This window comes from Gossypium arboreum, chromosome 5, assembly GCF_025698485.1.
Source record: "Gossypium arboreum isolate Shixiya-1 chromosome 5, ASM2569848v2, whole genome shotgun sequence".
Lineage (NCBI taxonomy): Eukaryota > Viridiplantae > Streptophyta > Magnoliopsida > Malvales > Malvaceae > Gossypium > Gossypium arboreum.
The window spans coordinates 82,987,267-83,059,355 of NC_069074.1; the positions used below are offsets into that span (position 1 = coordinate 82,987,267).

The window sequence follows — 72,089 nt, forward strand, 5'->3', positions numbered from 1 at the left end:
TTTTATCAACTTTGGATGATCCTAATAGAAAACTTTGCACAAAGAATCAAGATGGTCAGAGGAGCTATTGCAGTCTCACGAACGCCGTAAAGTTGGCCGGACTTGTTGCCGTTCCTCCTAAAGTTGATTGGTGATCAAACTAGCATGAAAGAAGGTAAGAAATATAGCATTTGTGCTCTAATTAATACTATTGCTTTTTGTTTCCTGATCTTGAACATTTTCTCTTCATGTTTCGGTGGTTTGATAGCCATCTTAGATGGCTTACGTAGATGCCTTTTTTTGTAATAACTTAGTTTTGAATGATTGATGGCTATTCTTTCTAACCTTTTCCATAAAGTTCTATTTGTATTTAAGTGTGTTATTATTAGTATACTCGAGAATTTGGTGTCCGTGAAGGATTCATTGCTTATTTATGTTTTTGTTGTTATTAAGGAGGTTTGTGTAGATATAAATCTTCTCATCTGGTTATCTATTATTTTTCCCTTATATATTTTTTTCTTTTTTATCTTAGATTAGTTACTGTTTACTATTTAGTCATATGGAAACTGATTTACCCTAGGCTGTAGCTTTGAAACAATTAGAGGTAGCTAATTTCATGAGAAGATTTCTAGTTTGATTTTGCCTATGTCATAAAAACTTGAATTGATAGATGAAAAAATATTGAGTTAAGTGATAACCTATATTACATTTTAAAAAGAGAATGTATGTTTACATTTTGAAGGTAATATTATTGAAAGAGACAGATACAAACTTCAAATATAATATTAACAGTAAATTTGACAAGAAAAATATTTAAAAAATCATAAAAACTTTGAGTTTTAAACCAAAAGAGGAAGGGCAAATGTTAAGTTGAAATTAGAAACCTGTTGATTGTTTACCCGGGAGGCCTCTGAGCAGGAACTGTGTTTGTACTTTGCATTTCGTGTTTAAATGGTTTAAATTTTCATATAAATTACAAGAGAAATAATTTGCTTTTTTTCACAAGGTACATCCACTATCTTGTTTTTAGCGTTAGTAACAATTGTGGTTGTTTTGAGACCTCATGATTAATTAAAACTAATAAGTAAAAAAACCATCAATAATTGAGGTTTTTTATATGATATAAGATATTTTTATGCTGTTATATCATTCATAAAAGTTAATTTTTTTTATTATGTTATGTTAATTTTAGATGTTAACTTTGAAGTCCATTTGTAAGGTGATTTTGCTATTCATTTTGCTCTTAGATTAATTTGTCCTTGTAGTAACTGAATGTTAACTTTATATTTTGCAGGAGTTGAGAAGGAAAGAGGATGCAATAGCACGAGGTAGGTTTTTTTTTTATTTTTTTATCTTGATGAGTCAAGAGTTTATCCATTACCAGTTTGATTTTAACATGAGTCCCTTAAACATCTTTTGCTTTTTTCTTCCAAAAGTTTAACATCTTTCCATTAGAGTTTCATCGTCAAATTTATCTCCTCTTCCTTTTGATCGACATTTTCAATACTTTGGGTTCAAGATCCCCTATATGCTAGAGGTATAGAGTTCAAACTTTGGCATAAGCTTGTTTTTCAGCAACTATGGCATTTTTTGCTCATCTTCATCGATTAGACATTTCAAAGTGACTAAAGATAATACCAAATTTGTTTGAATGAAAAATAATTACTTTATCAATGCTATTGGACATAGAAATTAAGATTATGATAACTAAAAACCTGTGATATTTGTGAGCTTAATAAAAAAAGTGAAACATGTTATGAGTCACATGAAATCGAGAAAGGAGATAGACATTAAACACGTGAGGTTTGTCATGACATCTCCTTTAACATTCATTTGACCCTTTTTGTCTTTTTCATATATGCTACTTATTTTCTTTTTGAGGCCTTTACAAGTCCATCAACATGAAACTGGACTTATGCCTGTCACTTATTTACAGCGACATTAGCATTTACGATTAGCCTAGCATCAATTTTTTTATTATGGGTTTACTTTTTACTGATTTCACTTTCGTTACAGTAAATGGTATAGCTACTTTCCTTGTTTTGCTCAATCAGGTGACCGAGATTCCGTTTAACAATTTTCTTTATTGCTGGAACAAGTCTTAACCAAGATCAAGATCAAAGTACTTCACTGAGTTATATATGCAGGCATTGCAATACTTTGGCTTCATCTAAAGCTTGAACCAGCCCTCTGTTATATATTGTTTCTTCTTCTTTTCTGATCTTTTTCCTTTGATTAATGAGATGTGATGATGATTTGACATTATTTTCTCACCAGGATGAATTATGTTTTAGAAATTCTAATACTTTGTGCGTCTATGTGTGTGTGTGTGTTTTTTATGTATTAAATTACATATTGAATCAATGTTTATGTATTAAATTTAAATTCATTAATTTTATATTTAGTTTTGAAGTTTAAATTTTAATGGAAAATTTAATTTAATTAATATTTTTATTTATCCTTAAATGTATATAGTTTAAAGTTCAAATTTCAAAATTAAACATAATATAATATTTAACATAGAAATAAATATTATTAATTAAAATAAAATAATTTTTTAAGATCATTATTTTTAGCGGCGTTTGCTAAAAAAAAGCCGCTAAAGGTCATGGTCTTTAGCGGCGTTTGCGAAAAAAGTGCCGCTAAAGGTCACGGTCTTTAGCGGCGTTTTCAAAAAAAGCGCCTCTAAAGGTCATGGTCTTTAGCGGCGTTGCATATAGCGACATTTTTTGCGGCGCTTGGGAAAGCGCCGCTAAAAGTATTAGCGGCGCCTAAAAACGCAGCTAAAGGCAAAAAAAAAATGCCGCTAAAAGTCTGTTTTCCTGTAGTGGTTGTTTTTGAAAACGTGCCCTAAAGCTATCCAATTTCAACAGTTAAAATAAGTAATACCTATCTTAGTAATACATATTAAATCCATCAAAAATAATTAAGCGGCCTTATTACTTTTAAAAAACCCAAAACTTCAAACGTAAATAAAAGGATGTCCAGTTCACCAGAAGAAAACCAAACTTTCAGAACGGGTGGCTACTCCGAATTCCCTCATAGCTCCAAGCCCACTATGGTTGGGGATTTCCTGCGTGGATGAAAATAAAAGGGGTGAGTTTGGGGAAACTCAGTGTGTAAGGAAAACCCATTCAAAGCCCAAGTCAGCTCAAGCCTATTGGGCCTAAGGCCATTCAGGTAACAGTGGTACTAGACCAGAGCCCTTTTCAGATTACAATAAACTGGGCCTTAGCCCCTTATTCAGATAATAGTATGGCCCATAGGCCCATTTCAAAATACATGCAACATCAATAACATATGCAAGCCCATTTGGGGAGACTACTCAACCCACCAACCACTACACTCCACCGTATCAGCCCTACACACCATGTGGGAATAGCTCAACCCACCCAAATTTAACACTCCACAGCTTCTGCCTTTTGCTGCTCAGATTATCAATAATTGAGGCAAAGCCTCCAATAGGTGGACAAGCCACTTTCAAGACTTTCTCCGTCAATATCCCAATCCCATGCGCCAGATAATAACAACATGGCATGCAAGAAATAACAACAATCAAACATGCATTTAGGTCAATTTAACCCTAGGGGTATTTCGTAATTTATCTACTAGGGGTAAAACTCAGAATTTTCCATTTTAAAGGTATTTCAGAATTTATCTATTTTAGGGTTTTATGCATATTCATACTTTTCACGATAATGTAATCACGTCTTGAGGGTTTTTACCGAATTGGGCCCGTTGGCCCATCATTCCAATTTTGGCCCATTAAGCCAAAAAATATCGAGGCACGTAAATCATGCACTTTGCGTCTAAATTTTGCAGCTTACCAAAAACATTAATCGATTTACCTCACGAGCATTCACAAGATCAGAATCTACAAAATACCTGCTTTCGCATTTTGGCTTTTCGACTTTTCGACTTTTACCGATCCAGACTAAGAAAGAGGGTGTTAGTTACACACATTTTATGACGATATCTTGACGAGATCCACACACGAACCGCCTACAATTGGATTACTAACACGTTAATCTAACTATTCAAATACAAACTACGATTAACCCCTTACAATATTCGGCCAACCACACCTACAGATCAGAGTAAGCTTATAAGAAATCAATAAGCAACTCATTAACAAATTTTTGTCAGTGTTTACCACATAATTATAATTTCACTGCAAGTTGTCTTCTTGAGCAACAGTCACTAAGTCATTTATAACTGGAGCTATGAAACTCCAAATCAAGTGCTGTTAATTTTTCTTGAAAATAGACTCATATATCTTCTATCCATAAAATTTTCATAATTTTTGGTTTAGCCAATCAATACCAGATTTTTCTCAAAGTTTCCCATGTTCCACTGTTTGACTAATCTGACCACTCTTCATTACGAATCAAATTTCTCATTGTACAGAATTTAAAATATGTTCTTGTTTATTTCATTTGAAACTAGACTCAATAAGCTTTAATTACATAATTTATGCAACTTCTAACTCATCTCCCACAATTTATGGTGATTTTCCAAAGTCACGTTACTGCTGCTGTCCCAAGCAGATTTATTACCAAATCACTCTTTCACACCTAACTTGCATGCTTGTTATTTAAACATGTATATCACCAATCAATCATCACATATCTATGATTTTACTTAAGTATAATCTCCATTTCATCATTTTAAAGCACAACATGTTAGCCGATTTTTCCCCTTAGCATCTAAGGCACATGCATGCTCATTTGTTTGGCTCAACTTCACCTATCTTCCATTTTTCATCAAAAGAACATGAAACAACAACCATTTCCTTCATTTTAATTCATGACTAAATGCTCACAACACAACTAAAAACCAAAATATGCTTCAAGAGTTAAGGTAGAATCAAGAAGAACTCATGAACATCAAGATAGAAGCAAACTACCATGAACTTACCTTCAATTTTCTTCCCCCAAGTGACTGAACATTCAAGAGCTTTCTCCTCTCCTTTCTCTTTTCTAACTTTCGGCTATGATGAACAAAGATGGACAAACTTTGTTTTTTTCACCCCTTTTTCTTTTAATAAAATTTCATATTTCATCCATTTAATTCTTTAATACAAAAGACATGAAATGCCCATCATGGAACATTTACCTAACCCATTATCATGGAACATTTACCTAACCCATTATCATGGAACATTTACCTAACCCATTATCATGGAATATTTACCTAATCCATTATCATGGAACATTTACCTAACCCATTATCAATTTGTACCATGAATTATGGATATCAAGTGCATATTTTGTCTACAACAACATGATGGCTGGCCACTTCATGTAAAATGGGAGGTTTGTCATGCAAATCCTCCTATTTTGCACTCCTATTTATTTGGCCACTTCAATTTAGCCTATAGCATTTTCAAACATTTTCACATAGGTTCTAATTCATAATTTCACCCCCTTTTGTTATGGAACAAAAAGTAACTAAAATTGTCGGGTTCTATCTTAAGCTTGGGCCTTCTAGAGGCCCACTAACATAATTAAACCTATGCCAACATTCACAGAATTCCCGAAAATTGGGGCGTTACATAACCTATCATTTAACATTCGAGAACATTCATGGCATAACCCTCAACCTTTAAAAATTTTATAAATTAACCCTTGGGCTAGCTAGAGTAAGCTAAAACGATTACAAAAACATAAAAATTATTAAAAACGGGGCTCGAAATCACTTACATGCACAAAGGAATACCAACTGAACCTTCAAACCCTAAAAATGGCTATTCTGCCTTCAATTTTCGGTGGAGAAGATGAATAATGAAGATGAAGAATTTCTTTTGTTTTGTTTAATTTAAGTTTAATTGATCATTTATCATTTTATCCTTTAAAAATCATCATAATTTCAACAAAACCTTGCCATGTACATCCACTATCTCATTCGAATGATTTATTTACCATTCAAGCCCTTTGATTTAAGATTTCAAAGCTATTGAACCCTTTTAACTAATAGAACTCAACTTTTACCCTTTTTATGATTTAGTCATTTTCACTTAATTAACCATGTAAACATCAAAATTTCTCAATGAAATTTTACTACGACCTTATTAAAATCCCGTAGACACTAAATAAATAATAAAATATTAATTTACTTGTCAGAATTGTGGTTCCGAAACCACTGTTCTGATATAACTGAAAACGGGTTGTTACAACTCTCCCCCTTAACGAAATTTTCGTCCCTGAAAATCTAACCAGAAAATAGGTTCGGGTATTACACTTTCATAGCTTCTTCCAGTTCCCAAGTAGCCTCTTAAATTTCATGATGTTTCCAGAGAACTTAGCTAAATTTATACTTTTATTTCTCAATTCTTTAACTTCTCGAGCTAAAATTCTAATAGGTTATTCACTGTACGTCATACCTGGCTGGATATCAACATCTACAGGTGAAATCATGTGTGAAGGATCTGATCGATACCGTCGTAACATTGATACATGAAATAAGTTATGAATCTTCTCTAACTCTGACGGCAAAGCCAATCAATAAGCCATTGGTCCAATCCTCTTAATGATCTTATACGACCAGATAAATCACGGACTAAGCTTTTCTTTCAAACCAAAATGGAGAACTTTTCTCAAGGCAATACTTTTAGAAATACTTAGTCCCCAACTTGGAACTCTATACCTTTTTTTTTGAAATTTGCATAAGATTTTCGACAATCAGAAGTAGCTTTCAAACTGTCACGTATCACTTTGACCTTTTCTTTGGTTTCTCAAATCAAATTAACACTGAATAACTTTTTCTTGCTCAGTTCAGTCCAATATAACGGAGTTTGACATTTCTGACCATATAAAGCTTTATACAGTGCCATTTTAATGCTTGCCTGATAACTGTTAGTGTATTGAATTTCAACCAATGGTAGAAATTTCTCCTCGTTACCTTCGAACTCTAAAATATAACATCGGAGCATATATTCAAGTATCCAAATTACTGGCTCAAACTAACCATCGGTCTGCAGATGAAATGCTGTATTAAAATGCAGTCGAGTACCCAGAGCTTTGTGTAACTTACCCCAGAATCTAGAAGTAAACTGTGGATCTCTATCAGAGATAATGGATACTGGCACACCTTGTAATTTGACAATCTCAGAAATGTACAATTCTGCCAACTTATCAAGTGAAAAATTCGTACGCACTGGAATGAAATGTGTAGATTTCGTCAAATGATCTACAATAACCCAAACAACATCTTTCTTTCTAGTTCATTGTAACATGTCAGACTTTCGTTAGGTAACTAATGGAAGAGATTAAAATATTTAAATTTGAAAATTTGAGTGACTAAAACGAAAAGTTCATAATTAGGTGATCAAAATAGAATGAATTGAATAGTTGTGAAACTATTATTGTATTTTAACCTTTAATTACTTTTTTTATGGATTTGCATTATTAATTTTAAATTTATAATAATGCATTGCTAAATAAATGCAAAAAGAAGAAAAAGTTATACACATTAATTTTTTGGAGAGGATAAGCATATCTAAATAATGATTATTTAGAGTTGAAAATTGTCCATAAATATTTTTGGCAATTTGTTTTTGAGGTGTATGGTTGATAAAGTATGACTAATAGATTATGAAGTGAAGCTAAATGTGTGTTTGGTTGGGTGGAATGTAACACCCTAAACTCGACCTAGACGTTACGACCAGATCAGAAAGTTTTACGTAATTGTTTGAAAATTCAGTTCTCATATAATTTTGAAATCCATTTTGAATTCTTAAAATTTCGAATTATTTGAAAACATTCTTTGTCTAGCTATTTTGTTGAAAACACTATTTGCTTATATTATAAAACTCATAATTTTGTAGCGGAAAATTCTTATAGCATTTTTTTAAACCCTATCCTTATTTCTTGAAATTCGTTACTTTTGCAGGAAATAAAAATGATTTTATCGATAAAATATTTTAACGACATTTTATGTAAATCGAAAATAAAAGCCTCAAAAACAAACCAGAACGGTTAAAAATTCCAAAATTTACAAAACACTAAAATTCTCAAAATTTAAATAATTAAAATAAATGCAATATCTTTTATAACCGAGCTCCCGTCGCACCGACCAGCCTAAGTCTTAGGATTACTTGAAAATATTAGTTAAATAGAAAGTGAGTTTTCGAAAATCAATGTATAACGATTAACTTAAAACAATTAAAGCATATCAAACAGATTTAACAGTATCAAAGTCTTAACAGAATAATACAGATACATATATATATATTTTTCCTACCCCCATTCGCTACACTCCATCTCCGACCATCCCAACATACCACATGGGGTATAAAATATCCATCCAACCCTACACACCACTTAGTGCTGTTTAAGACACTTATGGAAGAATTGCAATTACGCTACCAGATAAATATCGAATTGTTGCCTTTTCAAATATACTTCCTCCACATAGTAAAACCGATCCCAATAGCAGATACAGTATATAACAATAATCAGTAATAAGCATAACACATACATATAGCATAACTGATGCAAAACATATTTCGTGCTTATACCAGTTTTCCTATAGCCCATTACATAATTTACTTGTCATATGACGTTTCAGATATAGAACAAATATCAAAATTCATGCAAACAGTTGACTAACTTTTTATATTTTTTGGTCCATTTAAGCACATACCAACTCCAAGGAAGGCCCATGGTCAATTGGAGTGACGTGAACGACCTTAGGAAAAATTTTAGAATATGGCCCAAATGGCCCAGATCGTGTATCACACACAGCCCAGCACATGGCTTGTCACACAACCATGTGTTGCACAAGGCCAACCACACGGCTTGACACATGACCGTGTGGCGCCGTTCACTAATTTTTGGGTTTCTCGTTACACACCTAGTTCTATTTTAATACGAAAGCACCCACAAGATAATCAGTACCTAATACGACAACCAAATCACCAATTGAGACAATTTTTCTCAAACCCGATTTACAAAATCAATTTTACTAATAACAAAGCTAATGATGAAATTCAGTCCAAATCTCCAACTTTGATTCTTATCCTCAAGAAAAAGTAGTCCAAATAACGGTCCTAAGTCGTCGAGTAACTAATCGCCTTGTGAACTATACCTAAAACTAAAACAATTGATTAACATCGATAAATCACCCCAACCAGAACTCAACATAATCAAAGTTAACGAAGGCAAGATTTCATAACAGAAGAAGTGGGCAATACTTACGCAAGAATCAAATTACACTAAACATAGTAGAGTAACCACCACCGATTTGGAAAGGCATAAAGAACAACATTCAGGAATGAACAAAAGATTAAGAAAAGAATAAGAGTAGGAAAAAGAAACGAAAATATAGGGCCTTCTCTACTAATCCACATGAAAGAAAAGAAAGGAATAAAGAAAAAAATAGAATCAGAAAGGGAAAGAAAAAACTAGAGAACATGAAAACAAATGAGAGCAAAAAATGGGGATTGAAATTGTAGAAAGCCCAATTTGCCCGGGGCCCAAACCAACACCAGAAACCAAAAACAAAAATAAAACCAAATCCAAATAAATTAAATAAGTCCAAATTATCGAAGTCCATTTACAAGTCTAATTTACAAGCCCAATACATAAAATGCAAAAAAACCCTAGACCCAAAAGTACAAAGCCCGATAGGCCAAAAATTTTAAAGTTCCTAGAAACCTTAGGGTTCCTCTCTTACACCACAACCAGCCTCCAGCACCTCCATCGCCATACGCCACCACAGCCGTACCTTCACGTAGCCATCATCGTACCTGCAAAAAGGACAAGAAAACAACAGAAATTGTAGCAAAAAATAGGAACGAAATGTATTGTTTTTTTTCTTTTCTTTTCTTCTTTCGGCTATAAAAAGCCAACATAATCACATTGTATTTTTTTTACAGACGCAATCAATAGAAAAAAAAAATCTAAAAGTCGAAAAAGGTGATTTATTTACCTGATATTTTTATTTTATTTTTATTTTATTTTTTATATTTTGTAAAAAATAAAACAATAAGGAAAAGAGAGGTTTTACCTGCACCGTGCCAGAGAGGGAGAGAAACGAAATGTTTCCCTTTTCTTTTCACTGGATTTGGTCCATCTTTCGGGGATTTCGGTCTCAGATCCATGTTCCATAGGCGACAGGCTTCGAAAAGGGCTGAAAAAGCCCAGTTTTGTGCGCCTCCGACCACCGCCTACAATGGAGCCACAATGGAGGCTTATCGCTCCTTGGCTAGGGTTTAAAGGGGGGCTTGAGAGAGTTGAGAAGAAAAGAGATTTTGAATTTTTTTTTAAAAAATTCACTTTATAAGCACACAAAACGGTGCCGTTTTGGTGCCAGTGCGCATAGGCCAAAATAATGTCGTTTCATCCCTTAAACCTACTCCTTAACCTGATCCGTCCAAGGGATCGGCGCCTTTTCAAACTTTTGGGTTATTTACTGCTTCATCCCTTCCATTTTTTTAGATCTTTCAATTCGGTCCCATTTTGTTTTTTTTTAATTTTTAAATTTACCTTATAATTTTATTTTTGTGCCATTTTAGTCCTGGGATAAAACGCTGTGCATAGAAGGGCCAGGGATATTTTTCCTTTTGGCCCTCAATACTTTCAGCACGTTGCAATTTGGCCCATTTTGTTTTTTTTTCTTTTAATTTTGCCTGATGATTTCATAATTATTTTATTTTCGTCCCTTAAGAATCGAAGCGCATGAGAACTTTGGGAATAAATTCCCCTTTCGGTCCCTTGTTGTTTTTCACCCATTTATTTTGATCCTTATTTGTGTTTTATTAATTGTTGCATTTTATAATCTGTACCCCATATTTGATTCTCGATTGCAATTTAATCCTCAACCCTTTTAACTTCAATTTCTTTTATTTTTTTGTGTTTTAAAATTTGTTTTATTAAATATTTAATTTAATAATTAATTAATTAATTAATTTATTTAACCCTTTTATGATTAAAATCCATTTATTTATCTTCCTTTTACTTATATATATTATTTATTATTACTTGTCATACAAGCCCAAATTTGCCTGTGCCCATACACATGCAATAACCAAAAAAATTATAATAAAAATAAATAAATTAAATAATAAAACATATAATATATCAACAAGCTCACATCAAAGGATAAAATAAATAATAAAACAAATAATATATCGGTAGTGATGTATAAATGAATTTTAAAATAAATATCAAAGAAGAAAATTAAAGTAAGCATATAAAAATAATATACATTAATTTAAATAAATAATATATATATAAATTAAAAATAGATTAATATAAATAATATATGTAAGAATACTAATGTACAAGGATATTTAAATGAACATTATATAAATTTTTTAAACAAAGAAGTATGGAAGAGAATTTTAAAATAAATAGCTATATAATAAAACAAATAAAACATATATACAAATGCAGGTATAAAAATAATATTCGAAAACAATGTAGAATTGATAACATAATTCAAAATTATATGTTAAAATAGTTTTAAAAAACAAAATAATAGATAACTTAAAAGAAATAATGAATTACATAAACTAAAATAAATGACTTAATTGAGATAAATACAAACTAAAAAGGGTAGTAAATAAATAAAATAAACCATTGAAATAAAATCAAGGACTAAAACACAATGCGCGCAAATCAAAGAGGACTAAAAAAAGAAATAAACCAAATCCTAAAACGAAATGTTTAAACGTGGACTAATTTGAAATAGTGCGCAAATTCCAGGGAAAAATTAAAAATAAAGAAAATTAGAAAAGGACCTAATCAAATAGAAGCGTGAAATATAGGGACCAAAATCGAAATATCCCTTCACCTAAAAAACGCGCGGATCCCGAGGGTAATCGGGTCAGGTTGAATTGGGTCGCCCTATGCGACGTCGTTTTGAGGCCACTAAAATAGGCTTCAAACGACGTCGTTTTCTCCCTTTTATAAAATCAAACATTTCCTCCGAAAAAAATGAAACAATCGACCCTTTCAAAACTAAAACCTTAGCCCCTTTTGATCACTCATTTGACCGACCAAAACAAACCACCAATCGCAAGCAAAAAAAAAAAACAAAAAAAAAGAACTCTCGATCTTGGGCTTTATTTTGACGAAGGAGACGAAACTCCAACGACCGAACCCTAAAATGATTCAAGTGAGTTCTTCTTTGTCCCAATCTTTTTTATTTTATAACAAATGCCAAATGAAAGAAAGAACAAACAAAAAAACGATGAAAATCTTACTCCAATCGAAATAAAATCATAAGAAGGAAAATCACCTTCTGCCAAAAACCCTTTTTCCATACTTTGATTGCTTAGTATTTGTATGCGTAAACTTTACAAAAAATCTTCGACCCTTTTTATAGCCAATTTACAGAATAAATAATAAAAGAAAAATATAAAGAGGAAAAAAACTTCGATTTTTGCTATCATTTGCTGGCTTATTTTTCTGTTATTGGTACTATTTTTGTTGTTTCTTCTCGCAGGTTCTATTATGGAGATGGCCATATGGAAGAAGAGGCCGTTCGTGGTAACGTGGAGGCCGTACGTCTCTAGGAGGCCAGCTGCGGCACAAGGGAAACCCTAGGTTTCTGTTTGGCTGATCTTAGGTCTAAGTTTTGGGCCATTGGGCCCTTTAAGGTTAATTTGGGTTTGTAATTGGGCCCGTGTAGTTTTGTAATAGACTTGGACTGCTGATTTTATTATAATTTTTTTGGTTATTGCATGTGTATGGGCCCGGGCAAATTTGGGCCTGTACAATTATTATTTTATCTATTATTATTTACTTACACATGTTTTATTACAAATTGTGACTTTAATTTTATTTATATTCTACTTTGATGATTTATTTTCAATATTTTTATAAACCATTTTCCTTATATTTATTTATGTACTTATTTATTTGTTTCTTTGTCTTATTTATATTTATTAGTATCTTCCTTTTAGTGTACTGTTTTGTCATTATTGTTGTTATCGTTATTATTTATTTTGTTTATTTCATTCGCCTTTGTGTTTATTCATTTTAATTGTTTATTATTTTAATGTATTACAAAGTTTAGATTTCATTATTATTATTATTATTATTATTATTATTATTATTATTGTCATTATTCTATGTTAGTTATCCTTTTATTAGATTGTACATATTAGCATTTAAGTAGCATACATATTATGTGATTATCGAGAATCATTTTTATTAGCATATTCATATTGTCGTTATTCATCAACGTAACCTTTTTTATTCATACATCGCTTTAATATTGCATTAATTTTCCCAAAATTCAAAAAAGGAAAATTTTTAAAATAGGCAATATTTTGCATTTTGGAGATTCGAGAAGTTTCAATTTTTTTGTTAAACCTAAATAGCTAAATATCCTTTCAAATTTTAAAATACATGGATTTTGAATAAAAATAAAGACAATATTCTGCGTTTAGAAACTCGAAAAGATTGTGCCCTACCTTATGGGGTTTCGATCTTTCTTGTTGGATCTGAACAACCGAATATTTTTAAAAAAAATCAAAGTACAAATTTTAAGATAAAACAATTAAAAGGCAAACTTATTTTTGAGGGTTCAAATGTCGTGTCCTAACTTACTGGATGTGACATTTTGACATCTTGAGACAAGAAGGCCTTTAATGCTCGTTTCAATTTATTCAAGCATTTCTTTTTAATTAACATTAATAAAAAAGGGATCATATTTTAATTCTTTCCTAGTTTTCAACTTTCGACATTTAGACATTAATTAATCAATTAGGTACCAATTTTGGGCGTTACGAGGGTGCTAATTCTTCCTCGTACGTAACTGACTCCCGAACCCGTTTTCTCGAATTTCGTAGACCAAAATTGTTGTTTTAGTAAATCAAAACATTTTATTAAAACGATCAAATTATGAGGTGATCCGATCCCACCTCATAAAAATGGATTGGTGGCGACTCCCCTGTTAATTATCGTTTTAAAAATAAAAGTCGACCCCATTTAAAAAAAAAGGTTTCAGCAGAAATTATTTTAATCAATTAATTCCCTACCATTTAAAAAAACAATAAAATAAAATAAATATCTTGATAACCACCCACTAAACTTAGATAATTACCTTGATTCTTTCAAGAATTTGAATTTAATCAAAATTTATCTACTTGAACGACACAAAGCATAAAAATATTTCACTTGCTTGTGTGGAAGCTTGAATACATGACCATAGAGTACTCAAGAACTTAACCACTAAACCAACAAGTTTATTCTTGTTATAAATTTAACGATAATAATTTTTAAGCTAGATAAACAAAGATAGACTTTGGAACAAAAATAATTAAATTTTTCCAAAGAAGTGCAACTTAAACCCAAAACCTCAAACTCACAATTAAGACAATTCACCACTGAAACAAACACTTAGTAGTGACAAAATTTAACAAATCATGTATGGGAAATTTGGGGCATTATATGAAAAGTGGAGGGATGGGAGAAAGGAGTGAAAAAGTGGAAATAAAATAAATTTTGAGTGTGCTTAATTGGAAAGAAACTGAGAGAGAAGAAGATAGGAGAAATGATCATTTTTCATTCCAATGAATAAAAATGAATCATTCCAAATTGGAAAGATGAGATGAGAGAAAATGAGAAATATGTGTATGTTAGTTTAAAATTATGCATTTTTTAAATGATTTATTTTCTTTCCTTTCATTTTTTTTCAACTCTACCAAGGAATGAATGGAAGTAGAATGAAAATTGAAAGTAGAAAACTAGAAGGATGAAAAACATAATTTTTATTTTCATTTTTCCATTTTTCCTACCAAACACAACTATGAAATTTTCTACCCGTTTAATCTTCCATTCTTTCAATTTTTGTTACACTAAAAGCAAAACTTAAATGTTGAAAATTTAATTCCATAGCAGATAGATTACGAAGTGAAACTAAATGCTAAAATGATTATATTATGAATATGAAATCTCCACTAATTCTGAAACTGTATTACCAATGGAGAAGTAATGATTTCTAATTGTGAAAATGTGACGAGAACAGGTTTACTTTTACAAGGAAGAATTTTTTGAGCATCCTTATTTTTACAATTAAAAGCCAACTCCATAGCCAATTTGCTTTGACAATGAACTGTGTATCTTCAAGACTTCCAGCTTCAGTACAGATTAAGTTGAGCATTGGATGATCTTGCCAAGGCTTCTCAGACCATTGCACTTCTTCCACTATATTCAGCATTTCATGGAAATATTCATGCAATACTATTGGTAACATGGCTCTCTGACATTAGAAAAGTAGCAAAATTTGTGGAACTTTGATAGCCCCATTAAAAATAAGGAAAGATGGGTTCCATTCTTCTTATTAATCTCCCTTTTTTCCCCTTGATTAAGCACTGGTTATTTGCAAGTAAAAAGCATAGTTGGATTAGATTGTAAAATTGGCACCTAAAAACATAATTTTCATTTTAGCACAGGGTGATTTAGATGAAACAACTCTAATTATTAAAACAAATGCTGAAAACACATTAACAGAAAGGAACAAACCTGAAGAGGCAAGGAAGCTCAACCAGGACCACTGTGATCTATTTGTCTCTACATTAAACAATTAAAGAAGATTAGATAGAAACTTAGAGAACACCTCCAAAGAGATAAGCTTTCTTCAATTCATCAAATAATTACATAAATTTCTTAAATTGCAATCAAACATAACAAACCTTACACTTGACTAAAAGTAAATCAGCTTCCTCATCATTTAGGCTTCTCTACCAAGCAATGTTTCAAATGTTACAAGGCTCTGCATGGAACCCATGGACAGGTTTTAGGAGGCCTCTCTGATACAGAAACAATATGAAGTGCATTAACAGCTCAACAACTCCTATTGGTAGGAAATTCAAACATCCTTAGTTTAAGAAAATTACATTTTAATAGATCAAATTCAGTATAGAATATCTTTACCTTGTTCTTAGCTTGGTGCCTTTGACTTGTCAGCTATGTTACAATATAATACAGTTGCTTTAACTCATCTTCTGGGGTTCGATACCTCAAAAACTTTTAACGCCAATGACAAGATAACAAATAATTTAACAAGTAAATGAAATTGAAATGCATACCTTAAAACTCCTTTTGGGTACAAACGTAAAAACACATTTTACCGAAAAGAAAGCAAGGAAAAATCCAAATATAGAAGTACAACAATGTTGAAATCCCAAGAAAAGATAAAAGAACATAAAAATTAACTAACACAGGCAAGTAAGTAGGCAAATAATCAGTCTAACACATAGAAATAACTTAATCCCCCAATGCTATCATAGAGTGAAATTGTTGAAAGGGTCTGCTTCTGCTACTAGTTCTGCTGTTGAGAGACTTGCAAAGAGATCCTAGTACATAAGGGCAAATGAGTGAGCAAAGAGTTTACGTATTATATATAGAACATGATACATCGAGGATGAATCTTATATATATATGGTTAACATACAAAAATAAAATTAAATATGGAGTTAAACACATTACCAAGAGTAAGTTAATAACCACAAGCATACTCATCGTTGGATGATGTTTAGAAACGTTTGTTTGATTTTCTTTAGCTCAACCACAACATCCTTCATATCTTTTCTTTCTTCTGGCAACTCAGCTGAACAATCCAAAGCTAACTCCAGGATAGAAGAAATACAATTTACTTTAATGACAAAATTCTCATCCTCTCTTCTTAATAAATCAGCATCCACAATGTCTATCATTCCTTCAGATAATAATCTTTTCACCCAATGCCTTATGGTCATTTCATCACCAAAAATTTCATCTGTTGGCTTTTTCCTAGTGAAAGTTTCTATTAGGACAATTCCATAACTATAGATGTCACATTTTATAGAAACAATTCCCGTTGATCCAAATTCTGCATTTCAAGCATAAGCAATCCTGAATTATTTCTAATATGTTTGTTGCTATATATAGACATACACGAAAAATAATCATTAAAAAAACTCCAAAATTCACCTGGTGCCATATAACCAATAGTTGCAAGAGTCATGGTTTGCTTCACTACATCACCTTCTCCCAACAATTTCGCAATGCCAAAATCTCCCACATGAGCAACCATGTCTTCATCTAGTAGAATATTGCTTGGTTTTAGGTCACAATGAATTATAGGTGTTGGATGTCCACTATGGAGATATTCTAGAGCAGCCGCAACATCTACCATTATGTTGATCCTTTGTATGATATCAAGGAAACAACTGTTTGAATGTAACCATTTCTCAAGATTTCCATTAGACATGAAACCAAGCACCAAGGCTTTGAAGTCAACATTGGAGCAGCAAGTAATGACCTTGACAAGATTACGATGAACTATGTTACGCATAGCTTCACATTCAATGTCAAAACTCCTAAATGCTCCTTCTATTTGCAGATTGAAAACTTTTATTGCAACTTCCATTCCATCTGAAAGCCTCCCTTTATATACATATCCAAAACTTCCTGAACCAAGCATATTGTGCTCGTCAAATCCACTAGTTGCCCGTGAAAGTTCGGCATGTGAAATTCTTCTCCATGTTCCCAAACATAGTGAATCATATCCGTAATTGGTAGAGTTGTACTCCTAATTCGGTATCTTCTATACATAATAACTAAGACTAGTAGTACCATGACAATACAAATTATTGGTAAACCGTACCTCAAATCATGCAATACACCCATCTTGGAATTTTTGCGGATGTCATTTTTGCAAGGTGGGACTAGCAATCTTGGTGGACCACAAAGTGCATAATTCTGCATGAATGATGTGCTCGGAAAGTTTGAAAAACATCCTTTGGTAGGAATTTCCCCTTCAAGTCTATTTAAAGACACGTTAAAATACTTAAGATATAAAAGCTTTTCCAAAGATTTGGGAATGACTCCAGAGAGATTGTTATTGCATAAATCCAAAAATGTCAAACTAATCAAACCACCAAATGATTCGGGGATATGACCATGTAGTATATTATTTGATAAATCTAAGAAAACCAAAGTTTGAAGACCCCCAAATGTGGACAAAATATCTCCTGTGAAAAGATTCCTTGATAAATTTAGTTTCAGCAGACTCTTCAAATCTCCAACATCAAGAGCATGTGAATTGTTAAGGTAATTTGATGATAAATCTACTTCTAATATATCTTTAAGTTTCCACAAAGTTGAGGGTATTGCAGAACTCAATTTGTTGGAATTTAAATAAAGATATCTCAAAGAAGTAATATTACCAAAACAAGAGGGTATGGATCCATGCAGCTTATTCAACCCTAAAGACATATCGTATAGTCTCTCCAAACCACAGAGGCTTTCTAAGATAGGCCCTCCTAATTTATTAAAGGAAAGATCTAGACCTTGGAGATTTCTCATTCCTCCAATTGATGTCGGAATAAAACCACTTAATTTATTATGGTCAAGTTGTAAAAGCAATAGGTTGCTTAAGTTACCTATTTCCATTGGAATATTGCCTTTAAGCTCACAATCAATAGCGTAAAAGTATATAAGCGATGCTGAAAGGTTCCCAATATTAGTAGGAAGAGTGCCATTCAAAGGATTTTCTGAAATATCTACTCTTGTCAAATTCTTGCAATTTGTCAAAGAAGAAAGAAAGGTCCACTCATTATTTATAGTAGATCCCATGGTCAAATAGTTGTTTGCTATTCGGAACCATTCAAGGTGTCGTAAGTTACCAAATGTTTCAGGAATTGGGCCAGAGAAGAAGTTATCTCCCAAGTCTAGAAGCTTAAGCATGGAAGCATTTAAGATAGAGTTGGGAATGTTTCCGCGAAGTTTATTTCGATGCAGCGAAAGAACATTCAGCTTTGGAGCCTCGATCATGGGTGGCAAGGTACCTGTAAAAGTTGCATCTTTTACTGTGTATATATATATATATATATATATATTCATTCAATACCAAATTCTCGATATATATAATACACAAATACATTTTAAAAGGAAAATTGTAAAACTTCAAATCAAATAAAAATAAAATTTTCACATGGAAAAATGCAATTAAATCAATCTTAAAAATGACACATAATAAGAAGTTTTGAATAGTAATTAGTCACTTATGATTTGTATTAAATAATAAAAATAAATAAAACCATTTGTAATAAAGTGTGCATAAAAATTAAAATAAAATTTTAATTAAATGATAAATTTAAGGTTTTACTTATTGATGTGAGTTCAAATCTTATCATTAATTTTTTATTCTTTTAAATACTCTTAAATAATAGAACTTATTTTAAATACGAAAGGATATTTTTGCAATTTCTCTAATCGAGTTGGTGCCTGATTAACTTAATCAAAGACTTAAATTACAGTATAGATGTTCACATTCACCAAAAAAAAAGACTTTAGCTTTAAATAACAAATTTTAATGATTTATATAACAAGTAACTTTCTAATTCACATATAATTTTTATAAATAATATATTTATATAATCTAATCTATTATATTTATATTAATTATATATCATCAGTAAATCATCAGTAAATTTTTATGATCAATTTACTAATTATTAATAAAAGTAAAAAATTAAATTAAATAATGAATAATTTAATTTAAAATAAACTATTTTTACATTTTTTACATATGCTTTATGATGATAAAAAATTTATTAACACTATTTCTAAATTAACAAAAATAATTAATATATTTTAATTATATTTATTATTTGTTATTTTGAATAATATTGCTTTTTTAATTACATGAAATAAAAATATATTATATATTAAATATGATACATATGCTTTAATTATGTCTTAAATTTTATTAACATATTTGAACTATTAAATAAATTAAAATATTTTAATTATGTTTAGCCATTTGAATAAAAACTAATTAAAAACATTACTTAAAAAATTAAATGTGTAAAATCATGTGGAATATCATAATCTATGTATATAAATGTATAATGTGAGAAATGATTATATGAAATTGAGATATTATGTCACTTGTATTATTTTCTAATAATTTAATGTCATTTCATCATTTTCATTCTAAATTTTAGCATATCATGTTGGATTTGATTTTTTTTCGGAAGAAAATGCTGAAATGACATTAAATTATTGAAAATGAATACAAATGACATGGTATCCTAATTTCATACAATCCCTTATCATGTATATGTAATATGTGGTTGTTTCAATTTTAAAATAAAATATATTTTCCACATTGGTTTCTTGTCTTCCAAAGATTAAGTATTTCTATTATTTTTATATTTGTTACTTATATAAAATAGATTAGTTTATGCAATAAAAATTAATTACTTTTTTAAGCTTAATGGAAATTAAAAGTTTTAAAATAAATCAATTCATAGTAATTTTATTGTTTATTATCAAATTAATAAATTTTAATGAAGTATATGATCAAAAAGAAGAAACAAATGAAAGTGAAAAACATACCTTCTAAATTGTTGTCATATAGATATATTCCTTCAAGCATAGTTGATATTGGAACCCACCATTCTTTGAAAAGTCAAATGGGGTGGGCACCGAAAGTAGAAAGTAATATTGGTTGGCAAGTTGGGTTAAAAGTTGGCATGGGATAATTGCAATTTTGGTCCCTAATTGTATAGGGACATTGCAAGTTGATCCTTGAACCTCAACTATAAATAGGCCTAACCATTTCTTACTTTCTTCATCCCATAATTGCCATTCTCTACTTAAGGCATTATTCTCTCTCTCTTTTGTAAATTTCACTTGTAATTTTGGAGTGAAATATATTTGGTAGTGCCCGAGGACGTAGGCAAAATTTCTTGAACCTCGTTAAAATTCGGTGTTCTTTATTATTTGTTTTGCATATTTTGTGAATGTGATTGTAGTGATTTATTGTGCTATTAAATTACGATAGAGGGATATTCGCTAGGAAAGACTTGGTATTTAAGTGATCTTCGTGATCTACCTCTCTTTCTGGAATTGAACTTGGTGTGATTTTTCAAGACAATAATTTTACTCTTTCACACGCTTCCGCAACAATTGGTACCAGAGCAGATTCGTACTTGGGAATACGACCGTTTACGGTACTATTCACGATATCTGACTATTCACGATATAGTACTATTCACGATACAGACTATTTACTTAATACTGATCTGTTCACGTATCGATGAGTTGGGATTGAGAAAAAAAATGGCAGCAGCATCGTCATTAGCAAGGACTACTGTGACAAATGCAAAATTTGAAGTAGAGAAATTTGACGGTACCAATAATTTTGGTATGTGGCAATGTGAGATCTGGATGTCTTATGTCGCAAGAGCTAGATATAGCCCTTGAAGAAAAACGACAAGATGGATGACAAGGAGGGGCCAAGATCAATAGACAGTGTGTGGTACAATCCGCCTATGTTTGGCCAAAGAGCAGAAGTACTCTGTCATGAGGGAGACATCAGCGAAGAAGTTATGGGATACACTGGAAGAAAAGTTTCTAACGAAAAGTCTTGAAAATAGGCTTTATATGAAAAAGAAACTTTATCGATTCACATATGCACCCGGTATGTCGATGAATGACCATGTGAACTCATTCAATAAAATTTTAGCAGACTTGCTAAATTTGGATGAGAAATTTGAAGATGAAGACAAGGCATTATTGTTGTTGAATTCCCTTCCTGATGAATATGATCATCTTACCACCACATTGCTTCATGGGAAGGACACGATCACATTTGATGCAGTCTGTAGTGCGTTTGTATAGATTTGAGACTCGAAAGAAAGATAAAAGAGATCACAGAGATACAACCGCAAGTCTTAACAATGAAGAGGTCGTTCACACAAAGAAAAATCTGTAGAAGGAAAAGTCCAAAGGAGACCCGCCAAAGATGAATGTGCCTTTTGCCGTGAAAAGGGCATTGGAAAAAGAATTGTCCTAAGCTACAAAAGGGCAAGGCTATTTCTAATGCATGTGTAGCGAAGCATGATGAGGAGTCGACTTTAGCTTGGTTGGCATGGCAATGGCATGTCAAGCGGATGAGTGGATTTTGGATTCGGGATGTACTTACCATATGTGTCCTAATAAGGACTGGTTTTCTAGTCTTAAAGAGCTAGAAGGTGGAATTGTTCTTATGGCCAATGATAGTGCTTGTAAGACAATGGGAGTGGGTGCAGTCAATTGAAGAATCACGACGGCTCAATCCAAGTCTTGACAGATGTTCGCTACGTACCTAGCTTTGAAGAAAAATCTCATCTCATTAGGGGCCCTAGAATCTAAAGGGCTCACAATCACTTTGAGAGATGGATTACTAAAAGTAGTAGTGGGCAATTGACGGTGATGAAAGGCACAAGAAGAAATAACTTGTACTTTTTAAATGGAAGTACAGTTATTGGATCAACATCAACAATTTCTACAAAAAATGTAGATTCAGAGGCTACCAGATTATGGCATATGCGATTGGGACATGCTAGTGAAAAAGCTTTGCAGACATTGGCGAAGCAAGGCTTGTTGAAAGGTGCAAATTCTTGCAAAATGGAATTCTGTGAACATTGTGTTCTAGGCAAGCAGAAGAGGGTAAAATTTGGTCCAGCAATTCACAATATGAAAGGAATTCTGGACTACGTTCACAGTGATGTGTGGGGACCTACCAAAGTAGCTTCTTTGGGAGGTATGCACTATTTTGTTACTTTTGTTGATGATTATTCAAGAAAAGTATGGGTGTATCTAATGAAAAGAAAAAGTGAAGTTTTGGATGCATTTCGAAATGGAAGAAGATGGTGGAGACTCGGTGGTCGAAAGGTCAAACGACTTCGATCGATAATGGTCCGAGTACAAAATGATCCATTTCTACAAGTATGCCAAGATGAGGGCATTGTGCGACACTTCACCGTCGGGATACACCACAGCAGAATGGGGTGGCAGAACGCATGAATCGAACTATCTTGGAGAAAGTTCGATGTATGTTGTCCAATCTTTGGATTGGACAAAGAATTTTAATGAGGCGATTACATATCGTGCCATCTAATTAACCGCTTGCCATCACCGCAATAAATGGAAAAACTCCTATGGAGATGTGGATCTGGTAAATCACTCTCGATTATGATTCTTTACATGTATTTGGTTCCACTGCATATTATCATGTAAAGAATCTAAGTTAGACCCAAGAGCAAAGAAAGCATTATTCTTGGGTATAATCGATGGAGTAAAAGGATACCATCTCGGTGTCCTAATACAAGGAAAATTGTTTTCATGAGATGTGACTTTTGATGAATCAACCATGTTGAAGTACAAGGATTCACAAAAGGATGACAAAACCAGAGTACTTTGCGGCAGTGGAGCTTGAAAAGGTTAACGATGATCCACTAATATTGGAGGGACAAATGATGAAGAGGTTCCTACCCAAGAACCTCTACAACAACAAGATTCAATTGCATATAGAAGGCCAAGAAGAGAGATTCGTAAGCCTGCTCGCTTTGATGATATAGTGGCCTATGCACTTCCAATTACAGATGATGATGTTCCTTCTACTTACGAAGCGATAGTAACCCCGATGGTGTAAAGTGGAAGCAAGCAATGAATGAAGAAATGCGTCTCTTCATAAAAATAAGACACAGGAGTTGGTGACACTACCCAAGGAAAGAAGGCAATTGGATGCAAATGGGTATATGCAAAGAAGGAAGGATTTCTGATAAAATTGAAATTGATACAAGGCTAGATTGGTAGCAAAGGGTTACGCTCGAGAAGAAGGAATAGATTACAATGAAGTGTTTTCTCCGGTTGTGAAGCATTCGTCTATTCGGATTTTGCTAGCCTTGGTTGCGCAATATGATCTTGAACTAGTTCACTTGATGTGAAGACCGCGTTTTACGGTGATTTGGAAGAGGAAATCTATATGACTCACCGGATGGATTCAAGGTTGCTGGAAAAGAAAATTGGGTTTGCAAACTGACAAAGTCGCTTTATGGATTGAAGCAATCTCCGAGGCAGTGGTACAAGCGATTTGATCAGTTCATGAAAGGGCAAAGGTACACAAGAAGTAAATTTGATCATTGCGTGTATTTTCAGAAGCTACAAGAAGAAACTTTCATATACTTGCTCTTATATGTTGATGATATGCTAATAGCATCTAAGAGCAAAGTTGAGATTGAAAGATTGAAGACTCAACTCAATCTCGAGTTTGAGATGAAAGATCTAGGAGAAGCTAAAAGATTCTCGGCATGGAAATATGGAGAGATAGAGCTCATAATAGAGTTAGCTTGTCTCGAAGCGATTTGAAAAAGGTACTACGTTAGTTTGGCATGAACGAAGCGACAAAACACAGTAAATACCCGTTGGCTTCTCATTTCAAGCTTTACGCACAACTATCTCCTTCGACGAATACGAACGAGAATACATGTTGCAAGTTCCGTATTCTAATGCAAGGGTAGCTTGATGTATGCAATGGTGTGTACAAGACCCGACATTTCACAGTGATTAGTATAGTGAGCGGTATATGCATAATCCTCGAAAAGGACATTGGCAAGTCGTGAAATGGATTCTACGGTATATTCGTAAGACCGTGGATGTTGGATTACTGTTCAAGCGAGGATAATACACTTGGTAAAGGTGTTATTGGATACGTTGATTACGACTATGCGGTGATTTGGACAAGCGAAGATCAACCACCGGTTATGTGTTTACACTTGCTGGAGGACCAATAAGTTGGAAGTCTACACTACGGTCTCTGATTGCATTGTCAACCACGAAGCCGAGTACATGGTCATAACAGAGAGTGTAAAGGAGGCTATTTGGTTACAAGGTATGGCTAAAACCTTGGGGTTGGTTCAGAGCATATTAACGTGTATTGTGATAGTCAAACGCTATTCATTTAGCAAAGAATCAAGTCTATCATGCACGCACAAAACATATCGACGTCTTTATTCCATTTTGTGCGGGAAATTATTGAAGAGGGGAAAATTTGTCTTCAGAAGATCAAGACTGCAGATAATCCCGCAGATATGATGACCAAGGTGGTAACAGCAACCAAGTTCAAACATTGTTTGAACTTGATTAATATCCTGCAAGTTTAACAGTTGAAGAAGGCACTATCAAGTATTGTTGTCAAAAGCAAAAAGAATTGTGTGAAGATAAGATTATCCTAATCAAATCTTCAAGGTGGAGATTATTGGAACCCACCATTCTTTGAAAAGTCAAATGGGTGGGCACCAAAGTAGAAAGTAATATTGGTTGGCAAGTTGGGTTAAAGTTGGCATGGGATAATTGCAATTTTGGTCCCTAATTGTATAGGGACATTGCAAGTTGATCCTTGAACCTCAACTATAAATAGGCCTAACCATTTCTTACTTTCTTCATCCCATAATTGCCATTCTCTACTTAAGGCATTATTCTCTCTCTATTTGTAAATTTCACTTGTAATTTTTGGAGTGAAATATATTTGGTAGTGCCCGAGGGCGTAGGCAAAATTTCTTGAACCTCGTTAAAATTCGTGTTCTTTATTATTTGTTTTGCATATTTTGTGAATGTGATTGTAGTGATTTATTGTGCTATTAAATTACGATAGAGGATATTCGCTAGGAAAGACTTGGTATTTAAGTGATCTTCGTGATCTACCTCTCTTTCCTGGGAATTGAACTTGGTGTGATTTTTCAGTACAATAATTTTACTCTTTCACACGCTTCCGCGCAACAGTTGAATTAAAAATACTTTTCGGAATCAGCCCACTGAATTTATTTTCTAATAAACTTAGCATCTGAAGCTTGTAACATTCACCTATACTTGATGGAATATTACCAGATAATTCATTTGCATCCAAGTAAAGCCCTTCAAGCTTGGGACATAGGTGACACAAATCATTAGGCAAACTACCTGCACACAGTTGAAAAATCAAGGTGTTAAACTACATATTTTGTTAGCATAAGTCAAAGAGGTTTTCTTTTCTATTCTAGAGTAATTTGGAGATGTTAGATTTTAATATAATTACGCATAGTTTTTCTCATCAAATTAACTATTTTACCTAAATGCTCTTACTTTTGTTATCTATTACAAATCAAACTCTTTTATAAAAAATACTTTAAATTAAAGAAATTAAGAAAATTTAGTACCTTCTAAGTTATTCAACCCCAAATCTAATTCTTCAAGTCTAGTCAGATTTCCAATACTTCTTGGAATGATTCCCGTAAATTGATTGAAGTACAACGAGAAATATTTAAGGTTGCTGCATTTGCCTAAACTTGATGGAATGCTACCAGAAAATTCATTCAAACTCAAATGAAGCACTTCAAGCTTGGGAAGATGTTGACACATATCATTAGGCAAATCACCTGATAGGCTATTCCTGAAAAGACTAATAAACTTCAGAGAAGAAATCTTGAAGATGGAAGATGGAGCCTGGCCAAATAATTGATTGAATCCCATATTCAAGATCTCTAGATTGGAAATGTTAACAAGTGTTTGAGGGATTGTGCCTGTAAAGTTATTATTTTCCATTTGCAACCTTCGAACTCTGTGTAAGTTCCCAAGCCATGATGGAATTTCCCCATTAAGACTGTTGAGGCTTAATCGTAAGATCTTCAAACGATGCAATTGGCCCAATTCTTTAGGTAGAAGGCCATATAAATTATTGCTACTCAAGTCGAGAGAAAGTAGAAATGAAAGATTTCCAAGGTGTGGAGGGATAGTACCCCTAAGATTCATGCTTGTAAGATTCAAAGCTATAACTCTTTTATGGAGGATGCCACATGAAACACCAATCCAATTACAAACAGAGGTAGAGGCCGTCCAATTGTTTGCCAAGACATTTTGAGGACCAGCAATTCTATCCTTAAACTCGAGAAGCGCAAACTGATCGGAGTTGAGGTTCCTGGCTGTCATAGCCAAGCAAAGTACGGAACATGGTATGAATAAAGCTAAAAGAAGATGAAAGCAAGTGTTGTAGTTCATGATTGCAAGACGGAATAAGGCAAGAAAAAAAAAAGTAGGAAAAGGGAAGTTGAATTGATAAAATAGCCCAGAGAGCATGCTTTAATATGTTTCAACCCTCCCACACTTCTCCTACATTAAATTCAGTGGGGTTACAACATTAGCCCAGATTTTACTTTTTATCGTGGAACTTCATAAATTTTTATGATGAAAAATGTATTTCATAAATTTAAGACTACGCTAAAAATTAACAAGGAAACCAAATTTTTGAAGAAATTTCAAAATAAATTTTCAAAAATACGTACAAAGAAGCAAATTTTCAAAATTTCTCCTAAATTTTCTTCACAATAGTCCACATAATCCATAAAAGAAAACACTTAAAGAAATATAATTTTTTAATTACTATATATTCGTTTATTTTTCACAATAATAAATTGGTTAAACTATGCTATTAATCCCAGTACTTTCCAGAATATGAGATTTAATCTTTGTACTTTAAAAGTTAAAAATTCAATCCTCTTACTTTTTCAATTTAAAAATTCTAGTTCAATCTAGGCCCATTCTTGACATTTTTGGAGCCCTATGCGAAACAATAAATCGAACCTTTTTTAAAAAATATAAAATGTAATACAATAAAATAAATCATATACTAGTAATTTCATTAAAATAATACGTTTTATAGCATTAAGCAAATAATATATTTCTTTAACAAAATTAAAAAAAAAATTTCATTCAACCTACTCCTATGTCATCAATTATAAAACACCAAAAATTATAAAAAAAATGTTCTATGAGCATTTTGAGATGCAAAATTATTAATAATAACATCAACTTCAATGTTTTCCGAAAAATCCTTCTCGATAGATAAAATTGTCAGACCGTTTAATCGTTCTTGCGAAATTGACAACCTCAAGATTAATTTCTCTTATAGGCCCCTTTTCAACTAAAATGTCTCTAGTTTTGTTATCAAGATTAGCCCAATTTCTAGGATCATAAATATCCAAAGAAGGAATCGTTTGTTCTTCATCAATGTCAATATCACAAGGAATTGCTTCTTCTTAATTAAGACCAAGATTTTCAATATTTGATACATTTGGCACATCATAAGGCTCATTTGGATCATTAATTTCATCATTCTCATTGACATCATTTTGCAAACTTTCATTTGATTGATCCAAATTTTCACTAAAAACTTCCTTTTTAAAAATAAATTTATCAATAGCACATTGTTGTGATTTTTTTTAACTCTTCAGTATGCTTTCTCTTTTTCCTTTTTGTCACTTTCAGATAAATGGTTTTTAGGCAACACCATATGTATTAACACAAGAAAATAAAACAATAGCACTTGATAAAAGATTCTAAGATGAATATTTTCTTTCACATTTGGCAATTCCAAAAGTCGAATCGAGTCACTGTAATTCTTTAAAGGCTTAAGGGTGCAAAAAGCCCTCAAACTTTTACAAAAAGAGTAATTAAGCCATTGCTTTTTTTTTCACTCATTTGGGTACTTGAAGTTTCAAAATACATAAAAAGGCCCTCAAACCTTTTCAAAAAAAGATATTAAGCCCATGCTTTTTTTTTACACTCAATTGAGTACTTGAACTTTCAAAATACATCAAAAACACCCTCAAACTTTTTAAAGAACAAAAGCAATTAAGCCCTTGTTTTTTTTAAAAAATAGAAAAAAATTATAAAAAAATAAAATCAATAAAAGTTATACATATGCATATGATGTGGAAAAAAAAGATGATGTGCCATCTTTTAATTGGATGGGACTATGATGTGCTGGGAAGAATTCATAAAATAATTTCTCCTAATTTAAGGGTTAGAGAAGGTTACTGATAGTTAAATTATATCAATTTTTTAAATATTCAAAAAGGATTTATAAATAATATAAGTAAAAGATAAAAAAAGAAACATATTCATATTTATCGGCTTTTTCATTATTAAACTTTTTTTTTCATGTAAAATTAGGACGTGAGTAATTTTAAACGTTTCATTATTGCAAAAATGAAATAATAGAAAAAAAAAAGACTATATGAATTTGCATTTGTGTTCTTTCTTTTAGTACTTGTCATGGATGTAGAATTCTCTCACCAATTTTCCAACAACTTGACATGATTTCTCAATCACAATTAATCTTTTTGAATGAGACAAACATTTGAATGGGTCTTTAGGGTTATACTTAGTCCTTGCTTTACTTTGGGTGGATTCTTCCAACTAGTCCAAGAATTATTGTACAATCACAATTAGTCTTTTTGAATGAGACAAACAGTTCAAATTTAACATAAACGGGTCTTTAGGGTTATACTTTAGTCATTGAGAGTCCTTTCCACTATTTGTGAGTGATTTGGGGGACAACAGGTTGACATTGCATTTAAGATGAGTCTTTGGAGTTAAATGATACTTTAACATAGACTGACTTTTCTATAATTAGTCCTTGCTTTACTTTGGGTGGATTCTTATTCTTGTAGTTATTGAGAACATTTTCCACAATTTGTCATTACTATTTGTGAATGATTTGGGGATAAGAGGTTGAACATTTTTGGATCACAGACGGGTGTTTGGAGCTTTATGTCACTTTAACGTAGACTGACTTTTCTATAATTAGTCCTTGGTTTGCTTTGCATGGATTCTTCCAACTAGTGTGATCCTTGGCATTACTTTCCAACAATTATTATAGCGTTATCCTTATTCCTGCCCGAAACGGGGAAGAAATCACTGATGAAATTAATTGAAGATATATATATATATATATATTTTGCAATAGAGTGAATTCACAAGTTTTACTTTCTTTTAAAAAGATTTTTTATTATTTTTATGGATATTAGGAGATATCGAAAATTATTTTTCTATCAAATTTTAATTCACTAGAAAAGAAAGTATTTTATTTCAAGGAATCACAATTAAACATTAGATTTTTATTTTTAAATTTTGAATACTTTTATAACTATATAATTGACAAAGTACCAATTTTGGGTATTATAGTGTAACCAACTTTTTCTCTAGAATTTAACATAAATTTCAAATTTATTTTAAAAGAATTTTAAAATCTCTTTATAAAAAGCGATTTTTAAGTGATGTAGCACACTTAACAAAAAAAAATCAATGGTGACTCTCTTTAATAAAACCTTGTGTTTTTTTGGAAAGACCAAAATTTCCATAGTCACCAGCTATTCAATTTGTTCTATTTTAATAATCTAACCTGTTGGCTAACTTTTCCACAATTGTGCATCTCTATTTGTGAGTGGGCACAAAAACTTGGTCATTTCTTGATGAAATTTAATTCAATTGCATTTAGTATCACATGATTTTCTTTTATCATTTTAATTTATAAACTGTTTCAAAAACAATACCACGTTGACATTAAATTTGCTATTACATATTCAATTTTTAGACGGGAAGTTGAAATATTTATGTCACTATGAACCAAATGAGATATAAATGTTTTCATTGGTTTGAAAGTAATATTCTCTCAACAATTAATTATAGATAATTCATAAATAAATAAAATTTTAATTAATATTTTAGAAATAGATAAAATGTGTTAATTAATTATGATTTTGGATACTTTTTTGTGTGAAATAAGTGAAATAAGAGAAATAAACTGAAAAGATTACAATAAAAAAGAGCTAGATCCCCAATGGGGAATCTTCAAAAATTTGAAGACCATTTCTCCTATCTTTAACATGTCTTGTGATTCCATTAGCTTCTCCATTATGTTCTTTAGGGGTATGTTGAATGCTCCAATGTCTTACTCTGGACAAATTTTGGTGAATTCTCCTGATCAGAGTAGAGTCTAACTCATTATGGGCCTCATTTTGAATTGCTATGACTATCTCCATGTTGTCAGTTTGAATTATTATGCTATCATATTTCCACTCCAAAAGAAGCGTTGCTCCATCTAAGATGTCCCAGAATTTAGCTTCTATAATAGAGTGAAAGCCCAAGTACCTATTGTAACCTAGAATCGATCCTTCATTCTGGTCTCAAAAAACACCCCCGACTGCAACAAACTTGTTCCCTCATGAACAAAACCATCAGATCTTAAGCGAACCCAATTATTGCCCAAGATCGAAGGTGGTATTGGGATATGCAAAGCCTCCTTAGTTGCCTTATTATTAGAGAGTCCATAGTGTTTAGCCTAACTATAGGATACTTTGATAATATCATTTGCACTCCATGGAATACTCTGAAATAAAAGTAAATTACGATTTTTCCATATCCGCCACACAGTAAAACAAAAGAAACATTGTCAATCAATATCGCCTAGATGTATTTGATGATGATTTTGCATATTCAAAGCTAGTAACTCTATTAGGTCTTGTGAGAAGAATAGAGGTATCTTATCCTTAGGGACAATAATCTCCCAAATATCTCTAGCTATAGGACAATCTCTTAAGGAGTGTACCACATATTCAAACTCGAAATTACAGTACCCATAAGAATTGATGTGTCGTTGAGAGCACCAAAAATATCCTATTCCTAGTAAAATAGTAAAAATAATAGTAAAGGGGAAGTAGGGTCGAATCCTCAGGGATCGGATTGTACGAATGCTCGTTTCTTGAAATCCTGGACAATTTATTGGCCAAGAAATCCTGCGTTCTTGAAAAAAATAGAATTAAGAATCTGGAAAAATAAAAACAGAAATTTAAAGTGACTTGAAATTGCAAAATTAAATAAATTGCATAAATTAAAAAGAGGAATATAAAAATAAATAGAGTTGGGAAACGAGAAAGTTTCTTATATGGCGAGATTTCAGCATTCAGTTGTCTCGATTCGCCTTGGGTTCAATCCTTGGCTTTTAAGTAACCCTTCTCGAGAAGGATAAGCCAGTTATAGTGGAAGAGGACGCCTACGACCACCAGCTCCAAGGATTTGGATTAAGATTTGGCGGAACCTGACTCTAGCCAATAATCGCTTTTATGGGACTATCTTCTGCTACATCACCTCTTCCCAACAGTGAATACCATGCCGTTTTGTCCCTTGGATTCACCAACCTCTGATGCAGAAAGCCAACGAATCGACTGTGTAACCTTTCCAAAATGTACGAAGCGGTCGTTCCTTACACAAGTTGAAAAGATCACCTATTAAGGGACATGGACGGAAGCGTTAGTCCCGTAATGCGGAGAAGCGATGAATACCCTGTCGAGAAGGTTAAGCGCGGATTCTAAGCCTCATGAACCTTTTTGGGGAATTTTGACAACCTTCGGCTAAATTGGTTTAGTGGCTCATGAGTTTTGGGAAAGAAATAAATATAATAGAAGTGAGATTTTTATTGAAGAAAATATGGAGAGAACAAAAGAACAGAGTTTTTGGGAGAGTGAGTGATTACAGAAAAAGAGAGATCAAATATATACCACTCCATCCCCTATTTATAGTACTAGAAAACCTAGCCTATTCCTAATTAAATTCTAAAAGATAATTAGAGATAATTAAAGATAAATGAAAATAAATTCTAAAATTAAATCTAAATAATTATCCCTAATAATTATCCTAATATAATTAAACATTATATAAAGTCTTGTGCTATAAAATCTCTTCTTTTGCATTTTAGTCCTTGGGTCTTCCATGTTTGCATTTTTGGCACTACTTCTCTCTTTCTTTGCATGTTGGCCCATTATATCTTTAAATTTGCACTTTTTGCCCTTAAATTTCCTCTTGTCTCCAATTTAGTCCCTAAAAGATAAAAGACCACAAAATAATCCAAATTAATAGGATCATACTCAAAATAATCATGCAATTAGCACATAAAATATGTCGTTCTAGAGTATTATCAAATTCCCCCTACTTAGCCCATGCTTGTCCTCAAGTATGGTTCGTATCCATTGTGAAAATTAAATCCTGCCACGAAAGAAATACTACAAAGTTTTATAAAAATTAGTCAAAATGCATATGAAAAATAAAGAGAACCCTTAGCTTGCTTTAAGTAAAATTGAAAAGTATTCCAATTAACACACAAAAATTAAGATCGACTGAGATTATTTCATGAAAATTAGGTAATTTACCAAAGCTATCAAGACACCTTATTTATTTCTCCCTTTAGTCCCCTGTAACACCCCAAACCCGGCCCAAAAGTTATGGCCGGATCCGGCATGCCACATCAAAAACGTAAAAAAAAAATTTCAATTCTAAGTCCAGAAAATCGTACTTGATGTTCAAAAGATTAATTCATTAAAGGTTAAAATGAATGGAATTTGTGCACCAGGTAGGAAACCGGAAAAGAGGTGGTGAGTCCATCGGACTGCTTAAGTACCAAGCTCCCTTCGGATCCAATCCTAGACATGCATACCGCCATTACCACACTTTAACGTCATGGATATTTCTAGGAAACCGATTTGATTAAGTCATTTTTAGGAAAAGTGATTAATTTTGGAAAATACTTTCATTGCGGAAGCTTTGCTTGTTGTCGTGTTATTTTGAAATCAACTGTTGTTTTTGAAAACGCGCCTAAAGCTATCCAATTTCATCGCTTAAAATAAGTATTACCTATCTTAGTAATACATATTAAAACCATCAAAATAAATAAGCGGCCTTATTACATTTAAAACCCAAAACTTCAAACGTAAATAAAAGGATGTCCAGTTCACGAAAGAAAATCAAACTTTCGAAACAATGTGGCCACTCAAATTCCCTCACGACTCCAAGCCCACTATGGTTGGGGATTACTGCGTGGATGAAAATAAAAGGGGTGAGTTTGGGGAAACTCGGTGTGTAAATTAACCCAACCATAGCCTATATCGGCTTAAACCACGAAATAGAATAAGTTGGCCTTAGCCCAGAACAGAATTCAAAATAAAGCCCATAGGCCCATAACAGAATAGAATAGATATTACATGTTTATGCAGAAACCCAACCATATCCAACTGTATACACCCCCGTACCAACCTTACACCGTGTGGGGAGACAACTCGACCCACCCAACCGCTACACACCACGAATTTGCAGCATGGTCGCGAGCAGAATAATGTGACAGAGTCACGGATCTGAATAATCGTGGCAGAGCCACCAAAACAGATATATGTGGTATAGCCACCAGAATTCTTCCTCCATAATATAACCCATGTCCCCATGCAACAGATATATAATCATGGCATACATCATACAGAATCAGATCGCTATGCTTTTCAGTCAAAATTAACCCTACGGGTATAACGATAATTTTGTACCGAGGGGTATAACAGTAATTTTCCATACATAGGGGTATTATAGTAATTTAGCTACTTTCAGGGTTTTCATGCATATCCTAACTATTTACGTACTATCAGAACACTTACTGCGAATACTTACCGAATTGGGCCCGTTGGCCCATGAACTCGATCTTTGGCCCATTAAGCCCAAATTATCAAAATGTACGAAATCGCGCGTACTGCAGTTTATTACTTTAGATTACCAAATATACAAACCCAACTATCTTACGAGCATTCGCACATCAAAAATTCCCAAAATACCGACTTTTCGGCATTTCGCATTTCGCTTTTGCCAATCTAGTCTATGAGAGGGTGTCAATTACACACATTTTGCTTACGATATCTGTCGACGAGATCCACACACGAACCGCCTACAATTGGATTACTAACACGTTAATCTAACTATTCAAATACAAACTACGTATTAACCCCTTACAATATTCGGCCAACCACACCTACAGATCATAGTAAGCTTATAAGAAATCAATAAGCAACTCATTAACAAATTTTTGTCAATGTTTACCACATAATCATAATTTCACTGCAAGCTGTCTTCCTAAGCAACAGTCACTAAATTATTTATAACTGAATCTACGAAACTCCAAATCAAGTGCCGTTAATTTTCCCTAAAAATAGACTCATATATCTTTTATCCATAAAATTTTTAGAATTTTTGGTATGGCCAATCAATACCAGATTTTTCTTAAAGCTTCCTATGTTTCACTGTTTGACTAATCTGACCACTCTTCATTACAAATCAAATTTCTCATTGTACAGAATTCAAAATATGTTCTTGTTTATTTCATTAGAAACTAGACTCAATAATATTTAATTACATAATTTATTCAGCTTCTAATTCATCTCCCACAATTTATGGTGATTTTCCAAAGTCACGTTACTGCTGCTGTCCCAAGCAGATTTATTACCAAATCACTCTTTCACACATACCTTGCATGCATGTTATTTAAACATGTATATCACCAATCAATCATCACATATCTATGATTTTACTTAAGTATAATCTCCATTTCATCATTTTAAAGCACAACATGTTAGCTGATTTTTCCCTTTAACATCTAAGGCACATGCATGCTCATTTGTTTGGCTCAACTTCACCTATCTTCCATTTTTCATCAAAAGAACATGAAACAACAACCATTTCCTTCATTTTAATTCATGACTAAATGCTCACAACACAACTAAAAATCAAAATATACTTCAAAAGTTAAGGTAGAATTAAGAAGAACTCATGAACCTCAAAATAGAAGCAAGGTACCAAGAACTTACCTTCAATTTTCCTCCTCCTAATGATCAAATACTCAAGAGCTTTCTCCTCTCCTTTCTCTTCTCTAACTTTCAGCTATGATGAACAAAGATGAACAAAACTTTGTTCTTTTCACCCCTTTTTCGTTTAATAAAACTTCATATTTCATCCATTTAATTCTTTAATATAAAAGACATGAAATTCTTATCATGAAACATTTACCTAACCCATTATCATGAAACATTTACCTGACCCATTATAATGGAACATTTACCTAACCTATTATCATTGAACATTTACCTAACCTATTATCAATTTGTATCAATTTGTACCATAAATTATGGATATCAAGTGTACATTTTGTCTACAACAACATGATGGCTGGCCACTTCGTGTAAAATGGGAGGTTTGTCATGCAAATCCTCCTATTTTGCACTCCTATTTATTTGGCCACTTCAATTTAGCCTATAGCATTTTCAAACATTTTCACATAGATCCTATTTCATAATTTCACCCCCTTTTTTTTATGGAACAAAAATTAACTAAAATTGTCGGGTTCTATCTTAAGTTTGGGCTTTCTAGAGGCCCACTAACATAATTAAACCTATGCCAACATTCATAAAATTCCCGAAAATTGGGGCGTTACAACTCTACCCCCCTTAAAGAAATTTCGGCCTCGAAATTTACCTGATCCAAATAGTTGAGGGTATTGTTGACGCATAGTCTCTTTTGATTCCCAAGTAGCTTCTTCCCTTCCATGATTACGCCACAGTACTTTTACCAATGGAACCGACTTCCTTCTTAGAACTTTAACCTCTCGATCTAAAATTTGTATGGGTTCTTCCTCAAAGGTCAAATCAGTCCTTACTTCAATCTCCTCCACTGGCACAACATGTGAGGGATCCGATCGATATCGTCTTAACATAGACACATGAAAAACGTCATGGATTCTGTCTAACTCTGGTGGTAATTCTAACTGATACGCTACTAGCCCTACTCGCTTAACTCGATAAGGCCCTATAAACCGCGGACTCAATTTACCTTTCTTGCCGAATCTCAAGATCTTCTTCCAAGGTGAAACCTTTAAGAAAACCATATCCCCAACCGTGAACTCTATCTCTTTGCGCTTTAGGTCCGCATACGACTTCTGTCTATCAGATGCCTCCTTTAATCGATCTCTTATCAACTTAACCTTACTTTCAGTATCTGCCACCATCTCCGGTCCAAGCACTTGTCGTTCACCCAACTCTGTCCAACACGTAGGCGTACGACATCTCCGCCCATAAAGTGCCTCATATAGAGCCATCTGAATACTTGCTTGGTAGCTGTTATTGTATGCAAACTCTGCCAATGGCAAGTAGTCCTCCCAACTCCCACGAAAATCGATGATACAACCCCTTAACATATCCTCCAAAATCTGAATAACCCTCTCCGAATGTCCATCTGTCTGTGGGTGAAAGGCAGTACTAAAATCCAAACGTGTACCCAATGCCTCCTGCAACTTCTTCTAGAACCGAGATGTAAACCTAGGGTCTCGGTCGGAAATAATAAACATTGGCACTCCATGTAGTCGTACTATCTCTGCCACATACAACTTAGCCAACTTTTGCAGGGAATAATCAGTACGAACTGGTATGAAATGGGCAGATTTTGTTAACCTATCCACCACTACCCACACATAATCTTTCTTGGTGGGTGTCAAAGGTAGCCCACTCACAAAGTCCATAATGACTCTCTCCCACTTCCACAATGGAATTTTCACCGGTTGCAGTAATCCAGAAGGAAATTGATGTTCAGCTTTCACTTGCTGGCATGTCATACATTTCCCTACGAACTCTGTTACTTCTCGTTTAAGCCCAGGCCACCAGTACAGTTCTTGCAAGTCGTGATACAACTTATTCCCTCCAGGATGCATGGCACAAAGTCCTCCATGAGCTTCCTTCAATATTGACTGTCTCAAGTCAGAATCCTTTGGAATACAAAGTCTTCCTCGGAAGCATAAAACTCCTTCAGTATTCAGTCCAAAATCCTCATTCTCACCCTTCTCAACTTGATGAAATCGAAGGACCAACGAGTTATCCTTCAACTATTTTTCTTTAATCTGCTCAGTCCAAATAGGCCTCACTTGCAATTCTGCTAATAGACTTCCATCATCAAACAGACTCAAACGTGCAAACAAGGCTCTCAAATCAGAAACAACCCTTCGACTCAATGCATCAGCCACCACGTTAGCCTTACCTGGGTGGTACTCAATCGAACAGTCGTAATCCTTAAGCAACTCTATCCATCTTCGTTTCCTAAGGTTTAACTCCTTCTGAGTTAACAGATACTTTAAGCTCTTATGGTCCATGTATATGATACACTTTTCTCCATATAAGTAATGTCTTCAGATTTTCAACGCGAAGATCATCTTTGCTAGCTCTAAGTCGTGTGTAGGGTAGTTCGCTTCATGAGACTTAAGTCGTCATGAAGCATAGCGACCACCTTACCCTCTTGCATCAAGACACATCCTAACCCCACATGTGACGATCATTGTACAGTGAAGTCCTTCCAGACTCGGTTGAATCAACACTGGTGCTTCATCAATACCTTTTCAAATGGTCAAAAGCTTTTTGTCGACTCTCGGTCCCGCACAAATGCTACCCTTTCCTTAATGATTTAATCAATGGTGCAAAGAATCGAGAAAATCCTTCTACGAACCTTCTGTAATAGCCTGCCAAACCCAGAAAACTCCTAATTTTCGATACTGATTTTGGTGGCTTCCATCCTAGAACTGCCTCAACTTTTCGAGGATCCACACTAATTCCTTTAGCAGAAACCACATGACCTAGAAAGGCCACTTCTCACAACCAAAATTCACACTTACTAAACTTTGCATACAATTCCTTCTCTCTCAGCACTTGCAGCACAATACGTCGATGCTCCTCATGTTTCTCCTCGGTTTCCGAGTATACTAGAATATCATCGATGAAAACTACACAAATCGGTCCAAGTAAGGTTGGAACACTCGATTCATCAGATCCATGAAAGCGGCAGGTGCGTTCGTCAACCCAAACGGCATAACCAGGAACTCGTAATGACCATATCGAGTCCTGAATGCTGTCTTATGAATATCCACTTCTTTTACCCTTAACTGATGGTATCCAGATCGAAGGTCAATCTTGGAAAATACCGAAGCTCCTCTAAGTTGGTCAAATAAATCATCAATCCTTGGCAGAGGGTATTTGTTCTTTATCGTCAGTTTGTTCAACTGGCGGTAATCGATGCACATGCGCATTGTCCCGTCCTTTTTCTTCACAAATAGCACCGGTGCTCCCCAAGGAGACACGCTTGGCCTAATGAAGCCCCTATCCAACAACTCTTGAATTTGAGCCTTTAACTCCACTAACTCCTTCGGTGCCATCCTATACGGTGTGATGGACACAGACGCCATTCCAGGCAACAAATCTATTCCAAACTCAACTTCTCGGTTTGGAGGCAATCCTGGTAGCTCCTCTGGAAAAACATCTTGGAACTCCTTTACGGTCCTAACCTTATCCACTGACAATCCCTCCCCTTCTGACTGACTTACAAATGCCAAATAGGTCTCATAACCTTTCCGAATCCACTTTTCGACTCTTAATGCTGACACCACATTGGACAATTAATCCCTTCGCTCGCCTATCATCATAACCTCCTCACCCTCCGTGGTCCTTAACACCATTCATTTTACAGCACAATCCAAAGTCGCCCTATGCTTAACAAGCCAGCCCATTCCCAAAATGAGGTCAAACTCTTCGAACGGTAACTCCATCAGATCTCCAGGGAAAACCTTGCCTTGAGTTTCTAAGGGTACATCCCTATATAGTTTGTCTACCCTAACCGAATGACCTAAAGGACTTAACACAGATACCCCACTCACCATCTTCTCAGAGTGCACACCCAACAACCCAGATATGGCACATGCAACATAGGAATGAGTAGATCCAATATCCACCAAAGCAGTATATGGCATACCAGAAACCAAGAACGTACTAGTTATGACGTCAGATGCGTCGCCCTCCTCTCGACAACGAGCTGCATACACCAAAGTGGTCGTCGAGCTTGAAAGATTTTGACACCCCGCCAGTGCCCCCGACCTCGACCGTTTCCATTTCCACCCCTACCTTGTCCACGTCCTCTCGGTGGTTGGGGTCTACCCCTTACGGGTTGAACAATCCTCTGTTCAAAGAACTTGAACCCGATCGACTTTACGAGGCGATCCGTACTCTATGCTCCATATATCCACATCGGAAACAAGCACCGAGGCGTTTCCTACACTCGCCCAAATGTACCTTACCACAGTCTCCACAGATTGATGGTCTGACCACATTCATCGGCACTGCTCGAACTGGTTCCTCTACTCTTGCTCTCTTAATAATCCTATTTGCACCATCCGAGGGTCCTGAATCCCTTTGGAAATGGTTTTGATCCTTCTCCCGATTCTGCTTTTCAGCACGCTTTACCTCTTCAGCTATCTTAGCCTTCTCCACCAAAACCGCAAAGTCCCGCTCCCTCTGCGGAGCAATCAACACCTTAAGATCATCTCTAAGACCATCCTCGAAACGCACACTTCGTTCATATTCCGTAGCGACTATGCCCACGGCATACCGGCTCAGCCTCAGAAACTCGGCCTCGTACTCAAAGAATCGTTTTACCTCCTTGCATCGATTCAAGAATTCCTTCTGCGGGCACCCATATAACTCGCCCCAACATACTTCTCTTTAAAGGCCATCTTAAACAGTTCCCAAGTTACCCTATCACCGGGGTTCCTTCTCTCACAAGGAGCCACCACCGGTAAGCCTCGTCCGTAGCAATGATACGGCTCCTTCACTTCGCTCCACGAGCAATCCAAGTCATCCATAATTCGCTCGTGGCCTCCAACCAATATTCTCGCCACATTCGAGGCGATACGGACACACCCCTAAAGATCTCCGCCCCGTTGGCACGAGTCGTTCAAATCGATCCGCGAATTCCGTTGTTCGAACTTGTCCGGCAACCCTTTCCAGAACACGAAGCATTGCCAGCGACAGAGCGTCATCACCCGCAGCCCGATCATATGGCCCATTTTTATCCACCGGTGGTGGTTGTGCTACTCCAGCAGGTATGTGTTCAGAAGACGAAAATCCAGCTTGAGTACTACCTCGGCCTCGACCACGGCCTCGACCACGACCTCTTCCCCGAGTACCTCTCGTACTCATATCGATTTATCGATTCACGAATTTTATGCGCTTAGTTTACTATTTCCACTTATTTATTACGAAATATCTTATGAATGATAAGGTTTCGAGTTGTTCTCGCGTACCACGCTTTAGCTACTGTCTTAGTTTCCAAGGGCTTAGTTTACCCTACGGTCTCGGTTTAGTAGCCTTTACGCTATATTATCTATAGTACTATCTCTAAGGTTTAGCACTAACTACAGTACAGTTTAGTATATAAAACATAATAGTACTTACGACCTTGGTGCCGGGATTCAATGTGCCACCTCATCAGTTTCGAGATAAACTCAAAAGATTTAGACTTTTTGAAAACCATTTTCCAAACATTTGTGTTAAAAAAAAAACAAGTTCGGAGATTATCTTCTTTATACAGGAAATTACAAAAGTCAGATTTTTTCCAAAAATACCCTCTTCTTTTTTTTGGCATAAAGTTTTGAAAACCCTTTTTGGACCCGATCCACAGTCGAGTTGTTGTAACCGGGCTCTGATACCACTAAATGTAATACCCCTAAACTCGACCTAGAAGTTATGGCCGGATCCGGCATGTCACATCAAAAACGTAAAAAAAAATTTCCATTCTAAGTCCAGAAAATCGTACTTGATGTTCAAAAGATTAATTCATTAAAGGTTAAAATGAATGGAAGTTGTGCACCGTGTAGGAAACCGAAAAGAGGTGGTGAGTCCATCGGATCGCTATACCAAGCTCCTTCGGATCCAATCCTAGACATGCATACCGCCATTACCACACTTTAACGTCATGGATATTTCTAGGAAACCGATTTGATTAAGTCATTTTTAGGAAAAGTGATTAATTTTGGAAAATACTTTCATTGCGGAAGCTTTGCTTGTTGTCGTGTTATTTTGAAATCAACTGTTGTTTTTGAAAACGCGCCCTAAAGCTATCCAATTTCATTAGTTAAAATAAGTATTACCTATCTTAGTAATACATATTAAAAACCATCAACAATAAATAAGCGGCCTTATTACATTTAAAAACCCAAAACTTCAAACGTAAATAAAAGGATGTCCAGTTCACGGAAGAAAATCAAACTTTCGAAGCAGTGGCCACTCAAAATTCCCTCACGACTCCAAGCCCACTGTGGTTGGGGATTACTGCGTGGATGAAAATAAAAGGGTGAGTTTGGGGAAACTCGATGTGTAAATTAACCCAACCATAGCCTATATCGGCTTAAACCACGTAAATAGAATAAGTTGGCCTTAGCCTGAGCGTAATTCAAAATAAAGCCCATAGGCCCATAATGTAATAGAACAGATATTACATGTTTATGCGAAACCCAACCATATCCAACCGTATACACCCCGTACCAACCTTACACCGTGTGGGAGACAACTCGACCCACCCAACCGCTACACACCACGTAATTTGCAGCATGGTCGCGAGCGAATAATGTGACAGAGTCACCAGATCTGAATAATCGTGGCGAGCCACCGAAACGAATATATGTGGTATAGCCACCGAACGCTTCCTCCATAATATAACCCATGTCCCCATGCAATGATATATATAATCATGGCATACATCATACGTAATCGATCGCTATGCTTTTCACCAAAATTAACCCTACGAGTATAACGATAATTTTGCACCTAGGGGTATAACAAGAATTTTCCATACATAGGGGTATTATAGTAATTTAGCTACTTTCGGGGTTTTCATGCATATCCTAACTATTTACGTACTATCAGAACACTTACCGCAAATACTTACCGAATTGGGCCCGTTGGCCCATGAACCCGATCTTTGGCCCATTAAGCCCAAATTATCAAAATGTACGAAATCGCTGCATCATTGCAGTTTCTTATTTTAGATTACCAAATATACAAACCCAACTATCTTACGAGCATTCGCACACTCGCAAATTCCCAAAATACAGACTTTTCGGCATTTCGCTTTTCGCTTTTGCCAATCTAGTCTATGAGAGGGTGTCGATTACACACTGCTTATGACGATATCTTGTGAGATCCATACACGAACCGCCTACAATTGGATTACTAACACGTTAATCTAACTATTCAAATACAAACTACGTATTAACCCCTTACAATATTCGGCCAACCACACCTACAGATCATAGTAAGCTTATAAGAAATCAATAAGCAACTCATTAACAAATTTTTGTCAATGTTTACCACATAATCATAATTTCACTACAAGTTGTCTTCCTGAGCAACAGTCACTAAATTATTTATAACTGGAGCTATGAAACTCCAAATCAAGTGCCGCTAATTTTCCCTGAAAATAGACTCATATATATTTTATCCATAAAATTTTTAGAATTTTTGCTATGGCCAATCAATACCAGATTTTTCTTAAAACTTCCTATGTTTCACTATTTGACTAATCTGACCACTCTTCATTACGAATCAAATTTCTCATTGTACAGAATTAAAAATATGTTCTTGTTTATTTCATTAGAAACTAGACTCAATAAGTTTTAATTACATAATTTATTCAGCTTCTAATTCATCTCCCACAATTTATGGTGATTTTCCAAAGTCACGTTACTGCTGCTGTCCCAAGCAGATTTATTACCAAATCACTCTTTCACACATACCTTGCATGCATGTTATTTAAACATGTATATCACCAATCAATCATCACATATCTATGATTTTACTTAAGTATAATCTCTATTTCATCATTTTAAAGCACAACATGTTAGCTGATTTTTCCCTTTAACATCTAAGGCACATGCATGCTCATTTGTTTGGCTCAACTTCACCTATCTTCCATTTTTCATCAAAAGAACATGAAACAACAACCATTTCCTTCATTTTAATTCATGACTAAATGCTCACAACACAACTAAAAATCAAAATATACTTAAAGAGTTAAGGTAGAATCAAGAAGAACTCATGAACCTCAAAATAGAAGCAAGGTACCAAGAACTTACCTTCAATTTTCCTCCTCCTAATGATCAAATACTCAAGAGCTTTCTCCTCTCCTTTCTCTTCTCTAACTTTCAGCTATGATGAACAAAGATGAACAAAACTTTGTTCTTTTCACCCTTTTTTCTTTTAATAAAACTTCATATTTCATCCATTTAGTTCTTTAATACAAAAGACATGAAATTCTTATCATGAAACATTTACCTAACCCATTATCATGAAACATTTACCTAACCCATTATCATGGAACATTTACCTAACCTATTATCATTGAACATTTACCTAACCTATTATCAATTTGTATCAATTTGTAGCATAAATGATGGATATCAAGTGTACATTTTGTCTACAACAACATGATGGCTGGCCACTTCATGTAAAATGGGAGGTTTGTCATGCAAATCCTCCTATTTTGCACTCCTATTTATTTGGCCACTTCAATTTAGCCTATAGCATTTTCAAACATTTTCACATAGGTCCTATTTCATAATTTCACCCCTTTTTCTTATGGAACAAAATTAACTAAAATTGTCGGGTTCTATCTTAAGTTTGGGCTTTCTAGAGGCCCACTAACATAATTAAACCTATGCCAACCTTCACAGAATTCCCGAAAATTGGGGCGTTACATCCCCAATTTTATTAATGCATATTTATTTATTTATTTTTTTCTCTTTTTTCTCTTTTTATTTCTTTTTATTTCTTTTTACTTTAATTTCAACTTTATTTATTTACTTTTTCTTAAGGAAAATATTGAACCTTTTGACGTGAAGAGAGATGACAACCAAGCACCCCACCCCGGTTACTCAGCCCAACACATTCCTAATTTTTATTTTTCCTAAGAACATATCGAACCTTTTGACGCGAAGAGAGATGATAGCCAAGCACCTCACCTCGGTTACTCAGCCCAACGCATTCTTAGAAATTAATTCCGGTTAGCGGAGTTTTACCTAACACGTCACACAAACTTTTGATGCGAAATAGGATGACAACCCAAGCACCCTACCCCGGTTACTTAGCTAGTCACGTCTTAAGCTGCACTCATAACCAAGGAAACATTATTATTATTGAACAAAATTTTAATTTTGGAGGAATTAAGAAAAACAATCAAGTGTCAAAAATAAGTTTCAGTAACCACCTTAATAGTCATGAACATATTTTAAGCATGCAATTATATTAAGTGTCCTCTTTGTATTTAGACTTAATCAAATTTACCAAAATCAAGATAGGGTTAACTCCATTAATCATTATTATTTAAACTAAAAGAAATAAAACAGTGGAGATGAAATCTATCAAGGAAAATCATAATTAACTCAGTACATAAGACTCATTCATGTGGGTCAAACAGTGGGCAAGTCGTGGTCAAATTCTTGGGCATGAAAAGAGGCAAAATATACTTAAAAAAGATATGGGCAGCAACAACCAAATTAGTAGCAACAACAAAAATTCAGTATCTAAAATGACAGAAATAATGAGGAATGCCCCCTACTTAAAACACATAGTCCTCAATGTGGAATAAATAAAATAGGAGAAAAAGGTGTAGAGGAACTCCCCGTGTAATTACTGTCGTTTGCGTATGATGACAATGAGATCCACTAGTTGCTGGCCAAAAGTGTCAAGTAGGGGTTGTTTGGATGCAGATTTGTCGTTCTTCCTTTCTTCCTATCTTTATTTCGGTTTACCTAGAAGAAGAGAATTTTATTAATACCTGAAAATAATAAATAATAAGATAAAATAAATAAAAATAAAAATAAAATAAAATAAAAATTAGGTTGTCTCCCAACAAACGCTTGTTTAACGTCGTTAGCTCGACGCCGTGAATGGTTCTATGGTGGCTCTAACTGAATTTTTTCGACCATGTGGGCCTGAAAATTTTTGTAAAATGGCTTCAACCGTTGACTACGAACCGCTTCCCTATTTCTTCACTCTCTATTTCAACTGCACCATTTGTGAATACTTGGGTCACAATAAAAGGTCCTTGCCACTAAGATCAAAGCTTACCTGGGAATAGCTTTAATACAGAGTTATAAAGCAAAACTTTTTGCCCTACTGAGATTGTTTCTGAGCTATTTTCCTATCATGAAACAGTTTTGTTTTGTCTTTATAAATGCGAGCATTCTCGTAGGCATCATTACGAATTTCCTCCAATTCTTGAATGTCCAATTTTCTTGCCTTCCCTGCGGGCTCTAACTCCAAGTTACATTGTCGAATAGTCCAATAAGCTTTGTGCTCCAGTTCTACTGGTAGATGAAACGCTTTGCCAAAAATAATTTGATACGCGGTCATGCCAATTGGTCCCTTATACGCTGTTTGATAGGCCCAAAGTGCGTCATTGAGCCTAAGACTCCAATCCTTTCGGTTGGGCCGAATTGTTTTTTCCAAAATGGACTTGATCTCCCTATTCAAAATCTCTGCTAAGCCATTTGTTTGGGGATGATAGGCTATTGCTATACGATGATAAACTCCATATTGCAAAAGTTGGAACCACGATCACTGATCAAAGCTCGAGGTGTGCCAAACCTAGAAAAAAATAGTTCGTTTTAGAAACTCCACAATAGTTTTAGCATTATCATTGTGAGTAGGCTTTGATTATATCCATTTAGAAACATAGTCTACGGCAAGAAGTGTAAATACGTTTCCAAACAAAGAAATAAAAGGGCCTATGAAATCGATGTCCCATACATAAAAAATCTTACATACATGAATTGGGGACAGGAGAATTTGATTTCGTTTAGTGATGTTACCTGTATGTTGGCATTTATCGCAACACTTATAGAAGTTATATGCGTCGCGAAAAATTGTGGGCCAATATAGCCCACACTCCAATACCTTGTGAGCTGTCTGTTTAGGGCCGAAATGACCTCTACAAGCTTCTGTATGACAAAAAGTAAGGATAGAGGTTACCTCGATTTTTGGAACACATCATCTTGTTATCTGATCTGAAAAGTGTTTCCACAAGTATGGGTCATCCCAAATGTAATACCGAGCTTCTCCTCTAAGCTTGTCCTTCACAGAATGTGCTAACTCAGTGGGTAACGATCTTGTGGTTAAGAGATTAACTATATCTGCATACCATGGATAGTGAGCCTCAGTCGAAAATAAACTTTCATCAGGGAACTCATCCTTTATAGGAACATCATAAATGGAGTTTTTATCCTACTCAAGTGGTCAGCCACTAGGTTTTCACATCCCTTTTTGTCACAAATTTCGATGTCAAATTCTTGGAACAGCAGAATCCATCTAATGAGCCTTGGTTTTGCCTTTTTCTTTGCGATCAAGTACCTAAGAGATGCATGGTTAGAAAAATAATCACTTTAGATCCCAATAAATAAGATCGAAATTTATCTAAAGCAAATATAGCTGCTAAGAGTTCTTTTTCCGTAGTGGTGTAGTTGCTTTGTGCAGCATCTAGGGTTTTTGAGGCATAGCAAATGACATGAGCCTCTTTCTCTATCTTTTGCCCTAACACGGCCCCCACACTGCGTTCACTTGCGTCGCACATAATTTCAAAGGGGTAGTTCCAATCTGGTGCTTACACTATAGAAAGGGGTAGTTCCAATCTGGTGCTTACACTATAGAAGGTAAAAGTTTAGTATTTGATAGAGATAATAACTCATTAATAGATTCATAGTCATTAGATATAAATTCAGATTTATCTTCACAAATCGACTCAAAAGTCTCATCTACTAATGAGTCGATTATGTCGACACAATTTACGCTCAAAATTTTGTTTGGATGACTAATGGCGTCATAAACATTAAACTTCACAATCTCCCCATCAAATTCCATCGTAAGAGTTCTGCTTCGAATGTCGATCTTAGTACTAGCGGTACTAAGAAAAGGTTGGCCCAACAGGAGGTCTAAAGATCATGTAGTGTTATCCTCCTCTATATTTATCACATAAAAATCTACAGGGAAAATAAGTTCGTTAACTTTTACCAGTACGTCCTCGAGGACTCCTTCGGGGTGCACAACAGACCTGTCTGCCAACTGAATTATAACACCTGTTTTTGTCAGAAAACCTGCGTTAAGTGATTCATAAATAGAATAAGGCATAACATTTATGGAGGCCCCTAAATCACACATGGCCTTCTTGATCCACAAATGGCCTATTTTGCATGGTATAAAGAACATACCCCTATCTTTGCATTTTGCCGGCATTTTCCGCTTTAGCACTGCGGGTACATTCTCACCAACACTTACCTTTTCATTACCTGTTAGTTTTTGTTTGTTGGTGCAAAGCTCTTTGAGGAACTTGGCATACCGCGGAATCTGTTTGATAGCATCCAACAGTGGTAAATTGATCTCGACATTCCTAAATGTTTCGAGGATCTCTTTATCTTCCTTACTTTTTCGGCACCGATTTAATCATTCTCGGAATGGAGGTTGGATTTTTGACAGTGGGGGTTTCACTCAGACCTGTTCGTCATTTTCGGGTTTTTCCTGGGCGATTTCTTGGCCAAGATTTCTGCCAAGAATTGGTTCTAATACCCTTCCACTTCGCAGTGTCACTACATTTGCGTTTTGCCTCGGGTTTGGTTCTGTTTGTGATGGCAGCTTCCCTTGAGAGTTCAATCTCTCAATTGATATGGTCAACTCCTTTATGGATGCCTCTATTTCTATTGGAAATCCTTCGTCTCTCTTTAGAAATTAAGAGTTTGCTATTGAAAATCAAGGACATTAGCTGCTAATTTATTGACCATGGTTTCTAGAGAATTACTTGAATCTCGAGGCTGTTGTGGAAACCGATTTTGGTTTGACTGGTTAAATCGTGGGTTGGCCCCATAACTTAAGTTAGGGTGATCCCTCTATCTTGGGTTATAGGCATTAGCGTAAGGGTCGTATCGCCTTTGTGGTAGCCCAGGAAAATTTCCCACAACATTTAAATAAGCCATAGTATCATCATTCAAACTGGGACATGCATCAGTTGTATGTTAAGGGGTAGCACATATTCCGCATAACTGGGCTGTCTTTACTTTTTCTGCAACAAGAGAATTTAAAATATTAGCAATTCTATCAACCTTATCTTCTAAGGTCGAATTTCTTAGCTGGTGAACCCTTCTAGGGGGTTCAGGATTGGCTCGAAATTGCTAAGAATTTACAGCCATCGTGGAGATTAAGTCTCTTTCTTGTTGTGGAGTCATGTTGACCAATGCTCCTCCACTCGCGGCGTCTACCATATTCATCTCCATGGGTTTTAGGCCTTCATTAAAGTACTGGAGCAAAGACTGTTCTGTTATACCGTGTTGTGGGCAACTTGCACACAACTTCTTAAATCGCTCCCAATAGTTGTACAGAGACTCTGCATCTTTTTGCCTTATTCCCACAATTTCTTTTCTAAACTCGGCTGCACGTGACGTTGGGAAAAACCTGTTGAGAAACAAACGAGACAGATCAGCCCAAGTCATTACAGATTCAGGAGGCAAATAAAATAACCCTAGCAGAATCTGCTAAGGAAAAAGGGAAAGCACGCAATTTAATTTGATCCTCAGTTACCCCCTGAGGTTTTATACAAAGGCAAACCATATGGAATTCTTTCCAATGCTTGCTGGGATTTTCGTTCTGTAACCCTCGAAAAGTTGACAGTAGCTGGATCAAGTCTGACTTTAATTCAAAATTAGTATCCATAGTAGGATGTGCGATGCATAGTGGTGGTTGTTCTGTCGGTATTTCAGCCAGTTGCCGAATTATGTAAGCCATAGTTTGAGGTGCTAAATTAGGGTTTTCGTCAACCCCAGTGTTAAACACTTCTTCTAGGGAATCGAATTCTACTTTTTTGCCTTCAAAAGTTTGCGTAGGGTTTTCTTTAACCCTAGACTCTACTTCGTCATCAATTCTGATTTATGGTGGTGGATTATTTTGAGTCTCAACCACCGCTGACTGCTTTTTCTTTAGCTTTGTTTCCTTGCGATTAGCTCTTGCAGTCTTTTCAATCTCTGAATCAAACGCAAGAATTCCTGAAGTAGATCTGGTCATAAGAAACAAAAAATAAGATTAGTACATTACCGATCCCCGGCAACGGCGCTAAAATAGTAAAAATAACAGTAAAGGTGAAGTAGGGTCAAATCCTCAGGGATCGGATTGTACGAATGCTCGTTTCTTGTAATCTTGGACAGTTTCTTGGCCAAGAAAACCCGCGTTCCTGAAAAATAGAAAAAATAGAATTAAGAATATGGAAAAATAAAAATAGAATTTGAAGTGAATTAAAATTGTGAAATTAAATAAATTGCATAAATTAAAAAGAGGAATATAAAAATAAATAGAGTTGGGAAAAGAGAAAGTTTCTTATGTGGTGAGATTCCAGCCTCCGGTTGTCTTGATTCACCTTGGGTTCAATCCTTGTCTTTTAAGTAACCCTTCTCGAGTAGGCTAAGCCAGTTATAGTGGAAGAGGATGCCTACAACCACCAGCTCCAAGGATTTTGACTTAAGATTTGGTGGAGCCTGACTCTTGCCAATAATCGCTTTTATGGGACTATCTTCTGCTAGATCGCCTCTTCCCAACGGCGAATACCACGCCGTTTTGTCTCTTGGATTCGCCAACCTCTGATGCAGAAAGTCAACGAACCGACTGTGCAACCTTTCCAAAACGTGCAAAACGGTCGTTCTTTGCACAAGTTGAAAAGATCACCTATTAACGGACATGGATGGAAGCGTCAATCTCGTAATGTGGAGAAGCGATGAATACCCTGTTGAGAAGGCTAAGCACAGATTCTAAGCCTCATGAACCTTTTTGAGGAATTTTGACAACCTTCGGCTAGATTGGTTTAGTGGCTCATGATTTTTGGGAAAGAAACAAATATAACAGAAGTGAGATTTTTATTGAAGAAAATACGGAGAGAACAAAAGGACAGAGTTTTTAGGAGAGGGAGTGATTATAGAAAAAGAGAGATCAAATATGTGTCACTCCATTCCCTATTTATAGTACTTGAAAACCTAGTCTATTCCTAATTAAATTCTAAAAGATAATTAGAGATAATTAAAGATAAATGAAAATAAATCCTAAAATTAAATCTAAATAATTATCCCTAATAATTATCCTAATATAATTAAACATTAAATAGAGTCTTGTGCTATAAAATCTTTTCTTTTGCATTTTAGTCCTTGGGTCTTCCATGCTTGCATTTTTGGCACCACTTCTCTCCTTCTTTGCATGTTGGCCCATTATATATTCAAATTTGCATTTTTTTCCCTTAAATTTCCTCTTGCCTCCAATTTATTCCCTAAAAGATAAAAAACCACAAAATAATCCAAATTAGTAAGATCATACTCAAAATTATCATGCAATTAGCACATAAAATATGTCGTTCTAGAGTATTATCAAGAACTATCCATTCTAATACCCCTCCTCATTCTTTCCACATTAGTTAGCAAAAGTTGCTGGATGGCAAGTGAAATGAAATATTTAACCCTTTGAGGTCCCTGGAATTTCTATAAAAGTTGCCAAACACTCTCTTTTGGGTAACCATGTAAGTGGGCAATCCATCGCCAAATTAAAATGAGATGGGATAAGCTTACAAAAAGGACCAACAGTAGGAATCCAAGGATCTTTGTAGCATTTAATACTGCAACCATCTTTCATTGACCAAATTAAGTTTTCTCAAATGAGTGGCCAAACTTTTGCCAAACTTCTCCAAAGAAAGGAACCACTACATTGAGCCAAGGTTTCCAATAAGCCATTCTGGACTCTATATTTATACTTTAGGACATGAACCCATATAGCTTCTAAGTCTAATACAATTTTAAAGGTGATTTTCATCATGAAAGCCATGTTATGATCCTGTACCTACTTAACCTCAAACCATTAGTTAGTCATCGCTGACAAACCGAATCCCAACAAATCAACGCCATTTTTTTACCTCTATTAGAAAGTCCTCATATAAATTGTCTTACCAAACACTCAATCTCATCACAAATACCTTTGGGAATCATCATAGACTGCATAAAAAAACTTAATATCATTAGAAGAACTGATTGAGCAAATGTAGCCCCTCCAGCCAGAGAAAGTTTCCATGCATCCCAACTATTCAACTTGCAACAAATCTTGTCCACCATGAACCTTAGGGTGCCATTTGCAACTTGCTCATAGAAGAGTGGTGCACCTAAATAAGTTCCTAGATTATTCACTTTATGAAACCCCAAAAAGTTACTAATCTCCCAAGCTAAATCCTCATCAACCCTCTTAGAGAAAATCATGTTGGTCTTTTGTGCATTTATTTAATGTCTATAAAATTCAAAAAAAAAATTCAATACACCTTTGAGAGCGTGAGCTTGTTGAACATTGGCTTGACCAAATATAATGAGGTTATCTATAAAAAAAGGTGAGAAAGAGGTGGACCCAAATGAGTCAATCTAATAGAAACCTAAAGTTTTGAGTCAATGTGAGCTTGAATGCTATGACCAAACCACTCTATACATAAGACAAATAAGCACGGAGATAGAGGGAAACCTTGACGAACCCCTTTAGCTAAGTTAAATTTTTGTGTAGGAACAACATTCTAAAAAATCTGCAAGGTAGAGTTAGTAATAGTAGACATAATTACATTAATGAGAAAATTTGGGATACCTACAGCCTATAAAGAAGCCTCAATAAACTCGCACCGAACATGATCATATGCCTTTTCCATATTAATTTTGATAGCTAACCATCTTTTATTCTTTTTTTGACTCTTTATAGAATGAATAACCTACTGTGAGATGATGTGTAACTCCCCAAAACCTGACCTAGAAGTTTCAGCCAAATTTCAGAGGTCACATTGATCACCGAAGCGATCGTAGAAAAATTTTACAAAATATATTATTTAAATTCCGTTACAGACACATTTTTCTAAATTAAAAAAAAACGTTTATTCATTTTAAAATAGAGATTCTCAAGATGTATTAAAGTGTTTGAAAACTTAGTTCTGCATTTTCAAAAGAAAAATCTAGTCCATGATAGCATTATGTAGAAATCCGAATAAACCCTTTTGTCACAGTTCTTAAAATTAATTACAATCCAAAATAATTTAACAAAACTAAGAACTGAGAAGGGAACCAAATAGCTTATTTTAAAATCTGAGACCTCCGGCATACCAAGTCCAATTACAGAAATTGAGAGGGTACCTGAAAGGGAAAACTAAGCGATGAGCTATATGAGCTCAGTGTGAATCCAAAACTAAACTAAATAGCAAGTGACTAAAGATCAAGTCACATACTATCAAATATATGAAACATTCATTTGATCGCACCAATCACATTTTAACAAATTCAAAACATTTTAAACTATCATATCATCGAAATCAGTACTCATTTATGTTGGGATACAAACTCGAAACCAAACAAAATACATATAGATAAACTCATATTCATTCACCAAATCAGATGCGTATGAATGTGACAAGTATTAAAAGTACACCCATCCAGCCAAACACCTCTCCGTCCCCCTTTCACACCACAAAAGAGCTATGTGAAGCCCTACCAACCATGCACACCATATTGGACCTCGAAAGGCCCATCCAACTCTACACACCACGTATGTGGACTAGGCCACTCAAATGATAATACACAGCAAAGCTGACGTATATGTAATATAGTGTGGTTAACTGCTGTACTAAACAATCACAGTTTAAACTGCTCAAAATAGATCGGACTCCCTTCTCTTGGCAACCAAACCCAAAATTATAATGCAAATGCAAAAAGCATTCCTTATGGAGATAGGCACAAAAAAAACAGAATTCAAAAATTTTATGCGAATGTTTGTATTTAAACAGACTTATAAAATAAATGTACACAACATGCAAACAATCAAGAGAACCATAGTGTATACATTCAATCGTCCAAATTCAAAATCAGTTATAACAATACCTAACACTTAAATAATCATTTAAGTAGTGCAATGATCACAAATCTAGCATAAGACCGAGCTGAAACAGAGTCTCAACTACCATTGCTAAGGCCTAGCTAAGGGTCGAAACACACAAATACTCGAATCAGTCACAATCTGACTCAAAATAAGAATTTATGAACTGGGACCACACGGCTGTTATGGAAATGTTTAGGCCATGTGAGAGTCAACTCACCCATGTGGAAGGACACACGTCCGTATGAAAGGAGGCACACAACTGTTTGACCCCAAGATATGGCCATGTGAATAGGTTGTGTAACTCTTTGTCCATTTGTGCTAAAATCAGGTATAAGGCAGACACGACTGTGTGTCTAGAATACACATCTGTGCAGAAAATTGAGTAAATTCCTAAATCTTCAAAATTAGCCACACGGCCGTGTGGCCAAGTCGTGTTATACCAAATCACCTAATTACCGAATACACACGCCCGTGTGCTCATGGGACACGGCTGTGTGGAAGTCGACTAAATCCTCAAATCAGCTAAATGACCGCGTGGCACAAAAATTTGCCTGGAAACCCAAATCTCCAATTCCACACGGCCGTATGAACTGACATAAACCCGTGTGGCCACCATATGGTCCTAAAACCACACCGACTGATGGTCGTGAAACTAACTATAAATTTAACTAAGGCAAGCACACCTATCGAACAGTGATATAGTGTTGGTGAGACCGAAAATATCGTATCCACGAGGACTAAAAGTACTAGTATTAACCTTCTTTTAATTATCTAGGCTAAGAATAAGGGTGTTTATTCTTAAACTAAAACTAATTAACTAAACTAAGAATGAACAGAAAGTAAATTAGGGAAATATTTTTGGGAAAACTGATTGATTTAGACAATACTCAAGAAAGAATCCACCTAGACTTCACTTGTTATTTGACTCTGAACTAGACAATTTATTCACTTGACTTGATCTGTAGAAATCCCTAATTTATTTTATTATATCTCTCGAGACTAACAACGTCTAACCCTAAGTTGATTAATTGAAATCTCTTTCTAATTAAAAACCCTTAGTGTTGCATTAACTTGATCTATGGATTCCCTTATTAGGTTTGACCCTAATCTGGCAGATTTATGTTGCCCTTTGTCTAGGAGTGCAATCAACTCCGCTTAATTATGCTAGATCTACCCTTAAACAGGGACTTTTGCCCCTCTGAATAAGCACATCAATACTTGAATCAATATCTTGGAATATTAAAGCAAGAATTAAGAACACATAATTAAGAACAAATCAAGTATTTATCATATAATTCAAAAAATAATAACAAGATCCGTATTAGGTGTCATCCCCCTTAGGTATTTAAGGGGTTTAGTTCATATATGTAAATGAAAACATCTCAGAAGAATAATAATAACAAAACATAAAAAACTCAAAAATTCCGAAAGGAAATTGAAGGGAGATATTTAGTTTTGAAGGAGAATCCGGCTTCTGAGATGAATCAATCAAATTTCTTCGAGTAATTCCTTACTTCCATCTTGTGTGTCCCTTCTCCTATTGTCCTAGGGTGTTAATATAGGCTTTAGAATGATTCTAAACCCTAAAAAGTGCCCTTTTCTGAATAGAACTAGGCTTGGGCTTGACAGGGACACGGTCGTGTTCCATGCCTGTGTGGTGTGTGGCTTAGGCTGTGTTAGAGTCTATTAAATAGACACGAGCATGTAGTCTACCCGTGTGAGGAAGTCCAGGCAGTGTTGATTTTCCACGTTGGCCCATTTTATCTGTTTTTGGCCCTTTTCTCGCTCTTTTTACTCTCCTATGCTCACCTAAGTATAAGACATGAAATTAAAGGATTAGGAGCATCAAATTCCACAAATCTAATGATAATTCATCCAAAAATGTGCTAAGCATGGAATAAAAATATGTATAAGTTATGACTTATCAAATACCCCCACACTTAAGCTTTTGCTTGTCCTCAAGCAAAATTCTCAATTCACAATTAAGAATTCATTTTTTTCAACTCAAAATTCCTATCAATAATGTCTCAAAGTAATCCATAAGTAATCATACATTGATATTTCAACTAGAAGAATATCAAAGTTTTAAACTTTCCAAGTTAAGCATTTTATCACGAAAACATAGGTGTCTCCCCTCATCTAAGTAATCACCTTTAATTTAAAATATCACCGAGCTTAACATCCTCACTAAAGGTTTAGTCAAATCACTCGAGGTGTTTAAGGACAAGAAATTTAGCACTTAACAGTCAATATGAAAAGTTATTACCATAGGCTTGCGTGAAAATCAAATCTCCACCACTATATATTGAGATGATACAATAATCAAAAGGTCTTTAGAGGGTTGTAACGTGGCTTTGGTTAGAGGGTATGGTCACAAGCTGAAAGAGAAGGTTAGAATCAAAATTGAATTGAAAAATTACCTAACTAGAAAAAAATACTTCAACTGACAAATTGTATTCCTAAGTAGATGGTCCTAGAATTGAGCTTTTCTTTATAGATATCATTGTTTTAATCCAAGCATTACATCTTAATTGCAGCAACTTCGTGTTTTTTTTAAAGAACAAATCAAGTAACAAAGAACAAAAATAAAACATAGCTAAGCAATTTATTCAAATCAAATCTCGACAAAAATAGGAACCAAATTACTTTAGGGGATTTCAACAATAATGGGTTATGAGTTAATATTGAGGGTAAATCAATGAATGGCTTGTTAGGCTCAAGGGGGTTCACTAAGGGTTAATTATGAAGGTAGGCTTTTATAAAGTGAGTAGGTTAAACCTAAGTGCTTTTATCATCTCGACATATGAAATCAATGGTGTGGTCTTAACATGCATAATCGAAGCAATTTCTAGAATAACAAATCAATATTGACAAACTAATAACAATAATAAAAGTGAGCATGAAAGAAATACTATATGCTCTAAAGGCTCAAGTCTCACAAAAATTATCGCTTTTTGATGTTAACCCTATGAATTTCAACTTCAAGATAATACTTAAATTTGAGGAAATAACCTAAAAGTTTTTAATTCTCAAAAATCAACTTATCATGCTTGATTCTCTAATTACTTAAAGTTTAAACAATCAATGCATAAATGCCTATGTTTTAATTCAAGACATATCAATAAAAATTATAAATTAATTAAAATTCATTCTACTAGTGATACGAGTGAGTTACGTGAAGATAAGACAAACTTCAGAGATTTTTCTGATAATGATATAGATAACCCCCCATAGTTAAGATGTACATTGTCCTCAATGTACAAAGATAGATTCACTGAAAAATATAGATATAAGATCATAAGATATGGAGAGAAGTGAAACTTTCTGAGTGTTAGATGGGATCCTTGAATTGGAGTTATGGAAAGTAATCGGGTAGGCATGAGTGTGATTGGATGAGGATACTCCGGTGGTGGTAGAGGTTGTTAGTCAACAAATGCTGTGCCAAAAGAATATTATAACTAGTGGTAGCTATGGTCATGGTCGAACAGGGCATGGCAGTCGTGGAGGACATTTTCCAGTGGAGTTGTAAATTCTTAAGTAATAGTGAGCTTTAAAGCTCATCATAATTGCGATAGAATCAATAACTCTTTAGGAAATATAAAGTAGCATAATTACTCGTAAAGAAATGGCCGAAAACATAAATTACTTAATATAATTTGTAAAACCTAAAAATGAAGTCAAAATAGTCTTAAAGAGAATTAAAATAAAAAGTAAATTAAAAAGATAAATAAAGATAAAAATAAAAATAAAAGTCTTCAAAAATCTTCATCACCAGATGGTTCGCGAGGTGAGGGTGGCGATGGGATGTGAAAATGCTGACAAATCTGATGTAGAGTTGCATCAATGTGATCAAAGCGCTAAAAACATTGTTGCTCGAATCGAGTGAGGCACTCAGTGATGTCAGAAAGTGAAGCAGCCGTATGAATTGGGCGATGAATAGGTGGTGGCTGAGATGATGGATCCGCATCAAGTGGAGAGACATCATCAATAATGTCCTCTGGGTCCTCCTGCTCAACTGATTGGATGAGGCGGTATTGAGGAGGATCAAATCCACCTCGTCGCTCGATCATCCTCATATGGAGCATACTCAAGATGCCCTGTGGGGGCATCTGACCAATGAGGGTGAGGGAGGATACTTCCGCCACCGTGTTGAGAAGACCGAAGTACCGCACCAAGCAAGTCACATAAGGGTTGATGGAAATAACTCCCTTCCTATGCCGCTCTGTTTGATGGTGGATGGTGAGGGAAATGAAATAGGCAAGGTTGAATACGTGCCCATGCGCCATACTCCATAAAAAATAGGCGTCGTTGGTGTTGACGATGCCGGTACTCTCTCGTCGTCCTATCAAGGTGTAGGCTAGGATGGCGTGTAAGTACCTCAGTGATGGTACGAGAGCCAATGCCTTGGAGTGGCTAGGGTCATACATGGTCGAGACAGGGACTAAAGCCTTTCAGCAATTTGAAAGCGAATAGTGGATGTGGCAGTGGAGACTGTCGAAGTCGAGGTCATCCATGAACTCCTCCGTATACAGTCCTAGTGTGACACCAAACTCAAGCACGCTCAACTATCGAACCAAACCGCTGAGACAGAACTGGACCATTCCGGGATCATCGAACTTTGTGATAACGGTCTGAAGGTGAAGGTCGAATAAAGTTCTAATGTGAGCTCGATGTATGTCGGCTCGACAATCTCAAAGAAAATCCCCCATGGGTCAGTAGTTAGGAGGGCCCGGACTGTGTCCGCGAGTTGGATCTGCTCTAGAGCAATCCAATCAATGTAACGGCCCACACCAAGGGGTCAAACCCGTAGTATCTGAAATAGATCCTCTTGGGGTCCCATAAGAAATTGGAGGAGTGGGTGTCGGATTTTAGTAGTAGGACTCGAGGAGGATGCTGCTCCTTTTTGCTTCTTCGAGGCAGGGAGGAAGTCTTCTTGCCACGTGGATTTGACATGATATGCCTGGGAAATAGTAGAATATTGTCTAATATTGAACTATGAGTCAAAAATAGAATTTAAAACAAAAACTATAGTCCTAAAAAGAATTCCCTAGTATTAAACATAACAAATATTCAAACAATAGCGAACAAAACAGATAATTAGATTAAACTAAAAAATAAGAACATTAATCATAGTAATTCTAACACATAAAATAAGAATAATCAGGAAGAACTAAGTAAAGAAAAATGAACTAAAATAAAATGGAAAAACAGCTAAGGAATAACAAAGAAATAAATAGAATGGTTATGGGTAAAAGAGAAAGCCACAAACAATGGTTAGTGGTGGATGGGGTTGCTGGTCGGAGGCGGTGCAGTCACCGATGCTGGTGATGTGGGTTGGCCACGGGCGTGGTAGTGAGCCTGTATGATTCGGTGGGGATAAGGTAGAGGGGAAAGAAGGGGAAGAAAATGGAAAAGAAAAGAGAAAAGAAGAGATAGAGGACAGTGGAAAAGAAATAAAAGAAAAGGGAAAGGAAAAGGAAAAGGGGAAATGGAGTATGGAGAAGAAGAAGAGGGAAGAAGAAAGGAGAACAGGGGTGGCCAATCGGTGGGGGGGAGAGGATTCTAGTGGCTAGGGTTAGGGTTTTGGGGAAGGGATGATGAATAGTGGGGGTTTATATAGATTTTGGGGCACACGGTCGTGGGGCATGCCCTTGTGCCCTTATTTCAGCCCGTGTGTTTCACGATTTTGAAGTCTGGGCGCGTCTGAAATCCAGCCCACGCCCATGTTCTTTGGGTGTGTTAGTGCACACGGCTATGTCCTGCTTTGTTTGCTTCTCCCACGCCAATGTATATATGTGCATGTCGGTGTTATTTTGACAGTATCGACCATGGGTGGGGGGCAGGGACGTGTCATACGCTCATGTTAATTTGATAGTTTTGACCATGGCTTATAGACAAGGGTGTGTTGTACGCCCATGTTGATTTGGCAGAATTGCCTACGGCCATGTTGCACGGCCGTGGCAATGTATCGCATCCCGTGTGTTGGGAAAATTTTGCTCCGTTTTCACATGGCCATATCTCACGGTCGTGTCCCCTTTCGTGCTATGAGCACGGCCTCAGACACGCACGTGTGCCTGGCCGTGTGGATCTAGAGAACCTGTGTTCAAGGACTCAGTTAATGAGTTAGATGTTAAAAACTAAAATTTAAAGAAATCAACACCGTTATTGCTCGGGTTGCCTCCCGAGAAACACTTATTTATAGTCTAAGTTCAACTTACCTCAATTTTGTGTGGTCAGTGTGGTGCGAGGATTTTACACCCCTCATTCTTGCTATCAGTTGTATCAAAATAAGGTTTAAGACGAGTACTATTTACCTTAAAAGTGTCAAATTTAGAATGAGTTACCTCGACTACCATAAAGGGGATTGTTCTATTAGGTTTAGAAGTGGTAATACGAGGGTCTGCTGTATTTAATAGTACTTTGTCTCCAACCTTAAGTTGATTTGGTGAAACATTGAGTTCGTCGTGGCATGGTTTTGGTTTATTGAGTGTTCTCGATTTCTGTGTTTTCCATTCATCTAGTTCCTCAATCTGTAGCCTTTGTTCTTCATAGATGGGTCCTTTGTTGTTATTTGAACATGGCTCATGTATGTTCTTTGAACGTGTTTCCTGCAAAGAAGGTTGCACCACATGGTCAGTATTAGTAGCATGATTTATACAACCACCCTCGATATTCGATATGTTACTTGAATTACGAGCTTGAAGAGTGATTGCTTCATCACTACACAAAGTGTAAGTTCACCTGTACCAACATCAATAATAGTTCTAGCAGTTGCTAAAAAGGGCCTTCCTAAAATTAAAGGGGCGTCATTATCCTCTTCTATGTCTAGAAACATGAAATCAATTGGGAATATAAATTTGTCAATTTTAACAAGTACATCTTCAATAATACCCCTAGGAAATCTAATGGTTTTATCTTCCAATTGAATGCTCATCCTAGTTTGTTTGGGTTTCCCAAGACCCAGTTGTTTAAACATTTTACAGGGCATGACATTAATACTATCCCCTAAATTAGCCAAAGCATTGTTAATTGTTAAACTACCAGTTAAATAAGGAATCGTAAAACTCTCTAGATCTTTCAACTTGTTGGGTAGCTTATTCTGTAAAATGGCTAAGCAAACTGCATTCAACTCCACATGCGACACCTCATCCAACTTACGCTTATTGCTAAAAACTCCTTTAAAAAGTTAACTGTGTTTGGTATCTGCGAAGAGAGCTTCAATAAACGGTAAGTTAATATGTAATTTCTTTAATAGTTTAAGGAATTTACCAACTTGTTCGTCTGTGTGATCTTTCCTTGTCGCATTGGGGTATGGCACACGAGGTTTGTACTCTTTACTTACCGGTTTTCACTCACTGTGGTCCACCTCACCTTTACCTTTACTTGCCACAATTTCTTGCCTTGGTTTTGGTTTAGGTTGAACTAATCCCTCCTTATCTTGAACGGTAATTGCATTAATCTATTCCCTCGGGTTAGATTCAGTATTACTCGGCAAGCTACCTTGTGGTTGTTCAGAAATCAATTTAGCGAGCTATCCTATCTGAGTTTCGAGCCCTTGGATTGATTCTTGTTGATTCATAACTGTTGTTTCAGTATTCTGAAAATGAGTTTCTGACACCGAGATAAACTTCGTTAGCATCTCCTCAAGGTTCGGTTTCTTTTCTCGCTGGTAAAGGGGTTGCTAAAAACCCGGAGGATGTTGTGGCTTTTGATTTCCTTGGCCACCCCACAAGAAGTTTGGGTGGTTCCTCCAACCAACATTGTAAATGTTACTATATGGGTTATTTTGAAGTCTAGAATTATTATTACCCATATATTGAACTTGTTCCTCCTCGGTGCTAGGATTGAATGTTGGATAATCTGTGTGTACTTCTCTTCCACTTGAATCACACCTCATCACTGGCTGTACCTGAGTAGAACCATACAAACCATCAATCTTTTTATTTAAAAGTTCTACCTGGTTAGATAACATAGCTTTCGTTGGCTTTGTTCTCATGACTTGCCACTGATAGTTATTCAGTGACATTTCTTCAATAAATTCATAAGCTTCTTCAGGTGTTTTATTGTTCAAAGTTCCACTGGCGGCCGTATCGATAAGTTGCCTTGTTCAGGGGTTCACACCATTGTAAAAAGTTTAAACCTGTAGCCAAAGTGGTAACCCATGGTGAGGGCACCTCCTCAATAGATCCTTGTACCTCTCACATGCATCATAAAGAGTTTCTAAATCCATCTGCACAAAAGAAGAGATATCATTCCTTAACTTAGCCATTTTAGCCGGCGGAAAATATTTAAGTAAAAAATTTTTGGTCATTTGTTCCCAAGTAGTGATTAACCCTCATGTTAGCAAGTTCAACCACTGTTTAGCCTTATTTCTCAATGAAAAGGGAAATAACCGAAGGTGAATGGCATCATCAGAAACACCACTGATTTTAAAAGTGTCGTAGAATTCCACAAAACTTGCTAAATGAGTATTTGGATCCTCATCCTACAAACCATCAAACTGAACAAACTATAGTATCATTTGAATTGTATTAGGTTTCAGTTCAAAATTATTTGCAGCAACAGCAGGTCTAACCATACTCAATTCGGCTCCTGTTAAATTAGGTTTAGCATAATCATACATAGTATGAGAAGCAGGATTCTGGTTTACTAGGTCTGCAGCAATCGCAGGAGGTAGCGAATTATTCTGATTATTAGCCATCTCCTTAGTTGTGGTTTGAATGTCGTCCTCTTGTCCTTCCTCTATGTATCTTAGGCTTCGCCTTATTTCTTTTCAGTTTCTGCGAGCTGTGTTTTCGATCTCATTATCAAAAAATAGAGGTCCTGACGGGTTTCTTCTAGTCATAAACTATAAAAACCTACCATAAGAGAATAAAAGAAAATTTATTAATATAAACAAAATTAAAATTAAATTAAATTGCAATAAAATAAATGGCTAAAGTAATAAAAATTAAGCATTCCTAATTTCTTAATCCCCGGCAATGGCACCAAAAGCTTGATGGTCGCAAAACTAACTATAAATTTGACTAAGGCAAGCGTACCTATCGAACAGTAGTATAGTTGTGGTGAGACAGGAAATATCGTATCCACGACGACTAAAAGTACTAGAATTAACCTTCTTTTTATTATCTAGCCTAAGAATAAGGGTGTTTGTTCTTAAATTAAAACTAATTAACTAAACTAAGAATGCACAGAAAGTAAATTGGGGAAATACTTTTGGGAAAACTGATTGATTTAGACAATACCTAAGGAAAAATCCACCTAGACTTCACTTGTTATTTGACTCTGAACTAGATGATTTATTCACTTGACTTGATCCATAGAAATCCTTAATTTATATTATTATTTCTCTCGAGACTAACAACGTCTAACCCTAGGTTGATTAATTGAAATCTCTTTCTAATTAAAAACCCCTAGTGTTGCATTAACTTGATTTATGGATTCTCTTATTAGGTTTGACCCTAATCCAGCATATTTATGTCGCTCTATGTCTAGGGGTGCAATCAACTCCGCTTAATTATGCTAGATCTACTCTTAGACAGGGACTTTTGCTCCTCTGAATAAGCACATCAATACTTGAATCAATATCCTGGAATATTAAAGTAAGAATTAAAAATACATAATTAAGAACAAATCAAGTATTTATCATATAATTCAGAAAATAATAACAAGATCCATCTTAGGTTTCATCCCCCTTAGGTATTTAGGGGGTTTAGTTCATATGTGTAAAAGAAAACATCTCAGAAGAATAATAATAACAAAACATAAGAAAACCCAAAAAATCCTGAAGGAAATTGAAGGGATATCTTCAGTTTTGAAGGAGAATCCAGCTTTTGAGATGGATCAATCAGCTTTCTTCGAGTAATTCCTTGCTTCCAATCCTATGTATCCCTTCTCCTTTTGTCTTAGGGTGTTAACATAGGCTTTAGAATGCTTCCAAACCCTCAAAAGTGCCCTTTTCCGAATAGAACTAGGCTTGGGCTCGACAGGGACAAGGTCGTGTTCCACGCCCGTGTGGTGTGTGGCTTAGGCTATGTTAGAGTTTGTTAAATAGACACGGGCGTGTAGCCTACCCGTGTGAGGAAGTCTAGGCTGTGTTGATTTCCCACGTTGGCCCATTTTCTCTGTTTTTGGCCCGTTTCTTGCTCTTTTTACTCTCCTATGCTCACCTAAGTATAAGACATGAAATTAAAGGATTAGGAGCATCAAATTCCAGAAATCTAATGATAATTCATCCAAAAAAGTGCTAAGCATGGGATAAAAATATGTATAAATTATGACTTATCACCAACACAAGCTACAGAACGAGCGTTCACTGCCGAAACTGCTTCGCAGCCCTTAGTAATTAAGAACCACACTAAAATGCACCCAATTTCAAATCGTTTCATGGCAATTGACCCTTCGATTGGTCACTTTCGAAAACACACAACTATGTAAAATTTCACACAAACAAGTTGACAATTCGATACAAAAAGGAAGGGTCTATGAACATACCAATTACTATTCGATACCAAGGACCATTCGATTCGCTCCACCAAACCGTTTAGAACCCTCAATAAAACAAACCCACCAATGAGACATTTCCATTCAATAACAAAACAGAAAATGAATAGATATTATCAATAACCCCCCACAACAACAAAACCTACCTTCTTCTCTTCCGATTAAACGAATACTCGAGGGCAAAGCTCCCTTGACAGACAATAAAATAGGAGAAGCAAAAGAAAAGTAAAAGAAATTGAAAAAGTCACAGGAAACAAAGTTGAAAAGAGGGGAAGAACGTGTAGGGACAAATGCGAAGAAGAAAATAAAAAAAACATAAAAAAAACTGTTAGATGTTCCAATAAAAATAAAAATAAAATGAATAAATATTTTTAGACTTAAAACAAATTTAAAGATACAAAAATCATTCCTCAAAACACCCATAAGGATTTGAACCTAAAACCCCAAGGTAAACTAACACACAACCAACCACTAGACCAATAGGCCCATTCTGATACAACAACCCAGAAATACACACAATTGGTCAAGCTACACACTGACCCTAAACACATACCTCAAAACTTCTAACCTTAAAATCTGGTGTGTTACATGATGATGTTTTTCATGATATTTCTACCAGCTATAAAACATTTTTGCTCTTGAGCAATTATCTTTGGGAAGACCACTTTGAATCGATTGGTTATGATTTTCATAACCAACTTGTAGAGAACCAAACACAAGCTGATAGGTCTGAATTTGAGCAAAATATTTAGGAATTTTTACCTTGGGTATAAGAATGATTAAAGTATTATTTAAATTTGGACCAATAAGATTCCCAACAAATATCCCCTTAACCCATTTGCACACAAAGCCCCCTATTTGCTCCCATTGGTTTTGGAAAAGAAAGGGCATGAAAGCTATCACTACCCAGAGCTTTGAGGGAGCCATATCAAACATTACCTTCTTAGTTTCCTCATCTAAATCTGGATGTCTCAAGAACTAAATCTCTAAATCCTCAAGTTTAAGGAAGGCACTTAAGGGGAAACCTTTCATCAGACTAGGTTGTTCACCATAAAGATTCTTAAAAAAGGTGTTTGCCTCTTATTTGAGCTCCTCTTCCTCATAGATCCACTCACCCTTATCATTTTTCAAAGCATTAATCTTATTAGCTTTCCTTCTTTTTAAAGTGCGTCTATGAAAGAACTTGGTATTACGATCACCCAAATGCAACCAATCACATCTCGCCTTTTGTTTCCAAATGAGCTATTCATGGTGAAAGACACTTTCTAATATCACATCTCGCCTTTTGTTTCCAAATGAGCTATTCATGGTGAAAGACACTTTCTAATTCTTCACGCACCCCCATTTCTAATTGCATAAGATGATTAGATTACACCCTATCCAAATCCCTCTGAATACTCGTGAGTCTATGCGTCAGCAATTTCTTCCTAGTAACAATATGCCCGTATAGATCACTGTTCCAAGTTCTAATATGAGAAGTAAATTAAGTTATTGATAGAGTCCTCCATACGACCATTATAAACCAAATTTTCCTTAACAAAATCAGAGAAATTCGGATGCTCAATCCATCCCGCCAAAAACCTTAATGGACGTCCTTTGGAATAGCTAACTTCGGGTTTTGGCGAGAGGAGAAGAGGTCTCTGATCTGATTTAAGTCTCGAAAGATGGGTCACCAAATTATTAGGAAAAACAGAAATCCAAGCTTCATCGCAGATAGCCCTATCCAAGATTTATTAATATATTATTTTCGCTTGAGCATTCAAGTTATTTTTTCTGTTGAATTAATAATTAAATAGTTCTTAACCGGTGCCTAATGAGTGTCCGTCAAACAACCCTTTAATATATTTGAGTTTGCTACTAAAAAAATATTTTGAGGTTTTTATTAGTTTATCAAATTAAATGAGTTGGAACACAATTTTAAAATTCATTTACTAAACAAATCAGTTTTTAACAACAGTTGTTAGATTCATTTAAGCTAAATTACATTATGTATAATAATAAAATGGTTATTCATGTTTTTCACCAAACAAAAAAGGTTATTCATGCTATAGAAACTTTATTTTTTGTCACTCATTTATTAACTATAGTTAAACGTTTAACAAAATAATGATATGACACATTAATTTAAAGGTTAATATTTAATTTGGACTATAGTTAAATTATCAATTTGATACCTTAAAAATTTGTTAATGATAATTCAAAACAAAAAAAAATCTTAAAGAAATAAAAAGTTCATAATTTACTTTATGAAATTATAAAAAATTTAAAATTAGTAATTATGCAAAAATAAAAAATATCATAAATGTTTTAAAATTATAAAAAATGGCTTAAATTCCAAAAAAATGTAAACTATTTTTTTCCAATTTAATGAGATTGCATTTCTTCTTCACAAATCAACAATGTTCGTTTTTATTTCAACCTTGATGCTGATCAAGTTATCTTTCTCTTTTTATGTATTAAGATTGCAATTCCAGTTCACAATAAACCATTAATCCCTCACATTTGGGAAGTGTTACTCTTCTTTACTTCTCCATCATTATTTCGCAATAATCATAACCTCATTTATTTCGCAAAAAAACAAAAGAACCAAAACCAAAAATATAAATATTAGATATGTTTATATGATTTTTTTAAAAAATTATATATTTAAAGAAGGTTCGTAATGTTTATGTCCAAATACTTGTTAAATACATCATGTAAATATCAAACATGATGCTTATAAGAGAGTTGATATTGGGCAATAGGCTAATAGTATAGGTTTCAAGTGCCGGTATAAGTTTGGCATATAGTGACAAATAAATTATTCATTAATATGAACGTATTTATATTGACGAAATTTCATTGTCCATAAAAGTAAACGTTGATATATTGCAAATAATAGGAAAGAAGGACTATGAATTTGCATTTGTGTTCTACCGTTTAATATTTTCTTTCAAATTGTGAGAAAATTTTAAATTTTATAAAATTTTAAAATTGCACTGTTAGTAAAATATAAATTTTATTAATCTAGACTAGCCATTTTATCTATAATTTTTTGTATTTTTCATCTTTGCGGACTTTTTAATGTCATTCGCTATCTTTACTATCAAATATAATGAAAGAAAAGTAAAGATTCCATATTTATTTACTATGAAATTACTTGTCATGGGTGTAGAATTTTCTGACCAATTTTCCAGCATCTTGACATGATTTCCCAATCACAATTAATTGCATTTAAGATCTTTTTGAATGAGACAAACATTTCAATTTTAACACAAACGTATCTTGAGGGTTATACTTTAGTTATAGAGAAAATCTTCCACAATTTTCCATCACAAGTGATTTGTGGGATAAGAGGTTGAACATTTCTGGATCACATTGCATTTAAGACGGGTCTTTGGAGTTAGATGTCACTTTAACATAGACTGACTTTTCTATAATTAGTCATTGGTTTGCTTTGAGTGGATTCTTTCAATTAGTGACTTGTTGGGGATAGACCCGTGCAAACAACGATAGAGAAAATTATTAAATGGGCCTTATTTTTTTGTCCAAGCTCATTTTTTGGGCCTATATTTTTACCCAAACCTTCTCACATTTTGGGTAGGCCTTAGGGCTAGGCCGGGTGGCCCACCCCATGAACAGGTCTAAAGGCATGGTTCTACTTTTCTTTTGGTTGAACTAGCGCTAAAACTTGTAAGAAAAAAAAATTCTAATGCTTTAGAACTTGTGTGTTTTTTTTTCTCTTGCTATATAATCTGAGACTTGTATTCATCATATGAGCTTAATCCAAACATCATTGATTAAGATCAAATTAATCTCATCTTGCCATTATTTCCCTTATATTAAAGATTCTTGAGCCACTCAAACACATTTTCTGAAACCAGTATCTGCTGTGGAGTTGTATCCCACTCAAGATTACCATTAAATTCTGATTGCCAAGGCGATCTATATCATGTTCTGTGCTTTTGTGAAAGAGATTTGAGATCTATGCCTAAAGCAAGTTACCAAGTGGAGGGATGCAATAAAGGATGCTTTACACATCAATTTCAAGGTGGATTTAGCCATGGAGCATTTGAAGAAACTTGCTTGCGCTTACATCAGTTAGATGGAGAACTGAAAGCTGGATACTGTGTCTTTGAGGATATCAAATTTTGAGGCTCAATTGAGTGACGTGAAAGAAAAATAGGCTAAGATATGTGAACAGTCCAAGGTGTTCATAGATGTTGTACAAGAGTTTAACGGTAAGACAATCAGCTCTGGTTTGTTTTAGAGTTTAGAAGCTTGGTTGAGGTCGATCTAGCTCTATCAACTTTCACTTTTTAACGTTACAAGTCAATTTAAGATACAAAATGAATTGTTTAGGTTTTACCCTATAAAATTGAGCTTAATTCTCATAATTACTTGGCAACTCAATTATTTAAGCTCAAATTTTAGTTTCAAACAAAGGGAAAATAATAATTAAAAAACACAATTAGAACTGATAGCTACTAAAATCAAAGCTCGAGAATACTTGAATCCGGGTCATTTGATAGTTCTAGCTCAACATTGACCTAGCCAACACTCTTAAACATACCTGAGTTGACAGGCTTACCGTTAAACTTTTCTGTAGCATCCATGAACTACTTTGACTGGTCATATATCTCCAAATGTTCCTTTTTCTCAGCACTCAACTCAGACTCTAATTTGGATATCCTCAAACCCACACTATCCAACTTTCGATGCTCCGTTAAACCAATGTAAGCACAAACAATTTTCTTCATATGTTCCATGGAAAAATCCACCTTGAAATTGATGCGTAAAGCATCTTTTATTGCATCCCTCCACTTCAATATCAGATCCCTGGTGACTTGCTCTAGCTGTAGATTGCTCATCTCTTTGACAGAAGCACAAAGCATGATATAAACAATCTCAGCAATACTTGGGTTCATTTTAGTTGTTGCTAAAACATCACCGTAGATATCGATGATGTTGTTTACAATTGGATGTAGAGCCGGTAGAAAACTATATTTGCCTAGTGTCATGCGCTCACCATGTAAGCCAGTGAAGTCAGAGAACTTCACTGTGCTCTCATCATTGGCTTCAAGTTCATAAGAATGTTGATAATGGCTACATCATTATTACTACTTGTTCCAGCTTCAATTCTAGTCTAATTTTGTGCTATATAGTCAATAGTATCAACTACATTTACTGGAACAGCTAAAAGTTGAAACTATTTGCCAGTTGATTAGGTAATGAAACTATTTTGTCTCAGTGGAGCTACTGCTTGGAGTTGTGTTAGAGCTATGAACAGATATGAATGAAGTTTAACAGAGACTTAAGCTGCAAGGCTCATTTCTTACCAAGCAAACTAAACAGAATTGGCTTAAAACAGAAAATGAAGCAAAAGAAAAGAGAGAGTTATTATGAATTCTAATTGATTTTCATTAACTAATGAAAGATAGCATAATGCTAGTACATATACAAGTTTTTTAGTGAGTCAACATGAAGAAAATTTCACCTAAACATTTACCGAACACCACTAAGTTACATTAAAACTTATGAAAACATTGCTTGTACACATAGCTATGCTGATTTATCAATCCATCAACACCTAATTACATAAAAAACTATACCAACTAAGTTCATTTTGAACCAAGTAACTAAACTAATGCTTGAAGTAACAAAATGAAACAGTAACTTGGTTTTCAATTGCTTTTGCATGACTTGGGTTGCATAGTCTACTCTTAAGTTGCTTCATGTGTTGCATGCAAGTCAACTTCAACACTCCTCCTTGGCTTGCATGCTGCAAACTCCCATTTGGCTCTTAAATCCATAAACCTTGACATATTAAGGGGCTTTGTCATGATATCAGCAAGTTGTTCTTCAGAACTGCAATGAATCAGTCTTACTTCTTGAGCTTGTTCCATCTCTCTAACAAAATGAAACTTAATCTTGAAGTGCTTTAGTCTCCCATGGAACACTGGATTCTTTGCAATTGCAACAGCAGATTGGTTATCACATTTGATCTCTGTTGCTTCTCTTTGGTGTTGATTTAAATCAACCACGATTTTCCTTAGCCATATGGCTTGGTTGACAGCTCCTGCAGCTGCCACATATTCTACTTCAGCAGTTGACTAAGCAAATTTGTTTCTTCAAACTCTAACAAAAAATGGTTGAACCAAGTGTAAATACATACCCTGAGGTACTTTTCATATAATCTACTGATCTAACCCAATCACTATCAGCATAACCAAGTAATTTCATGCTTTCAACCTTGGTAAACATCATTCCATAACTCATTATACCTTTAATGTACCTGAGCAGTCTTTTGGCAGCTTGAAAATGCTTCACATTGTAGTAATGCATGAATCTAGATAGCAAACTCATAGCAAACATGATGTCTGGTCTAGTTGTAGTCAGATATAGTAAACATCTAACTAGACTCCTATAGGTTGATTCACTAACCTTCTCAAGGTCACATTAGCTAGATAGCTTCTCTCCAGCAACAACTAGTGTGCTTGTTGCCTTGCAGTTCAGCACAGAGAACTTGTTTAGAATCTTCAGGGAGATAAGGTTTGTGGCTTTAATCTACTCCATTGTAACTTCAGGGAGATAAGATTTGTCATGATAACTTCAATTCGTCCCACTACAACTTTAGGGGTATGAGATTTGTGGCTTCAATCTGCTCCACCACAACTTTGGGGAGATAAGATTCGCCATGATAACTTCAATCCATTCCACCGTAACTTCAGGGGTATAGGATTTTTAATTTTTAGCTTAAATCTGTTCCACTGCAACTCTAGGAAAATAAGATCCACTATCTTCAACCTGCTCCACTGCAACTTTAGGGGGATAAGGTTAATGGCTTTAATCTGCTCCACTGCAACTTCAGGGAGATAAGATTCACCATGGTAGATTTGATCCGACCTACTACAACTTTAGACGTGTAACGCCCCAATTTTCGGGAATTCTGTGAATGTTGGCATAGGTTTAATTATGTTAGTGGGCCTCTAGAAGGCCCAAGCTTAAGATAGAACCTGGCAATTTTAGTTAATTTTTGTTCCATAAGAAAAATGGGGTGAAATTATGAAATAGAACCTATGTGAAAATGTTTGAAATGCTATAGGCTAAATTGAAGTGGCCAAATAAATAGGAGTGCAAAATAGGAGGATTTGCATGACAAACCTCCCATTTTACATGAAGTGGCTAGCCATCATGTTGTTGTAGACAAAATGTACACTTGATTTCCGTAATTTATGGTACAAATTGATACAAATTGATAATAGGTTAGGTAAATGTTCCATGATAATGGGTTAGGTAAATGTTTCATGATAATGGGTTAGGTAAATGTTTCATGATAAGAATATCATGTCTTTTGTATTAAAGAATTAAATGGATGAAATATGAAGTTTTATTAAAAGAAAAAGGGGTGAAAAGAACAAAGTTTTGTCCATCTTTGTTCATCATAGCTGAAAGTTAGAGAAGAGAAAGGAGAGGAGAAAGCTCTTGAGTATTCGGTCATTAGGAGGAGGAAAATTGAAGGTAAGTTCATGGTAGTTTGCTTCTATCTTGATGTTCATGAGTTCTTCTTGATTCTATCTTAACTCTTGAAGCATATTTTGATTTTTAGTTGTGTTGTGAGCATTTAGTCATGAATTAAAATGAAGGAAATGGTTGTTGTTTGATGTTCTTTTGATGAAAAATGGAAGATAGGTGAAGTTGAGCCAAACAAATGAGCATGCATGTGCCTTAGATGCTAAAGGGAAAAATCGGCTAACATGTTGTGCTTTAAAATGATGAAATGGAGATTATGCTTAAGTAAAAATCATAGATATGTGATGATTGATTGGTGATATACATGTTTAAATAACATGCATGCAAGATAGGTGTATGAAAGAGTGATTTGGTAATAAATCTGCTTGGGACAGCAGCAGTAACATGAATTTGGAAAATCACCATAAATTGTGGGAGATGAATTAGAAGCTGAATAAATTATGTAATTAAAGCTTATTGAGTCTAGTTTCTAATGAAATAAACAAGAACATATTTTGAATTCTGTACAATGAGAAATATGATTCGTAATGAAGAGTGGTCAGATTAGTCAAACAGTGAAACATGGGAAACTTTGAGAAAAATATGGTATTGATTGGCTAAACCAAAAATTCTGAAAATTTTATGGATATAAGATATATGAGTCTATTTTCAAGGAAAATTAACAGAACTTGATTTGGAGTTTCGTAGCTCCAATTATAAATGATTTAGTGACTGTTGCTCAGGAAGACAGCTTGCAGTGAAATTATGATTATATGGTAAACATTGACAAAAATTTGTTAATGAGTTGCTTATTGATTTCTTATAAGCTTACTATGATCTGTAGGTGTGGTTGGCGAATATTGTAAGGGATTAATCGTAGTTCGTATTTGAATAGTTA

The 72,089-nt window shown here is 34.9% G+C and overlaps 2 protein-coding genes and 1 non-coding gene across 3 annotated transcripts; 1 reads left to right on the plus strand and 2 right to left on the minus strand.

Moving 5' to 3' along the window:
* Nucleotides 1–16,422: 16,422 nt before the first annotated feature.
* On the minus strand, nt 16,423–18,749 carry LOC108451574 (receptor kinase-like protein Xa21). The gene is made up of 2 exons (XM_053027610.1): nt 17,581–18,749; nt 16,423–17,449 (listed from the first exon to the last, which is right to left on the minus strand). The coding sequence occupies exons 1-2, from the start codon at nt 18,747–18,749 to the stop codon at nt 16,774–16,776; spliced, it is 1,845 nt and encodes a 614-aa protein (XP_052883570.1). The 3' UTR covers nt 16,423–16,773.
* A 6,677-nt stretch (nt 18,750–25,426) lies between these two features.
* LOC108451573 (LRR receptor-like serine/threonine-protein kinase EFR) lies at nt 25,427–26,901 on the minus strand. Its single transcript, XM_017749247.2, has 2 exons — nt 25,943–26,901; nt 25,427–25,706 (listed from the first exon to the last, which is right to left on the minus strand). The coding sequence occupies exons 1-2, from the start codon at nt 26,856–26,858 to the stop codon at nt 25,501–25,503; spliced, it is 1,122 nt and encodes a 373-aa protein (XP_017604736.2). The 5' UTR covers nt 26,859–26,901; the 3' UTR covers nt 25,427–25,500.
* Nucleotides 26,902–61,353: 34,452 nt separating this feature from the next.
* LOC128293671 (small nucleolar RNA R71) lies at nt 61,354–61,460 on the plus strand. Its single transcript, XR_008283849.1, has one exon. It is a non-coding gene; the product is annotated as a small nucleolar RNA R71 (small nucleolar RNA).
* Nucleotides 61,461–72,089: the final 10,629 nt, after the last annotated feature.

Bases quoted from the DNA above. Each gene is read 5' to 3' on its own strand.
- LOC108451574 (XM_053027610.1), bottom strand. From the start codon at position 18,749: ATGATCGAGGCTCCAAAGCTGAATGTTCTTTCGCTGCATCGAAATAAA. The intron at 17,450-17,580 runs GTACGGTTTACC...AACATGGAGAAG, and splicing joins GGTGTATTGCATGATTTGAG to AATTTCACATGCCGAACTTT.
- LOC108451573 (XM_017749247.2), bottom strand. From the start codon at position 26,858: ATGCTCTCTGGGCTATTTTATCAATTCAACTTCCCTTTTCCTACTTTT. The intron at 25,707-25,942 runs GTACTAAATTTT...AACTGTGTGCAG, and splicing joins GGGGTTGAATAACTTAGAAG to GTAGTTTGCCTAATGATTTG.